Source organism: Lottia gigantea, assembly GCF_000327385.1.
Source record: "Lottia gigantea unplaced genomic scaffold LOTGIsca_46, whole genome shotgun sequence".
NCBI classification, from domain to species: domain Eukaryota; kingdom Metazoa; phylum Mollusca; class Gastropoda; family Lottiidae; genus Lottia; species Lottia gigantea.
In genome coordinates, this window is record NW_008709614.1 from 901,192 (window position 1) to 971,397 (window position 70,206).

At 33.0% G+C, this 70,206-nt stretch overlaps 10 protein-coding genes across 10 annotated transcripts; 3 read left to right on the plus strand and 7 right to left on the minus strand.

Moving 5' to 3' along the window:
- Window positions 1-2,951: 2,951 nt before the first annotated feature.
- On the plus strand, window positions 2,952-3,170 carry LOTGIDRAFT_124156 (hypothetical protein; the record flags this gene model as incomplete). The annotated part of the gene is made up of 1 exon (XM_009061128.1): window positions 2,952-3,170. A coding segment is annotated over one exon (219 nt), but the record flags the coding sequence as incomplete, so codon positions are not given.
- Window positions 3,171-10,857: 7,687 nt separating this feature from the next.
- Window positions 10,858-12,257, plus strand: LOTGIDRAFT_234031 (hypothetical protein; the record flags this gene model as incomplete). The annotated part of the gene is made up of 2 exons (XM_009061129.1): window positions 10,858-10,917; window positions 11,494-12,257. A coding segment is annotated over exon 2 (741 nt), but the record flags the coding sequence as incomplete, so codon positions are not given.
- A 5,363-nt stretch (window positions 12,258-17,620) lies between these two features.
- Window positions 17,621-20,264, minus strand: LOTGIDRAFT_164598 (hypothetical protein; the record flags this gene model as incomplete). Its single annotated transcript, XM_009061130.1, has 3 exons — window positions 17,621-18,243; window positions 18,739-18,817; window positions 20,196-20,264. The coding sequence occupies 3 exons, from the start codon at window positions 20,262-20,264 to the stop codon at window positions 17,621-17,623; spliced, it is 771 nt and encodes a 256-aa protein (XP_009059378.1).
- A 1,335-nt stretch (window positions 20,265-21,599) lies between these two features.
- Window positions 21,600-22,647, minus strand: LOTGIDRAFT_218353 (hypothetical protein; the record flags this gene model as incomplete). Its single annotated transcript, XM_009061131.1, has 1 exon — window positions 21,600-22,647. The coding sequence occupies one exon, from the start codon at window positions 22,645-22,647 to the stop codon at window positions 21,913-21,915; it is 735 nt and encodes a 244-aa protein (XP_009059379.1). The 3' UTR covers window positions 21,600-21,912.
- Window positions 22,648-33,465: 10,818 nt separating this feature from the next.
- On the minus strand, window positions 33,466-34,416 carry LOTGIDRAFT_64447 (hypothetical protein; the record flags this gene model as incomplete). Its single annotated transcript, XM_009061056.1, has 1 exon — window positions 33,466-34,416. A coding segment is annotated over one exon (951 nt), but the record flags the coding sequence as incomplete, so codon positions are not given.
- Window positions 34,417-36,347: 1,931 nt separating this feature from the next.
- On the minus strand, window positions 36,348-43,238 carry LOTGIDRAFT_164601 (hypothetical protein; the record flags this gene model as incomplete). The annotated part of the gene is made up of 11 exons (XM_009061132.1): window positions 36,348-36,551; window positions 36,837-36,927; window positions 37,111-37,261; window positions 37,509-37,641; window positions 38,654-38,803; window positions 39,069-39,199; window positions 39,484-39,579; window positions 39,691-39,778; window positions 40,025-40,276; window positions 40,487-40,827; window positions 42,971-43,238. The coding sequence occupies 11 exons, from the start codon at window positions 43,236-43,238 to the stop codon at window positions 36,348-36,350; spliced, it is 1,905 nt and encodes a 634-aa protein (XP_009059380.1).
- Window positions 43,239-44,884: 1,646 nt separating this feature from the next.
- Window positions 44,885-49,163, minus strand: LOTGIDRAFT_124115 (hypothetical protein; the record flags this gene model as incomplete). Its single annotated transcript, XM_009061133.1, has 7 exons — window positions 44,885-45,037; window positions 45,247-45,343; window positions 45,949-46,216; window positions 46,817-46,935; window positions 47,258-47,341; window positions 47,694-47,785; window positions 49,017-49,163. 7 exons carry the CDS (start codon window positions 49,161-49,163, stop codon window positions 44,885-44,887), a joined length of 960 nt encoding a protein of 319 aa, XP_009059381.1.
- A 7,596-nt stretch (window positions 49,164-56,759) lies between these two features.
- On the minus strand, window positions 56,760-60,704 carry LOTGIDRAFT_234034 (hypothetical protein). Its single transcript, XM_009061134.1, has 6 exons — window positions 60,203-60,704; window positions 58,846-58,956; window positions 58,490-58,648; window positions 58,166-58,248; window positions 57,839-57,951; window positions 56,760-57,464 (listed from the first exon to the last, which is right to left on the minus strand). The coding sequence occupies exons 1-6, from the start codon at window positions 60,587-60,589 to the stop codon at window positions 57,379-57,381; spliced, it is 939 nt and encodes a 312-aa protein (XP_009059382.1). The 5' UTR covers window positions 60,590-60,704; the 3' UTR covers window positions 56,760-57,378.
- A 2,494-nt stretch (window positions 60,705-63,198) lies between these two features.
- Window positions 63,199-64,918, plus strand: LOTGIDRAFT_124106 (hypothetical protein; the record flags this gene model as incomplete). The annotated part of the gene is made up of 4 exons (XM_009061135.1): window positions 63,199-63,391; window positions 63,586-63,674; window positions 64,283-64,432; window positions 64,796-64,918. Coding segments are annotated over 4 exons (555 nt in total), but the record flags the coding sequence as incomplete, so codon positions are not given.
- A 4,734-nt stretch (window positions 64,919-69,652) lies between these two features.
- Window positions 69,653-70,006, minus strand: LOTGIDRAFT_164605 (hypothetical protein; the record flags this gene model as incomplete). The annotated part of the gene is made up of 1 exon (XM_009061136.1): window positions 69,653-70,006. One exon carries the CDS (start codon window positions 70,004-70,006, stop codon window positions 69,653-69,655), a length of 354 nt encoding a protein of 117 aa, XP_009059384.1.
- Window positions 70,007-70,206: the final 200 nt, after the last annotated feature.

The window sequence follows — 70,206 nt, forward strand, 5'->3', positions numbered from 1 at the left end:
CTACTGAGATATACAAACAGTTCCTTCCAACAAAACCATCAACATATTTCCAAAAACTAAATCTACTAGGTGAGCCTAGAGCCTTATAATATTTCGTTTTATTAAATAGAATTCCAGGCGAAAAATGCTTTTTGGAAATTAACCTACTTACAGATTCCTTAGGACTATTATTTATATTGTCATTCATGTAATATTTCAATCATGATCTAGTTCGCTTGTAAAATATATAAATATAGTAAATAATTGATCGGCAACGGACCTTGAAAGGAATGTGAAATGTGTCTGGACAAACGAGAAACAAAACACCGGAAGTTAGTTATTATTTCGGGCACTTCTCCCAAGATGGCATCTTTCGTTTAGCTTGTGTACATTTCGAACAAAATTGCTGTAAGTTTTCAATGTATTTACTTCTTTTTAAGTATGGTACGTAGTTGAAGGTTCCGTTATGAAATTATCCATGCATGCATATCGCATGAGTGGAGCATTGTTACTGGAATGTAGATGCTACTGTATTTTTTTGTTATTTCTAAAACAGACATCTTGATAATCAAGACTACGCCTTACTATTGAACTTGTGCAGTTCTGAATGAATGCATAATATATATTTGTTACTCAGTAAAATTTCTATGAATCATTTATCAGAAGGATCAAGTTGGGACCAGAGAATTGACAAGGGGGGCCTGTAGCATCAGACAATTGATTTTGAAAGTGGGGGTTGCCGTTGGGGGCTTTGGTAAAGATATTTCAGCAATAGTATAACCCATAAGCACTGTTCGATGGGCATCATATTATACTCATCCCTTAATATAATGATCATTTTGCAGACTTCAGTTGTTAGAAATTGTTAAAAAAATTTTTGAAAATTATGATGGATAGCTGAAGCAACTATTTCGACAGTTAAAACTTTATTTCATGCTAGCGGAACCAGAAATCTCAAAATCTATGATCAGCAGTGAAGGCAATCTGTCTAAACAAAAAATATGTCAACTGAATAGGTCTATTTATAATGAGCTTGAAAATAAATCTCAAGGTCAATTATTGCATGTCAGTAACATATTGCATTAAATACCGGTAGTTATTATCAATACCTAGTTCACAGCATACACACAAATATATTATTGATCGAATCATTCGAATTCCATTAGTGATATTTCAAAACCTATTTTTTTGAGTTCCAACTTTAAGGTCAGGGCAATTGACGGTGCCAGTCATGTTTGATACTATATCTATAATGTTTCAATGATAATAACACAAGTGTGAATTCTTTATTCTTTTGAATTTTTCAGGTAAACTTTAAAAAAAAAAGTTATTTGAAAGAGTTGTTTTTATATGCCCACATTATAATGTGGACGTATATTTCTGCACCCATGTCCGTCGATCCATCTGTCCACAATTGGCTTGTGAACGCGATAGAGACTACAGTTTTCATTTGATTAGAATGAAATTTGGTGTGTTCATTTATATTTATAAGATCTTGGACAAGTTCAATATTTACGATTTTTCGATGAGCGGTTTTTGAGTTATTGCCCTTGACTTAAAAAAAAACGCGTCAAAATTTGGTTGTGAACACAATAAAGACTGACAGTTTTCATCCAATTTCAATGAAATTTGGTGTGAATATTTATAATGATGAGATCTTAGTCAAGATTAAATTCGACAATTTTTCGATCAATGGAATTTGAGTTATTGCCCATGACTTCATAAAAACGCATCAAAATTTCTTAGCGTTAGAGATGACAGTTTATGTCAGAATTTTATTAAATAATTTGTGTTTGTTTAAATCAACAATATCTTGCACAAATTAAATTTTTGGTATGGTTTGACCCAGATAGGTGACTGCCCTTGATATTCTGAAAATGTATCAGGAAAGTGGGTGCATCTTGCTAGGCAACCACTTGTTGGATGTTATTATGAAATTTTAATCATTTTACCATTCACAGACCAAAGTTTGTTCCATTGTGTTAAAAGTCAATGTTGCCAATGAAAATTTTCTCCTCAGTGATTAATTAGATACACACATTAACTAGCCAATTTTTGTTTAATATGAATAAATATTGTAACATATTTACCCCCAGGGCAACATTAGTGTAGCTTATGTATTACACATTATTATTATATTACAATAACCTTACATAATTTGACATATTATGATAATGGGCTATTATAACTAATCTCTTGTAATACCAGATTTGTGATATTATAAATAAACATTTTGAAATTGCTATCTACATCCATCAATTTGTTCCAATAATTATGTGATATGAGTTATTGCCCTTAATCTCTTATTCTGTCAATTTTTAGAATGTAAACACTGTTTATTAGGCATTACATGAAACTAATGGATAAACCCTTACAGAAAAAATTGGAAGACACTAGTTTAACATTTACTGATGAAAGCAAATGATATTTGTTATTTGTCGCCCACTTGAATAAAAAAAAACTTGGTTTATTGCCTTGTTTCTTTGATGGGCTTTTGATTTTTTCAACCGATTTCATTGGGAATAAAGGAACTCCCATTTTGTGAATGGGCAATCACATTCATTCAATGATCTATAAATGAAATTATCACTTAATTTGATACTGGCAAAATAGTTAAAGGGATTCTCTAAGAATTGTATGTGTATTGGGGACACAAGTGAAATTGAAGGAACTTCAGACATCTGATTGAAAATTGATAGGTGCAAATTGATGCTATCAGTTTCCTCGATACACATTAAAAAGTTAAAAAACTTCTCTACAATGCCTTTAAAAGAAGTACTATTCAAGAGTTACTCCCCTTTTTCATTCACCATTGATTTTACCTTGTATATTCAACAAGAATATCGAAAGTTTTGTTCTCTAATTTATTCACAAATTGTTTCAAACTTTTAAAATCAAAATTTTCTTTTTCAGATACAGCAACAGTTCCACTTTCAAGAGGTTAACTTCAGAGTTCAGAAGAATTTTCCTGCTTTTTCGTCAAAATGGCTGATGATCCGGGTCATAAGGTCATGTTGTACTTTTTAGAAGTTTTGATGTACAGCAATGTACCATTGACAATAAGCCAACTTGCAGGACGTTTTGGAGGACGAAGCTTCACACCAGAAATGCGACAAGCAGCTGGTGGAAATGAAGCTGGACTCAAGAAGTTCTTATTGAAATATCCATCGCTGTTTACAGTCAATGGCAACCTCGTCAGTCTGAACGATGGAACTGCCTCTCTTGGGGGAAATTTTCGTGAAAGCAGCCCAGCATCATCTTCGGGCTTCAGTACATCAGAAGTATCTGTGGAAACAGAAGCTGTCCAGTTTTTTCGAAGTCGGATAGTTAAGAAAGAAGAGACATGGGTGCCCATAAAAAGTCTAGCAGGGCATCTTTCTCAAGCTCAACCAGAAATCCGAGAATGTGTCGGACCTCAAAATGAATTTCGTGATTGGTTGCTCAGACATCCTTTAATTTTTGATGTAAAGGAAGATTTGGTATGTTTAAAAGACAATATAACTTACAGTGCTGTCAACCCTAATGCTGAACCTATTGAAAATTTAAAGATGCCGTCAAACAAACCAGATGTTCTACTCTACTCTCATAATACTCCTAAAGTTAAACGTAGACCAAAATCTTTAGAAGTAGCTGAATACAATCGACAAGCTACTGCTGCCAAACCTGCCACTGCTGGTGCTAAATCTGGTCCTATCACAATGACTGCTAATGAATATAAGGCTGTCATGTTTGTAAAAAGTATTCTAGAAAAAAAGGGAGAAATGAAGATAGGAAATCTTTCAACCCACATAAATCAAGCACCAGAAAGTCTTCGTAATACTATCGGCTGGAATAAAAATGATATTACTACATTTATTGCAAATCACCCAAATATATTTACTATTAGTGGTGAAGATAATGTTTCAGCCAATCAGAATACACGATTAAATGTTATCATTACAGGAAGTCGACCACAAGCATCAAACAAACCTTCAGTTCAAGGTCGTAAGGGTAAAATTTATCACATTGCAAAATTATGGGGGATTATTGATCTGGGAAAACATGAACATGTGTTTATTGATAGAACCATATTTGGCAAAAATATTGATGATTTGAGTAAGATTTTGAAAATTGGCGAGATGGTTTGTTTTGATGCCATCCCAGCTCCAAAAGGCAGTCGTGCCAAATGGAGAGCAACAAAAGTTTGGAAGGAAAATGAGTCTATTGAGGACCTTTTAGATAAAATTGCTGCTAGACTTGATCTGCCTGTAGATGGTGTCAAACAACCATTATCTCCAGTGGCTAATATTGATGAAGAAATGCAAAAAATTATGCCAGAGCTAAATGATGCAGCTGGTACACCACTTGATGTAAGTGGTGTTAAATATGCCTTTTCTGATGCTGCGCCTAGTGCAGCAGGTGTTGTTCCTGTATGGAATTTTAAACATGTAGAATTAGAAGGATTGAAAGATGTTGATGATTTCAGTGATGAAGAAGAGAGCAAACCACAACTCAGTATGGTGGCTGAACGATATTTCATGAACCGCTCTGTTCTTGGTGATAATCAACAAGAAATCACCATTAAGACTGAAGGTGATGATAGGAAAGCCACTATGACAAATGGTACTTCAGAATCTCCAAAATCTAGTAATAAATATGAGAAGAAGATGGTAGATGCTTGTTGTCAGACAATTACTACTGGTGATGTTCTGGCTACACAGCTCTTCCATGAAAATATTTGAATTGTTATTGGTCTTTTAGGCAGTGTATCAACTCTTGGATGTCTTGTTTGAAATCTGATAATATCTTAATGATATTGTTTGTTAAATATGCATTTAAAGGATATTGTCATCTAAGTATATTATTTACCAGTTGACTTTTCTCTATTTCTAATTTTAGTATCACTTCCCTGTCTTGTCTAGTTCTGTTGCTTTTCATCAAAACTGATAGTTACTACTTGATGTTTTTGTTGAATTGCAAGAGAACCAAAGATCAGGTACTAAATTGGAAAAAGTGTTACAAATAAAAGAATTAAAACTTTATTAGATCAAGATATTTGAATGATAGTATCCCTTTATGACTTGTGAAAAAACAAAAACAGTTCACAAATCTTGGAAATTCCCAAAGTGACATACATTACTTCAACGTGAATATTCAGTATGAGAAAAGCTTCAACATCTTCTCTTGAGTAATTAAAAATTTCCTCATTGTTAGGGAAGAATTGTTTAACTTTTATGGAATATGCTCTATTTTGAGCAGTAGATTTTACTTCCCACATGGCTGCTTACAAGATGAAATAGATTCCATGAATTGAGTACAGCATGGAATATCCCGGAATTAAATGGGACAGTTTTAATAATGTGATATAAATTTTATTCATTTATTATTCAAATGTATTATTTATTTTTTTCTCTTCTATTCAATATTTATTTATTGAGCATGTTAGATTTTTTATTAGAATTTTATAGATTTTGTGTTTCGTAAAAACATATTTTATTACAGTGGGAGAGTGCCTGAAGAAGGTAAATTCTAAAAAAGGTTAAAACCTTGCTATATTTCTCAATTTCATGTTTTATTGATATATTGGTTAAAAGAAAGGTTCAATGTGGACTCATTTGCTTTTGAAAAATATCATCAGTAAATGAAGAAATGAATATAAAGAAATGGATTAAAAAAAAAAGGTTTTATTGACAAAAAATATCTTGGTTTTGGTATTCTTTTCATGTACTATCTATGACAAGCTCTTGGAGAAATAGTACAATCTCGATATAGTGGAAATATAATTTTTGAAAGTATCTTTTATTATTTTTAATTGTATATTTTACTTTTGTGGCAAAAAAAAAAGTTTTATTGGAGGATTTGGAATTTGCCATTTGTATTTTTATTCTTTGTGATTAACTAGTTCTTGAGTGACATTAAATTGTAGGCATAATAACTCAATTTTCTCTGCTTGATTCTGTTAATTACAATGTATCATGGACATGAAGTCATTTGACATAAGATTGAAGTCTGTATGGACCATGATGGGACAAGTGTTGGATCTTCAATGACTATAAATGGTTTTAATACTCAGGTTTTGTTAATATATAAATATAGCATGAAAATGCACAAAATCAACTAATTTCATAGTGAACTAGGCTTTTTAGTTTTCTTTGACTATAAGACATTAATTTTCACTGACTAGTAAGTACCAAAATTTTGAGTTAATGACTTTACAATTATTACTATGATGTCTATGGACAGAAATTGTATGAAAACTAGAAGCGAAATCTTAATATTGTTAGTATTTGACAGTATTTTCATTTATCAAAGGATAATGATACTGGAAAATACTTATCTTATGTTTTAAGTTTTGTATCTCCCCATGGAAGATGAAATCTAAAAATTTGTTTCTGAATTCATGAGCTGAAATAGTTGTGCAATATTTCAAATTAAATATTTTTCATTTTGATTATTTTTGATAGGTTTAGATAAATTTCAGTTGACCACTTTGAGTAAACGAGAGCACATTTTATGCATATTAGTCTTCCACATTGTGTAACTCATAAAACCATCCATTTTGTATATTTTACCTTGATAGTCACATTTGTTTTTATTTTTTTGTAACAGTTTCCTAGAGAATTGATAGGATTGTGTAAGTTCAGTTGTAATCTATCACAGACTTTTTTTAAAAAAATTGTATTATATAGACCATGTCCCTTCTTTACCTTTCTCATCTCTATTTGTGTGCTGTAAAGTGGATCTATAGTTTTCTGATGTATGTTTATAATAATTTTAACATCTGGTTTGCAAGTAGAGTGGTTACTCCTTGCCATTGTTTATCCCACTTATGACATGAAATTATTTCTGATGCATCCAAGAGTGTCAGCTCTATCAAATAATATTTACTGTTATACAAATTTATTGTTAATTTCAACCTGAACAAATGTGTGAATCTGACTAGTAATATAGTAATGTTTAGATTGTTTTGTTATATATTTTGTGCCATTTATGCAAGTGTGATGAATGTTATAAATAGCCTTATGTGTGGCCGTTAATAATCCATCATAATATTTTCACATATACAAGTTTTTGAGGTAAGCTAAGCTTAGTCACAAGCAATATTTAAGTTCTTCTTCTTGTGAATATATAAAATTGATTCACAAATGAGTTGCCAAAAATTCAAGATCCTGTATGTTTGAAAATATTCTGATGCTGCTATTTTATTTCTATATTTAATTGTAAAGGCCTGTTACGGTATGCAATGAATTCTACTAAATTTATTTGATAATAAAATATATATTAATACAACTATGAGAATCTTCAGTCAGTATTCCCATGTGTTTCTTGTTATACAGTTAGAAGATATTTCTGAAGTTATTGTGAAGCACTGATCGGAATGGATTTTATCCTGTTCATTTCAGCTTTGAGTTGAACTTGAAACTGTTCAGACAAATACAAGCTTAAAATCACAAAAATCCTAGTTTTTGGACTGTTTTGCAAGAATTTGTACTTCAATATCTTCATTTTGTATTCTTGCTGATTCCTAACCGTTTGGCCCTCATTTTGAAAATGAAAAATCGTATAAATCAATGCAGACAACATTTATATCAGAATTTTTTAAAACTTGTTTTAAAATGTTACAGTTTTCTGCGATAAAAGCTACCCAAGATACAATTTTCTCTGATACTTTTACTTTTGGTACATACAGGGCTCTTAAATGGGTAATTTGCACATTTTTTTTTATCTTTTGTATCACATGAACTTGAGCTTTGACAACATCCAGCGTGATGCTATTATAATGTGCTTGTAAGCAATAGACTTTCTGACTGTCATTATTTCAGTTGTCGGTCTTCAATTTTTGTAAATATGCAGTATGCCCTTCTGCCTATCTTAGCCCTACTCCATCCTGATATATGTATCATTTAAAATCATATTAAAATATCCAGTCGCTTAAATTCATGACATATGTCTTGATTAACAGTCAATTGTCTGTAAAAATTCAACATTTTAAAAGTCGTCATTTTATTCAAATTGTGGTATATCATACATCATTCGAAAAGGGGCATCAAGCATTTTATACACAAACAAAATATGTTGCAACATTTTAATTAGGTCAGTTATCAAATCAGTTATCAGTGATTAAATTTTCAAAAACACAGGAAGTAGATAAACATCGTACGACGACAAAAATGAAGATAGATTGGATATATCTTGTCACTTTTGTTCAGGTCACAGAAGGTCAGGTTACTAGATACAGGTTAGAAAAGCTTGGAAATTTTAAACAAAATTCAAACCGGAAATAACAAGACAGCAGAATCGAAATTCGAAAATCAGGTAACTACAACTTCTTGACTAACGATCGTAGTTTTCTTTGACATCGATATTAATCAAATCGGATAATTCATTAATCAATTATTTGATTATTTTGATTGAAAGAAACGTCAGTCATTTCAATATGGCGGCTGACGTTTTAAGAACGACTTGCATAAAAAAAAAAACAATATAGTTTCCAGCTCGACTCTAAAGCTGTAATTATATGTTTTTGTCAATATTTTACCACATATATTTATACAAAATTAGTCTAAATTTACTACAGTTATCAATTTAAAAATATCAACAAAACTGAAAGCCAAAAGAAACTTCACCCCTTTAAAAGTGGAATCTAACCAAAAACTTAGAAACTCATCCATCCATCCACACTTGATGGAATTATACCCGAACACAGCTAGTGCTCATTGTGATGGGAAAATCTCAAATAGATGAAAATCACTTGATCCTGGAATACACAAGAAGAATGTCGTGAACAACGTGAACAAGCTCTGGGAATGGTACGGATGGGAACCTTCGGTTCTTCCTGTGTTACTGAAATAAACTAGTTGCTGCAACGCTTCAGACTGACAATGCAAACGTCAGACAGACATAAAACCGGCAGAACCAGGGTGACCACACCACGTGGTGACCTGTTTTTGTGCATCTTGAAACTTCTTTCTTACAGTGACGTCATCAGCGAACTGGTTCGTAAGGACACGGGGCCACTCGACAGACCAAGTCCAGACAGCTCCAAAGTCAAGGAATGAGGCTTATACAAGGCCGCACATTGGCAGCTCAACAGCGCCTTCTGAGATTAGGATTGGCCAACAAGGTATGATGATGGCACCGACTAGACTGGTTGACTCTCGTCTTCAGTGATGAAAGTCAGTTCTGTTTGTTCAGAGATGATGGGAGGCAAAAGGAGTAAACGGACGGCGCTACATAGAAAAACTGTGGGGTATCATGGATAGTCGTGTTCGTCAGCGACAAAGCCCTTCAGTCAATCGACAAGAATGGTGACCTATCCCCGTGACTTGATCAGATTATGAACTTTTTTGTGCGCCGGGGAGTCTTCGCCTGGATTGAAACTCTTGGTGGTCAAACACACTAGTGAAGTGAATAATATTGGACTTTTATTGGTTTACCATTGTGACGCCTAACCGGAAGCTATACGTTTGACACTTGTCTTGTTGTGGTTGTTTCGTTGACAATCTGTTTAAAACATTTCAATCCCTCATTAATATTGTGGTTTTTTTTTATATACGGTGTTTTCAATCCTTGGTAAGGTATCTTTCGGCCTCTAATTTATACTTTTTAGTCAATGATTTACTGCAGATAACAATTTTACAGCTAAGTAAATAAATTACTAGGCCTACACATATCAACTATACGTTTTAATCAATTATTTTCTACAGATAGTCATTATAAAACTTGGTAAAAATTTATTATAGATATCAATTTTTAAAAAAAACTTGTTTAAAGATTTACTACAGATACCAACTTAAAAACTTAGTAAATGATTTATTACAGATAATAACAGAACCCCCCCCCCCCCCTTTTATAATGTTTTTTTTTATATAGTTTTTATAAATGGTTATCTCATGGGACATGAATCGAATTGAGTTCATGAAATAATTGGCATTTTGTCATTTAATTATTGTTCTGTTAATAAAATAGTACAGTCAATTAACCTAATTTCGTGCTAACCTATTTTTCGTGCATTTCTGGAAAGGATTAATAATTTACATGTGCGACCTCGCGTGACCTTTGTTTGTTTTGATAAACATGGGTTTTCGGTGCAATATCAGCTAGTAGAATGAATTCAGTAGTTTCAAGCAAGGTAAAATGTATTAATATATACTTTGACAAATACAAAATGGCGGATTTCAGTTATTACCAAACGTCACTATTTTTTAATTTCCTTATAATCCCAAGCGGTAATCGGAATTCCAAGTGTCGTCTGCTAGAATGTAGTCCAAAGTATGAAGATCAACTAGCGGATTCCGTGTCAGGAGAAAATTTTTATGGAACACAAAGTGGGCCATATATGTTGTTTCAGTGACTTTTAGCAATAGATCACGCTACGTATCTTATTTTGTCAGTCACTATTTTTTTCTTTTAAATCGTGGTTCTGTGAAGGAATTGTCACTAGTTATAATGAATTGATATTAAAGATAAATACTAAGAAAAGTAAATTACACCACCCGGTATCCATACAACGTGTTTTTCTCGAATTATTTATAGGTCAAACATTGTACACGAAAATAGGTGACGCATTCTGCCGCCTTTGCCGAGTTGGTTGCTCATGAAATATGGGTCAAAGTGAAGGATTCATAAAGAAAATCGAAACAAACCAATTTTAATTATTTTGTAGAATATCTGAGGAAACATCTAAGACATAAAAAAAAAATTGTTTTTTTAACTTTGAAATTCGGTGTTGAATCCTTATATGCACGAAAATAGGTTACACCACTGTAATAAAAAAAAAACCCAAGTACTAACACCCGCTTTTAACTTGTTACGATTTCATATTTATCAGCAACGGTTCAAAACAAGGTGTTTTCCAGTTCATTCGAATCATTTTCTTAACCTTTTCGAACACAGTCTGAAATATTGGATTAACCAGACAGTTTACTCACACTATCATAACGAGATTACGATAGACTTGTACATATTTATTTTCTAAAAGATGCAAGAAGAATGCTTTGGCTTACACTATTTGCAATTTGGATTTGTTCAAATCTAACAGGATTCGTTATTTACATGCATAGAGATCTGGCCAAACATAATGTAAAATTGAGTTCATTGTTTCTATTGTATGCGTTCGATATGTTGATTGGATTTTAGGCATGGTGTCACTTATTCCCGAGAGTGGACACAATATATTTAAATTATATATGAAAAATGTCTTAATTGATAGGTGGTGATCTAAAGTTGATGCTTAATACGAACGTTTAGAAATTTCAATAGGCAATTTATGCAGATGAAAAGTCAAAATATCAATAATATAATTTATAGTGAATAATGTATGTACTTTGCTTATTTGGATAACCAAAACACTTTTTATTTGACCTAGACAAAAGTTGGATTTGTGAAATGCTATTTCTGCATATCTTAATGATCTAAAGATTAAAATAATTGCCATTTCTAGCGGGTCCCACAGAGCTTAAAATTTCATCAACGTTACAGGATTATCATCAATATAAAACCTTACATTTGAATTTTTTTTAACTATATTTTTAGTGAAGACAGAATATAAGTTTGAGATGGGTATTAGAAGATTATTAACTTACTGTCTTACCGAAGAGAATCATTGTTATGAAACTGTTGATTTAGTTCAGATAGCTCAACAACATCATGATGGAATAGAGATCCTGGTAGACTATTATAATTTTGTAAATTATTTTCGTTGTAAATTTGTGAAGGAATTAAGTGTACAGGCTAACAATAGCTATCTGTGTTTAATGGGAGCTGAATATGTCAGTTTAGATAAACAGATATGTAATATGTTGACGAAATTAAAAAACTGTAATATCAAATTGAGATTTTATATAGATGGAGGTCAAGGAACTAACCCAGAAGAAAAACGCCAGAAAATGGAAGTATGGAGACGTAGGCACTGTCGAGATGTAGATTCTCTCAATGATTCCTTAAATGTGTGTTGTGGTGATGTAGATATTTCTAATTTTGACATGGACAGATGTGTACGTCCAGTTCTTTCTGATATTCAAGTTATGGCTTCCATAAAATCATGTGGGTTTGAAATTGTTCAAATATCAAATGGTGAAGCAGATGCTGTGATAGCCAAAGATTTTTTAATGCGTCCAAATGTGTATGCTATATTAAGCAGTGATTCTGATTTTGTAGTATTTAAACACAGTTATTTAATACCTAATAATTTTTTTGATATGAATAAAAATTTACAGTTTACAGAAAATGATAGTTTTATACCATCTTCTATAATATGTGGTGTAATACAAAACAGAAAAGTTGTATCTAGACTTAATGTAAGTATGCTACTATTTATTGAGAATTTGATTGATGAATATGATATTAATCTACCAGTATTTTAAAGTATAGAGATTATCTTGGCATTTCTTGAGATAACCTTATATAAATGATAATAGTAATAATGCTTTTGGAATGCTGGACACAGGATTCGGAATGATGACTGATATTAAATCATGGCTGGGAGATAACTCTTTTGCTACTAACTTTCCATTCCAGTTTGCTACATCTGAAGATTTAGTAGAAATGGGAATTATAGCTGGCAATGATTATACAGGACCATGTTTAGAAAAAGGTTTATTTAGAAAATTGAATTGTCATTGTATTGAGGATTATGCTGGTGTTATAAGAAGATACAAAAGAGTAGAAAACATTCCACAACTTGCACATGAAATGGTAATATTTGTAGATAGTTTACACAAGTCATCTTCTCATGTGCCGTATTTTGAAATTGAAATTATGGTGACATTTGTATTGTATGCATACATAGCTTTTCTTTAAGTCTCTTGAGATCCTGTTAAAGTCATTGTAGTTATTGAATAAAGCTTTTATCAGTTCAGCCTATTTATTCACTAGCTTAATGAACATTGTTACCACATCATAATATCACCACATTATAATATCACATTTATAATATCACATTTATAATTATAATATCACATTTATAATATCACATTTATAATATGCAGTGTGGATGAAACACATTCATATATTACAGAACTAATTGTACTATACATTATGAGTTGTTATAGCGTGTTATTACCTCCCATTGACTACACAGTAAATCACTATAGACAACAGTTAACAATCATATATTTAACAGACTAGCACTAGAAACTTTTCAAAAATCTCAATTATTTCAATGGTGATTTTTTGTAGGTATGTAACCATGCTTTCATATCAGCCGTGGAACACAGTAGAAACTTCTATAATCTGAGATCTGTACATCATGGTACAGCTCATAAAGGCTATTTTACACAGTTACTTGAGAAAGGTATTCAAGATGGTGTTTACCCTACTCAGCTAATGTCAATGCATTGTGATATGTATTGGCGCCGTTTGATTCTAGAAGACACACAACACGGTCATCCATGTGCAGAGATAGCTCTTCAACAACTACGTGCCTGTGTTTATTACATGATTCTGCCAAAACATATACAGACTGTAACAGAGTTTGGCCGTACACCTTATGAAAAACTTAAATCATATCAGGTAATTTATTGATAGCTTTATTTTCCACCTTGAAGGGTAAAAAATCTTATGTTATAGGAATAGATAGATAGATAGATAGATAGATAGAAGCGTATCTAAGGGCCATTGCATTTGCTTCATCTTATATTTATAGTGGAATTGCGAAACCAACAGACATCTGGCTGAGAAATTGGAATATGTGTTATGTAAAACAGTGGTATAGTTTATTTTTTTTTAAAATATTGTAGTTCCCACTATTAAAATTTTTTCACCTGATTTTGTAGGTGCATGCTATACAGGATCCAAACCTACCCAGAATAAATCAAATTATACCAAATAAACACTTTGATAATTTACGACATTTTCATTACATTGTAACCCACCAAGAAATGGGTAAGATTTTTACTAGGTTAATAAAACGACAATGTTTTATACGCCCACATGAAATTGGGGCGTCACCCATGTCGCGTCCGTCCATAATTTCTCGTAAACATCCCAGAAGGCACAATGTTTGACGGATTTTGACGGTGTGGGTGTTTGTTATCACCTGAAGATGAACACTATTGAAAATCAGAAAAAATATCTCAAAACTCGGTAATATTATTCAGTATCACCTCAAAATTCAAAAGTGTGTGACTGAACTTTGAATATTTAAAAGAGGTGATTGTTACTGTACTGCCATATATTTCCATTCAAAATCAAAGCTGCCAGTGGGCGTATATTACATTGCCTGACAAACTATGTTTATTGTGTCTGTAGGAGATTTCTTCAATTGTGAGACATTTTACATTCAAGGTACAAATTATTACCTTACGACCTATTTGTTCTTGATTGATGATTATTCTCCTAAAATCGCACATAATTCATTCAAATCAAAACCTACACGATATGGCTGGGGTACTTGAAGTTTTCAGATTGACCTGTATTTAAAATCATTATTCATTTGATCAAAGCTGATATCTCTCACTGCAAATGCTTTCATTAAGCTATGATTTGATTTTGACAAACATCCTTGTTTTAGATCTTGATCTTGATCTTGATAACGATATTGTAATTTCCAATATTATGTCCTATAGACAGCATTTATATATTGTATTACAGGAAATATTGAAACAATATGGACAGATAAATATGGTAGAAAAGGTGGTTTTAAATTTCAATTGTTGCGATATTTTTTATTGTTAAATTGGGGAAGAAATCTAAATATCACAGAAAATGAGTTTCTAGCTATTTGTACTGTTGTTTATGGTGGTTTTGAAAATGAAGAACAATATCAAAGTATCCAGTTATGTCCATCACCTCGTTGTGTTACCATCGGTAACTGGTTTCAGGTAGGAATGTTCGTGTATTTTCTCATTTTGCCTCCTCTAACTATTCTGGAGGAGAAGGTAATACAAGAGAATCAACACAAGTTTAGCTTTGTAAAAATATAGATAGGTATAATAGAAAGATCAAATATTCATGTACTCATTTTATCTCATGTTTTTTTTACTCTTATTTTCAGTGTGTATATAGAGTCATGTATTTATTTTTATCTCATCTGTTGTTTATTCAACATGAATTCCCGTTACCTAAAGAACTATTTTCTGGTAGTGCGTGGATTTTGTTTTATTACTGTGTGAATCAAGCAGGTATGTTGTGATATGTTCAGGTCCGTAGCCAGCCAAGTACTTCTGGGGTTGCAAACGTCCAATCAAGGGGGGCAGTTTTGTAGTCTGGAAAACTTTGTGAATTGTTACGTATTACATTGGTGATCCCCATAAAGTTATTGCTATCTTTATTGCTGCCGAGGACGCCCATTGGACGCCTGGAAACACAATTTTCCGACGAATTTAAGGCTCAGGATTATGACTCAGTAAAATGAATTACATAATGTATTTAAAAAATAACAATTGACATTTTTAATCACTTGCATCAATTGCATTAATAATCACTCTTACATTCCAATGTGTTTTTGCTCAGATGACCTATTTTGTTTTAGAACTAAAAGCACAAAGAAATAATGTACATGAAGCTATATATTCAGCCAGAAAGGAAATGAACGAAATTACGTATGAAAAACGACACGTCATCAAACATTTATCTGAGGGCTGCTTTCCTTACAGTGTAAGATGAACAAAGAGTTTCATATGGAATAGTTAAATCTGTATTTGAAGATTGTACTCTGATGAATGTTAGGCAGAACTTCGACTGTAGTTTTTATTCCTATAAGTAATTTTCTTGACAGATTGCTGTATAGGATGTATCATCATATTTTAGCTATGTGTTTTTTACCCTGCATTATTACGATCAACTTATCAACTTTATACCTTTAAATATCATCGAACATTACATTACTGATATTTCAAGTCAACTAATAATGTTTATAGCTATCTTTTATAACTTATAACTGTCTAATCAAACAAATAATCGTTGTTATGTGCAAATTTCTTTGGATTTTGCAATTTTACATCAATCAAAATAAGAAGATATTAGAAATGGTGTTTTATTTGATCATTTTATTAAAAATTATATTCTTTAGGCTAGTATCGTTCTATATTGATTCCCTGGTTCCATTAATGTCCCGTGGCATCATCTACTATTAAATAATTTCCCTAATAATATATTATCTACGGAGTAACCAAAATGAAAATTTTATTCAAACCTACACATGTACAGCAAATAGCTTAAAGTTCCAGATCGGGTTCCATTTTGGTGAATTCCCTGAATTTTGTTAGTTTAACCAATGAACTGAAATCAGCAATCATATCAAAAAAAGTAATTGTAAAATGTGCGCCTTCATCGCCACAAAGGCCACTTTGCTTTTATGCTAAGCAACCAAGAGAACTGAAGTTTTGCTGAATGATCGTTCACAGGCCAAGAAATTGACTTGCTGGATATTGGTAGGTTTGGGATTATTATGATTTCGTCGCCCCTGTCCGTCGGTCCGTCCGTCAACATTTCTTGTGAGCACTATAGAGACTATCATCTGATTTTGATAAAACTTGGTGTGATGCTTAAGATTAACGCGTCGGAATTTGTTAAAAATAGTTTGTGAGCAGGATTGAAGCTACAGTTTTCAACCGATTCTGTTGAAATTTGGTGTGATCATTGGAATTGATAAGATCTCGGACAAGTTCTAACTTGAGCTAGAGTAAGTGCCCTTGGCTTAGGTAAAAAAGGCGTCAAAATTTATTGTGAACACAATAGGGACTACAGTTTTCAACTGATTTTAATGAAATTTCGTGTGATTATTTATATTGATGAGATCATGGACAAGTTTGAACTTGGTGATTTTTCAATGAACGGTTTTATAGTTGACTTAGGAAACACGTGTCAATATTTTTTTGGCCTTGATTAGAGATGTGTGATTGAATTAGTTGTTGTATTTGGGTTATTGTAATGATTTAAAAAAAAAATTGTAGAATTACTCAGCATAAATAGCTGGCATATATATATGTAATTGAATTCAAACTAATAAAATTTCTTCTATGTGAGAAAATTCGTTCTTTAGTCACTAAAGTCTGTTTTATCATTTCTGCCAGCTGCCAGTGGGCGTTTGTTACCTTGCCTCGCAAGCTATTTTTTATCTGCGTGAAGGCCATACTGTACTCTCCACTTATATCCCGTGGTAACTCCTGGTATTCTCTTTGCGTCCTGAATCTCCTGGTATTCCTTGGCATTACCTGGTATTAGTTACCATCTCATCTCGATTTGCTGGTACTGGCCGATTTCCAATTGCATCTTCTGAGAAGAACGACATGCGTTTTCAAACGATTGTGAAAGGTTGCAGTTTCATTGAAAGTCATTTACAATAATGGAGGTAAGAGATCTTTTCAAAGGCCTATTTTCTTGACATTTATAAAAAAAAACTCATGTGCGTATACCGTGCTTGACATCTAGGATACCTTTACTGACTAATGTTCAATGGTGCTTGTCTCGTTTAATCTTAAGCAGATCGAAGCGAAACTGATGGACAAAGAGTTGATGCACTCACATAGTTAAAATAAGATTATCATATCATATTTGAGTGATGAAAACAAGCCGGCCTAACTATAATGAAAATTGTTTTAACACATAATAAACAGTGCAGCATGTAAAACATAAACTAGCAATCACTATATTAAAAAGTATAATGTGAACTTTAACCCCAAAAGAGTTTCAGGGTTTTGTGATTTAAATATAATTTCTTTTATAATCGAAGTATCTTCATACTTATTCTTTTGGGAATATCTGCATTTAAGTCGTTCTTCCAAAATGGTTCAGGCATCGCAGTTAGTACACCTTTAGTATCGGAGCATCCATTTGCCGCATCATACCACCACCCACCTCCAAATAGTGTACTACAGCCTTTTCCTGTTACATCTCTATCTGCTGTAGAGAACGACTTCCCAATCAGACCTACGAGCGAGTCACCACATTTGGAATAACCATGTAGGTAATTTCCAGATAATATATAGTTTGGTGCTGGTCCAATATCGAAGTTGTTATAGTAAGAATAACAAGCAGACCCATTACTTGACACTATCAATACCATTAATCTAAAATAATTGGCAGTAACAGACAGTAATTGATGTATCCTTATAAAACCTAACCATCGCATGACTTGATTATCTCCGAAACCTTCTTTATAGTCTGCCAGCGTTCTGTTAAAGTTTATTCTGTTACTGGATGACAGTCTGTCTAATATTGTAGTCCATCCTTGATTATTCATAACACAGACTGTATCGAACGGTTCCAATGTTGGCGAAGGTTTGATGGCGACAAGAATGGTACTTGAAGATGAAATTCCTCTATCTATACCATCCTTGCAATCTGTCAAAAAGAAGTCAGTTCTATCAATCAACAGTAAAAAAGAAATAGTTTTGTGCATTCTGGAAGTCTGCTAGCTGTCCGCCAAGCAAAAAATCGTTCACTGAGCCATCCGTTGCGATTACGGATTTGTTGTGTTTGAGATTGAGGACACATGTAAGCAGAAAATTGGATTTGCTATATAAGGATTTGGATAGGATTTGCTCTTGTCCGTTCTTTATTGTGTTTGCGTTTGAGATTGCGTTTGCGTAGGCCTACACATGTCATCGCAGCTTAAAACAAATTTTACATTGGCGTCAACTAAGTTCGTGATCTAGTCACAAAATCAGGCTTTTAGTTTGGTATGTCTTTTCGTGGTCTGGATTTATTAAATAACAAATTATGTATATTACAATAAAGCGACGCCCATCGCCTACAGTTTTTTGTTGTACTAAAATGAAATCCAATGGTTTCAAGGGGCCTCTCTTTTACTCTAGGGTTTAAAAGAGCAACATTTACCTTTAATATATTCTTTACAATTCAATCCGTATTGTCCCCAGGGACAAATACAATTACCAGCACCATTGCACCTGATCTCCTATAATACAAAATATTATCAACCTCTCATGACGTAATCCTTTGAAGCCCTAAAGTCCCATCGTCATAGCATATAAGCTTTAATGTAAATACTGCTTTCTGATCATTGTTTTTTTAATTCCTTCTCTAATCTCGTATGAAAAGGATGCCATCAAAAGAGATTTATAAAAATGTATTCATCTTCATTCTAATAATTATTAAAAACAGGCTAATAGTAACCGACGATAGTAAAAATATGTCGTGAAGTTACAAGGGTTCAGGGTAATATTCCTTCCATGAAGACGCCACCTTGAAAACAGTTCGAGTGGTTCTTTAACCATTACAGTAAGTAATAGTTATAACGTCTCTACAGTATCGGATGTACCAGATACTGCTCAGTAGCTAACCAAATGAAGACAACATGAGAAGTACAATTTCTGGTATTTATAATAAATGTTAACAATAAATTTTAGAGGATACTAATATAAAGTTTCCTGTGACAGGCGCTTAAAATTGAAGAAGATAAAAATTATTGTCATTAGATATTAAAAGTATAAATTTAAACAAAGAAGAACTAGCAATTTATCTACATAGGCAGCTTATAAATATATGTGGATTATCTTTTCAAATAGCTAATTGGGGGATTAGAAAGATTTGGCTGTTATTCATAGACTGTAGCAATTATTGAGACAATTGAGACAATAATTCGCCTTTATTAAGGATAACGTTTGCCTTTGCTTTTGGGGACATCCAATCATAAGTTAATTATAACACTTTGATGTATAGATGTTTAACGTTTTGTCTCTGCGAAACTTATTTGATATCTCCCTTTAAACCCTTTTTCTAAGTACGATTTCTAGATGACACTTTTTTTTGATTTGGTAATACACCAACCCCTCAATCAAATTAACAGTCAATAAAAGTGATCTACAATATTTAAAGGATCGGATTTCACAGAAACTGGGAAGCCTGATATTAATGTATTTTTTAAACCAACGGATACCCACTGATAATTCGAAATTGTTTTGACTAATTGTCTGTCTTTTGTTTTATTTTATCTAGAAAATGCCATTATTCACAATTTTTCCTGGTCATTTCAATCAAGATATAAAAAAATTTCTATGTATTTGATAAAATATTTGTATCTGCTACCTTTATACTTTACACTGAATTGTTTGGATAGATATAAGAAGAATATATACCGGAATCATTAACTTTTATTTTACTAGGTCTACATTTAACCTTGTGCCAGTGCCTTTTAATGAATAGTAACTTGTTACTTTCTATCACCCTAATCTCTAATGGTATACTGGCCCTCACACTCTTGTGTGAGATAGACAAGAGCTGCGGCAATAATACTTTAGTCAAAGCAAACACGCACTGAAAATTGATTGTCTTACCTTTTTAAAACAAACACAATTTGACAGCGAAGATTTGGGTAAAATACAGTTTGTACCATCTTTATACATCCTGCACAAATTATCAGATGCACAGAATAACAGTTTCTGACATTCCACTTCATCTGAACACTGACTGGCACAAATCATCTTATTAACAGCAACTTTTTCTTTCAAAAACCTTGATTCTTCACTATCTGTTGGATAAACTTTCGTTAACGTGAAGTTTGCAAATTGTATTGCTTGCGATTTTACGAAAATCATAAATACGAAAAGTGCAGTCAACATATCTTACTAGTCTTTTATTTAATGAAATGGTAAAAAGTTGCTTTGCAAGTTATCCACGCTGCGTCTGCATTCTTCAAGTAAATGAATTGCTGTAGTTGAATAAAGCCTATTAACTTCAAATCGATAAGTTCGATCCATGGCGATAAATCTCTGTATACCGCATAATACAATATTGGCTATGTGGGCTCTCCGGAATAAATGTCGAATTGAAGACCCAGTCGCACAGGGCATCATGAATTACAATGAAATTAAACTTTTGCAACTTATCAGGGTATTTAATGGCAACAAATAAGTATATGATACCCCAAGGCCTGTAGAGCTATCGCCATACCAACACTTTGCAAACCAGTGGTAACGTTGTCAAAGTTATAAGCCTCTCTCCACAAGACACGCTGATTCGCTCCATTCAGCGTTACGGAAGCTGCCGTAAAGGCTGCTATTGAATAAATGAAACGGATGTTTTACTTCTGGTCTGTCTTACTTATGATATCCCCATTCGTAAAGAAGTCAATAACGATTTTTGACTGAAAACATACATGGAACAATAGGAAAATCGAAATATCGTGGTAATATAAGGCTACATAGCCAGACTGCTCTGTTGGTATAATCAAAATCTAGGCGGGTATATATGTATATATCCAATGCTAGACAGAAACGTTAAACTGATATATCAAACCTTACTCTGGGATAAATCAACGTTAGACTGGGATAAATCAATGTTAGACTGGGATAAATCAACGTTAGACAAGAAAAAATCAATGCTATACTGGGATAAATCAATGTTAGACTGGAATAAATCAAACGTTAGACAAGAAAAAATCAATGTTAGACTGAGATAAATCAAACGTTAGACTGGGATAAATCAGACTAAAAAAGCTCCCTAGACACAGATAAAGCCAATGCTAGACTTAAATAAATCCGAAATTAGTTTTGGATTAAAACAATGACATATATTATCTACATGACATTAGACAGCGAATTTTAAAATACAGTGCTCCTTTGGTGTATTTTTAAGGTAAATTCTAAAATCATCCCAACTATGTTTCGTACTACGCAATGAAAATAATCTGAAAAGAATTTTGGAGTCGATGTATGTATATATTATGCTGCTTCCTTATTAAGATAAACTAAATATAAAGTACTTTATTAAAATCAGAACAAGATAATGTACATTAGAAATAATCAATATATTAAATAAAAATAATTATCTTTCATTATAACTCTTTAACTCTGAAATCAATCATTTCAAAATGAAACTTGTTATCGTCTACGAAATCATACAAAGCCATCTAACCTCCAGAGCCAGGTAATTATAATTTCTTAATATTTGGAATCAAATCTGATTCAAAACCATGTCATTGAATCATCAAAATATGATCTTATGAACAAATAATTGTTAAAGAGAATTTAAAATGCAGGTAAATAATACCAACTATACCCTTTGATGATTTGTTGTAATGGACATGATCCAATCATAATATTTAGAGATGTGAGTGTAATAGCCATACTGATTTTCTCGGTCACATCCTACACCCCAAGATACGATACCAACCAGAATCCAACGTCCATTAAACTTCATAGAATATGGCCCTCCACTATCACCGGTACAAGCATCACCTTGCATACTTCTAGCATAACCTGCACAAATCATATAATCAGAGAAGGAAGCATTGACAGCCTTAGCAGATTCGGTACATAGTTCTCTTGGTACATAGGGAATGCTTACTTCATGAAGGTAAGTTGGTGGTCGACCTCTTTCATATCTATTTCCACATCCAGTTACTATCCCGGCTTTACCACTTTTCAGTAGTTCACTGGTAAAAGCTTCCCGTTCTAAACATATAGGCATTACCAAATCTCCAAATGTGACAGGTTCATCAAGTTCAAACAATGCCAGATCGTTATTAAAGTCTGTACCATTAAAGGTTGGGTAGATGATGTAATCCTTAATTTTTCTAGAAATTCCCCCTCGTCCTTTACAATGTCGGGTTCCTATAAACATCTCAATTAATGATTTATTGAATTTATATTCAAAATATTTTTCAAATTGTGTAACACAATGAGCGGCTGTTAAAACCCATCTTTCATTGACTATAGATCCACCACAATAAGCCAGTCCCTGTAAATAAAACTTTATAAAATTAAACAAATATCCTGACAATACCATGTGAATTGTAATATAAGTTTAAAATGTGTTAAATAGACAAGATTTTTTTACATCTTTACATGACAAGTACGTGCTCTATGGAAGATTACTTACTACTGAACCAGGTAACTTTGTTTCTTCCCCATGTATAATGTTGAATGGACAAATGCGCATATTGCTTAACAACTAAGTACCCAAGCACTAAGCACTGAAATAAGACGTTATCCGAACGTGCAAACATTACTCACATGAACTGATTCCCATATTATGACATGCCAAGGTGCTGAACCATCTACAGCTTCACGACCACTGGCAATTCTAAATTTTTTATCAGTCGATGCACTAACTATTGGTCGACCACAAACTGAAATAATAGTAAAATTAGTATACTAATAGTATAATGTTGAATTTTCGGCGGTACAATTCTTCCAATAAGGCTGACAAAAGAAATGTCCGTACAGCAGCAATATCGTGAAACCAAGTTAGACCCAGACGCAAATAATGAAGTAAAAACACTTTCTGGAAATTCACAGCAATATCAAATTTTGATCAGCAATATTCATGAGCTTTGATTTTGAACAAAGATTTTTAGCAGTACAGTAACAATCACCAGTATGAAATATTCAACCTTCAATCATACACTTCTTTTGAACTTTTTGGGGTAATTTTGAACAATATTACCAAGTTTTGTCAATTTCCCGCAAGAATTGTGCCATCTCGAGTGTTTAAGAGATTGAAAGCTTTTTCAAGAACAAGGGCAATAACTCATACTAAATATTTTTCGATTCTTCTAATTTTCAATTGGGTTCAACATTGGGTGATTACTAACACTCACACCAAGTTTCGCCAAAATCCGGCATGAATTGTGCTTTCTAGACTTTAAGAGCTAAAAATTGAACGGTGTTCAAGAACAAGGGTAATAACTAATATAACTCAAATATTTTAAGTTTGAAAATTTGCAGTTGCCACCAGTCGCGATCAATTGCTCATGGTTTTATTTCTACGAGATTTGGGTCGATCTAAATGATCACAGTCGCTTGTATTCAATGTATCAAATTGGATCTCTCGGATCGAATGAATGATTTGAATCCAAAGGAAATCTGAGTATTGTACCAAACTAACCGAAAGTAGCAAGAGTTCCTGACCGAGACATACTTACATTCGTTATGTCCCGTTGTTTGAATAATAAGCTGAGCTGAAGGTTTAGCAAAACATCCATTTTGTCCAACAGCAACACATGTATAAACTCCAGCATCGGTTTCCATCAAATTTTCAATCATCAGATAATTATTGACCAAAATCTGCAATACATTCATTGAATGGAAGAAAAGATTTAGTAGATTCCGATGACGAAGATAACAAGTCATAAGCTCACGCCATAACCATAAACATAGAATGTAAGGTATTTGTTGACATTTGATATGAAAACCTTTGGTCAGGCAATTTGTTTTTTGCCACAAGATCGATGTCTGAAATATTTATCTGTTTATAAAGTTGAGATTCAAAGTTCGTAAAACCGAAAGCGCTTCAAGAGGAAAAGTTCACGGAAAGTTGACCCTGAAAAGACCAGCCTCTCTTTATAAAGGCTATAGTCCAGCGATTAGCCTGACTGAAAGATTTTTAAGTAGATCGATCATGTTACATGACTACTGGTATAAATACCGTTTTTCTGTTATCAGGAAAAACAATGTCACCATCTTTATGCCACACTATAGAATCAGCACCAGGAACTAGACATTCAAATAGTGCCGTATCGCCATCATCTCTTGTTACATTCTTAGGTGCCTTTGTTACTCCTGAAATTGAAGGAAATGAATTCAATGGGTATCTCTATGTTTTGCGTACATTCCTGTTTCATTTTGTTGAATCCCCGTATTTTAATTAGTAATAAATTCAGTGGACTTCCTAGCCTATAAATAGCCATACAGCACAGTTCTGTTCTTGATTACTTACTTAATTTATCCTATACTCATGATAGTTTTACTCACTAAGGTGGCAAGGACCCACTAAGGATAACCAAGCCGAAATTTCTATCCAATTATCACCGGATCTTGCAGCACAGGTATATTCTCCTTCATGTTCCTCTTTAATATCTGGTATCACTAGCACACCACCAGGATAAATATTAATTCCATGAGTATGGTCATCAATGCTCAATATTCGATCTCTCTGTAACCTGCGTGGAGATCATAATAATTTTTTTAATTAAAGGATTATGGTTGTCAATATAATCAGAAACGCGTACAATATCATGAACAAAGCACACAACGAACCACACTGTTCAAAATCGTGATCGGTGTTACAAAATTTACTATTTTTTCAACAGAAACAGTAGATTGTTGGTACAATTGATAACATCTTATCTTATTTACCTAACTCTAAATTAATGAATAAACAAATGAATTAAAATAATATTTACCACATGATATCAACATTGGGTTCATTCACACCACATTCTAATAAAACACTACTACCTCTAGCAACACTCGTATTTACTGGTTTCTTGATAAATCTAAATAAGTCAACTCTCTGAAATATTTAGTAGTGGTTTATGTAAGATTGTGATGATCGGAGACATTTCTTTATAGAACATTGAATTATAAAACGAGCACTTACTACAATGTAAGTCTTTTAATTTGTGCCATCTACAAGTGTATCTAGAAAATACCCGATGATTGGTCGGAGAAAATGAAAGGCGAGGAGAGGCCGGAAGAGCCGATCCGCCTTGAGGCCGTGAATCTATCCAGAGCTCCACACGGGTTTCAGATGGCCTGAGATTCATTTTGAGCATTTAAAGGAATTAATGTTTACATGTACTTTCAAATAAAACCTTTCACTGTTGAGAAAGGGGGGGTTGTCCATTGTCCCGATAACAATTTGCAAGTAGATATTCGCCCTGTTAATAGTGATACAAACATGTAGTGTTCGAAGACACAGTCTATAAATTCATTAATTACATGATTTGAGACGTGAAATATAGTAATATTTCACCAAAAGTACCTCTACTTCACAGAAATGACCAGTAAACCCATGGTGACATTGGCAATGAACTTCATTATCTTCACTTTCTATACATTCACCGTTATTCTGACAGTGTAAATCTAGACATGTTGTACGTTTCTTTTCGCATAGCTCACCATAGAAATTTGGTGGACAGATGCATCTAAAATTAAACATAGAAAGAACGTAAGTATGTTTCGGGTCTGCTTTTCTTGCTTTTGTGTTCATAGATGATGTTGTTGGTCATTACCAGAAATATAAGAAAATCACTGTGTTTCACCTCCAGATAGGTATGTTGTCTGCTGTAAAGTTTTTGTTGCATTCTGCCCCATTTTCACAAACCATGCCGCAAGACTTATCTAAAATAAGAATAAGACAATAAATAAACTTCAAATGTAAAAACCAAAAACCTGGATTTCCACATTAATTGATTTAATTCCTCTCAAATGACCCCCGTCTTCAGAAAACTTCGAACTAATGGAATAAATTGTTTAATGGCCTAGATAATGTACAAATTGTCTTACTCTTACCATTGTCCAAAGGTGTAATAAAATAATTAGCTGCATAGCCGAGTCCGTGGACAGATTTATCACTTCTAAATAAAACCTGTAAAGTCTGAGCTGCAAATGTGTAGATTTTCTTTCCCAGTCTCCTTCCACACAATAGGACTCTTCTACTTGCATCATTATCTATTTTTTTTTTTCAGATTTAAAAAAAAAAAAATATTTTCCAAAAACAAATATCAAGAACGAATATGGTATATCATGAAACTCAGTTGAACAGTAAAGCTGAAGTTACAGAATCGTTATCAAAAGAAAACGAGAAATCGACCCAAAAAAGAGTGAACAATCCAAAAAAGAGTTAACACCTTATCTTGTTGCGTTCTCATTAAAAGAAACAAGTGCTTGCCTAGCAAGATACGCCCACTTCCCTGATAAATTTTCAGTATATCAAAGGCGGTGTCAAATCATACCAAAATCTAATTTGTAAAAGATATTGTTGATTTAATCAAACACACAAAATGTCGTTAAATTTTAACAGAAACTGCCATCAAATTTTGATGCATTTTTATTAAGTCAAGGGCAAAAACTCAAATTCTCAAATTGAAAAATGATCAAATTTAAACTTGACCAAGATCTCATTGTAATAGATGATAACACCAGATTTCATTAAAATCAGATAAAAAAATATTTAGTATGAGTTATTGCCCTTGTTCTTTAAACGCTCGTAAACACTCTTGAAGACGCTATTCGTGGCGGATTTTGATGAAACTTGGTGTGAGTGTTTGTTATCACCCAAGGATGAACCCTATTTAGAATAAAAAAAATAAAAAAAAATAATTTGTATGAGTTATTGCCCTTGTTCTTGAAAACGCGTTCAATTTTTAGCTCCAAAACACTCTAGAAGGCAAAAATCTTTGTTTAGATAGAACGGGTAATTGTTACTGTACTGCCAAATATTTTTTATTTAAGATAAAAGCTGCCATTGGGCGTATATTACCTTGCCTGGCAAGCTATCTTTTCTAAGTCAAGGGCAATAACTAAAAAACATTCATCTAAAATCGTAAAATCCAAACTTGACCAAGAACCACCAAATTTCATTTATATCGGATGAAAACTGTAATCTCTATTGTGTTCACAAATTTTGACGCGTTTTTCCAAAGTCAAGGTCAATAACTCAAAAACTGTTCATTTTAAAATCGTCAAAGTTCTCATCAATATACATTTTCACACCAAGTTTCATTAAAATCAGATAAAAACTGTTATCTCTATTGTGTTCACAAACAAATTTTGACTCGTTTTTCCTAGATCAATGGTAATAACTCAAAAACCGTTCATCAATAAATCGCCAAATTCGAACATGACCAAGATCTGACGAATATAAATGATCACACCAAATTTCATTAAAAACTGTAGCCTCTATTGTGATCACAAGCCGACCTACGGACGGACAGATAGGCCGACGACATTATGTGGGCGTATAAAAATGGTTTTCACGAGATTAATAAATAAAGAAGAATACCTCACCTGGTATCAACACTACATAATCATACGTACACTCGTGTGAACCCTCTACATCAAAATTTGTAAACTGGACAACAATAGAACTATTTTCATTAGACTGTAGTAGTATGGAGCAATATTTATTTTGATCATAATATCCCGGATGACCTGGGCTACTTATTACACCAGTTTCATTCCTAACAATGTAGGAACAATCTGAAAATGAATTAATATACGAAATGGTATCATCTGCAAGTCTAGTTTATCGTCTTAAAACAGAAGATGTTGGTGCTTTAAGACATTGCAATAGATTGTAATATGCAATTTCATAATGGAAATATTGTGAACCTGGCTATTTTCCAAATTTAATTGGTTGAAGTAAATGACAGGAACCACATGTTTTCCCTTTTCTGATTGATACGTTGGCTCCACAGTGAAGTAGCATAGTACATGAACTGATTAATCCTACCAGTATCGTATAAAGAGGTTATAACATTGTCGCTGATGCTGGTATTAGGAGACATGGTTAGTGTTGATGTCGACGTTGATTTTGACGATGATGTTTCAATAGTCGCTGTAGTTTCATGACGTACTATGGGATGTGTTGTAATATCAGATATTATGGTAGTTGGTTCTGATATAGGTGTTGTTTGTCTTTGCTCATTATCTGACGGTAGTTTTGTTGTTTGAGGAATAAATAATACCGAGATATTAAATCCTGAAAACTGTTGAGAACTGTCTGTATTTAGTACCAAGGTCAATTTATTTGTCTTCGAATGGATTGGTGATGGGATTCTACTTCCGCACAATAATATTTCATTTGATTTTCCTAAAACAAATAAATCTGACATGAATGGCATCAATTCTGGACCATCGTTTTATTTTATTCAAGAGAATGTTAAGTTTCTTTAAAGCTGGAATTTGGTTGTGGACTGATAAACTGGACTGAGGTTTCGAGTTTGTTCTCTCGTTAAATTAAGTACGCCAAAAGTGCGCTAACTTTGAAAATGTGAAAAGATAATACCTATCGGTGTCACGTCATAAACTGTAACTTTATCAAATAAACATGGTTCAACCTCAACATGAAAACTGTTAAACTGAAGGTAGATTGTAAAATCAGTTGGGGCCTGAAAAAACGAAACTGTATAATAATTCTAGGAGAACCGTGGGTTTGAATTTGTTACATGTGGAAACAATGACTCATAAAAAATATTAATCACTTTTGTTCATGGTGTTCAATCATATAGAATTCGGGTAGTAAACATTTGGGGTAAAATAAAAGACATTTGTTTCAGAAGATGAATCCATATGAGTTAGACAAAAGGTGGGACGATAATCTCTTATGATTATCAAATGCAAGAATTAAGAAAACAGAAAAGGGCCTTTTCTCTTGTCAATTAAGCAGTGTTGTAAGGATAGAATCTCTTGTTTTGTTTTTAAGTGGTAACGACAACGTTATAATTCTGTTAATTGATTTGTCTATTGATTTGAAAATCCAATCGTTGAATTGATGTTTTTAGATTATTGGTGTATCGACTTTTGGTCCCCTTTTTATGAACTTATCATATAATGTAACGTGACTGGGCGGTAACACATCCTTAAACATGCAAATTTGTAATTCAAATTCTCACCTATCCCTTTTCATGACAAATGAAAATCAATTCTGTAGAGTACAAAATCTTAGTTACTGCATACAACGTTGCGCTCCTAACTTTAGTCGAAGCACCATATTGACCATGTGAGCACAAACATATAGTCGTTAGAAAAACGAAATTGTTCGAATCACAGACAAGACTTTACCTGTATATTATAGTAGCAATTTGTATTTACTGGGTACTGCATTGGATAGTTGGGACTTGTTAAGAACCCTTCCAGATTTACTGTATCATTACAATAGTTCGGCGACCTCTCAACTGAAACAAATTAAAAATATGTCAACGATTTTCGATCAATGCTTATTAAAGCAATGTCTTAGATCAATAGTGATAACAATGCACTGAAATATTGGTCGACTGAACATTCTTTTTAAGTCAATAGAGATCATAGAATTCATTTCATTAGTTTGTGTTCACCTCTCTCTTACAAATAATTACTATGCTTTTAAAAGGTATAAAGAGTACACAAACATAAGTAACATAAACATATGGTATATAACATATAACAAGCTCTATAATATGTTTCTTGAAAGTCTTTAGATCCGGTTGGTTAATATCTTTTGGACTAGAATCAACACAAATGATTTGACGCTCTAGTCAGTGAATTACTAAGAGGGCATTCAATATTTTTGTAGGTCGAAATTTTGCTCAAATTTGTGAAAACTATACACCAAAATCTAGAGAAATGTGTCCCTAAAAACAACTAATATTTTCGAGCCAAAACTATTAAAACAGTTTACGTAAACTTCAAAAGTTCCTTAAAAAAATAATAAAAATATTTCACAAAAAGCGGAATGTCCCTTTAAATTGCCTTCAGTCTGATATTAGTTTAGATGATTTAGGATTACTTTCAAATGAAATGAAATGAATGGAGTTTTACGTACTACTTTTCTGCACCATGTGGGCTAATGCCTGCTCATTTTCGATTTCCAACTGTCGAGGGATGTTTAACGTGCACAGCCTGTAGCACACGGGGCCTCGGATGTCGGTAAAATGGTCTGAGTCTGGAATCCAGTATAGTGATTTTATTTTGAAGATCTGATAAAATCCTTTGATTCTGGTAACTGACTAACCCGACAAATCTGACCGTATCAGATTCTTGGTCGTGATATACGAAATGGATATCAACATGCTTAGGGCCAAACATAAAATGTTACTTTTTATTGAAAGTTGCTTCGAACCATTTCGGATCACTAGTTTTTGAGAATTTTCACCATGAGAAATATGGCATCATGGGTCCTTTGACACATTACCGGATATTTTACACTGTCCCTGTGCTCCACACGGTATCACAATGCAGTCAAGGGATAGGTTGAACTTAAGGAGAAGGGAAAAGCATAGTGTATGTACTGTATTGTGGCACCAAATTGAAGACTTACGGTAATGTTGGTTGGGGAATTGGCTACCGTCTCCCAAAGGACTTGACTTTTAGTTCTTTTGTAATCAAACTCACGTGGAAATTATCCGATATCACTATCAGAGCTTTCCAGAGTCTTTCGTTATCGTTATCTCATACCACTTACTATTTATTAGTTACTAGCAGAGCAATATATAGCACCAACCTTTTCTTATAACAGTATATCTGAATTTAAAACCCACACCATTTGTAGACTCATCAGTATGAAAATATATCGATACACTATTGGATGTTGATTTAAAATCAATGACTTCATTACCACAATATTTCCATGGAATACTTGAATCATTTCCATTTTCTATGATTTCAACATAGTCCCATCTGCAATAGAAAGAAATATAGGACGAAACCGTTACCATTCTACTCATTTTAAAAGGCGAAGTGGATGACAACACAATCTTTTACTTACAAACATTGCTCTTGATTTTCAATCATGAAATATTTTGAATAAATATGGACCCGACCACCAGTTGATGTAGTAATTGTCCATGTACAATCTAAATCATCAGGGTAATAGTCTGGAAAACCGGGACTTTCAAAATAACCTTCTCCAGCTACTAAATGTCCACCACAATCTAGAAAAGTGTCTGAAATTTAAAGAATGGGAGTCATATACTCTCGGAATCCTTATAAATGGATATGATTTCCGATTTCCAGTTAAATGCTAAAAGTTGTGATATTTTTAGGAATACGGTACAGGGAATATGCGAGTACATGTTGTAATCCCACAAAGAATATTTTGTTAACTGTTAATAAAATTAAACAAAATACTGTATCATTAAAAGATTTTGATCAATCGACCTTTTTCAAACATAACAAAACCTTCGAAAATGCATCGTTCCTGTATCCGGATCCTGAAAGCAAGAAAAAACTTCAGAATGTGTATGTGTAAAGTTAGTAAAATGGTAGAAAACAGCGAAAAACATTAGGTTTATTAAAACTATTCTATTGTCTTTCAAAATACAATGTTAAACTAGAGCTTCAGGATATCGTAGACAGTATTAAACAAACATCCTGGCATAAAGCAGTACAAATTTAACGTAGAGGTATTGATATTTCATTCTAATTTTTTATATTCTGTATTTAGTAAGAACTAGAATAATAAAAACTATCTAGACAAAAATCGAGATCGAATCTTAGCCGGAGGACATCCGCAAGTTACAGCACATATTTCGATTTAATCGTAAACTGATATTAGGCCTCTACATCAAGCTTTTTAAAGGGACAGATTCGCCATTTTCGGGGTTTGATATAATATGTAAATAATATGTAAATAATCTTTAGAATTACTAGAACTTCAAAATACCTTGAACTATTCTATTTCTATATATCATTATTGTATGTCTTTTCTATAAATAGTCTCAAGAAAAGACGAGCCGTCATTTTAACTTTCAAACGTGGATAATTCAGGAAACAGGTGGACTTGAAGACTCAAATTCCGACGGTGAGCTGTGAACACTATTGCTGATTAGCTTAGCTAAAAAAAATCCCGTTTCTGAGACTAAGGTACGATTGGTCAAACGAATGTCGAACCTGTCCATCAAAGGTTGGTGATATATGTGTTATCGGAATATTTTATTCAAAGTGGTTATTTATTTTTTCGGACAAAGTTAATTCTCGCAAAACCAAATAAAAGTCTAAGGGTGTTTCAAAGCACCAGAAATGTGTCTGACATAACATCATCAAAGTTTACAACGTAACATTTTCTTTTTTCTTTTGCAGGATGGAACAAGTATGATTTCTTAGAAGAATAATATGATGTAGATTTAGAGATATTAAAAACTAACCCATCTCGTCATCCAAATTAAAACACTGGCTAATTTGGTAAGTTTGTAATCCTAGAAGAATCACCAATAGCTTATAATCAGCCATTTTGTGTTGAGAGTTAATAGAAGAATAAGGTCAGATAGAGACAAGAGGATGATGACGGATATTGTAACTTGAGATTTTGTCTACAAGCATATGGTCTTATTATTGTTTCATTTTCTTTCTATTAGCTTGTCACTGCCTTCACAATGTTACAGTAAACCCTGTGTTAAACAACCAGCTTGTATGGAGAGGTATTTATGACTTACGATGGTAAGTATAGTATTGTATGTTATTATCTTAAGAGGATTTCTTCATTGAACAAGCAGAAATGAATTCGAGATTTGTATCATGATGATATGATGATCCTTTCTTATTGTTACTGGATAGCTCTAATACTACGGTTTGTATCCAAAGGAGTAGCTCTAATATTTATGGAATTGTCCCATAGAATGCCATTACCAAATTTTAAAAGAAAGTAGCGATAGATAGTAATAATTTTCATTTCATTTATTTCAGGATAATTTCATCACATCACAAAACTTTATCATTTCATAGACTATACATGGAAATAATCGGCTTAATCTTTAACAAAGACACTGCAGTCAACTGTTGGCTCAATTTTCTTTAACATAGCTGATAAAACAACTATATCACGACCCCCTAGACACACGCCGGCCTGTTGTAGTGCATTTATGAAGTCGTCAGTTGGCATTTTGTTATTTTTTTCATTCAGTTTGCCACAAGTCATAAGACTATCTTTAATAGGAAAAGACTTGTCATTACAATGGTCCTTTATAGTTGGTAATACATCGCTGAAATCTATTTCATCCATGGGTGTGTTCAATAGAACTCTCAATTTAGATAAAGGTGGTCCTTTGATACTATAATCTCCTGTTACTCCCCCGTGAAGAACTGCGGTCTTTTTCTTCGATTGAAGAAGTTCTTCTCTGTAGGCTAGAAATTCTTTATCAACTTCAACCCCAGTCATATCCAGAATTTCTGTACGATTATTTTCTGAAGATATACCTTTCACCATAATCTTGGCACCTTCCACCCCAATAGGATTATGACCTATTCGAAAAACTTTCAAGTCTTCATTCGATTCCATATTTTTACTGATCAAAGCAGCAGCCTTTTCGGGGATCCTATTGTGTGAAACATCCAGTTCTTGAAGGACATTGTTGACTTTTATAATATCAGCAACGGCCACACCACCTTCATATCCCAGTCCATTGAATGAAAGGTTCACCTTTTTCAATTTAGCATTATTTTTAATCTGATCACACATTTCCACGGCATTGCGATGACGAAAATAATTCCAACTGATATCCAGTTCCTCAAGTGTCTCATTCTCACCAACACCATGACCTAAAAGTTTAGATGCTTTTTCTCCAAATTGATTGTGACTAAGATTGAGGTATTGTAAGCGACGATTTTCCGACAGTGCTTCATCAAAATATACAGAATCAGCATCAGTAAACTTATTACCAGAAAGATTTAAAATTTGTAATGTGGTATTGTAGGTCAGCATATCACATATTTGTGCACATCCAACCGATCTTAAGTTGTTATTAGCTAAATTTAGCTCAGTAATATAAATGTTTTCTTTCAACATCTGAGCGATATATGTACCACCAGTGCCACCGATCCAGTTGCTCTCTAGATCTAAATTAACAACATGGGTATTACTCTGCAGTGCTAGAGCCATAGCTTTTACTCCTAGTGTGCTCAACCCATGGTTCTTCATTACCAATTGAGACTCCTTCATGTGTCGTACGAAATAGCTAACTGGAACGATACGATAATGCTTACATGCTGATAGGTATAGGTTTCTACCACTTACATCAAAGTCTGTAACATCCTGTTCAGATTCCAGATCCGTATCGTATTCATCTTCTTCTGGCTCTGGTGGACAACAGTTTACGAGCAACTGTTCAGTTGAGTCAGAAGCGTCATTTTGAGGTTCGTCTTCTATAGTATTAGAACCTTCGTCTCTTTCCTCACCTTCCTCTATCATAGGCATTGTGACCTGCTGATCGGTATCCATCTTAAATCAATTATCTGTCCCAGTTGACTATCGAAATCTACAAGCTTCGTTTAAGAATGGTCTACTCTTTTACAAAACAATAATCGCTTTAATATAATTATGACGTCATAATTGTCTCTAAGAACCAAAAACAATCATGCATTTCCAGAGCATTAGATTGTGTTTTCTATATTGCAAAATTTTCGCCTTAACAGTCACTTATTTTTGCTAGAAAAACAAATACATTAAATACAAATGAAATAAGGGGTGCAACTCGTGCCTACAAGCCAGTTCAGTCGGAGGCGACCAGTGAGCTATAGTTTCTTTTTTCTAAAGACCGAAACGTTAGCCACCATTTAAAAAACTAAGGGATATCTCCAATTCCAGAGGGTGTCATTAGGACCTGTACTGTTTCAGGTGGAAGACACTGCATGACGATTCTATATCTCGCTCAACCTAAGTGTTTAAACCATACATAAGACTAAAGGCATCGCTCGAACTCATGTGGTCTCAGTTATACAAGTGTCTGGTCAGATGTATTTGTTTCTATAAAAGGGGTGCTCATTCTTACAAACATCGTCTAATTAACCAGTGACCATTAACTTTGTATTTGTCTAGAGATTGACATGTAGGTAATTGTGATCGTGACATTGTAATGAAATCTACCAGGATATTAAAATCATATAGGTATGTAGGAGATATAAAATCCTACCAGAACAATATAATATGACCTCACTAGACGTTTATTAATACTAATATTAATATAGAAATCAACAAACATTTTCACGATAAAGTGCTGAAATCATATTTTGACAGAAAAAATAATCCAAGGTCTGTGGTGTATACCTTCATGTTATCTACAGACCGAAACATCTGCTTCTGATAGCTATTTGGACAGATGTCGCATGTCAAAAAACCATCAGAGGCTGGAATAGAGGCAGATATTTCGGACTATGGTCTCTATAGCCATCTGAGAATAAAGGATTTTTTCCTTTGGACCCTAAAATTGGCAAGACACAGCGACATAATTCAATGTGGAGAGAAACGTGCAACGTACACTATGAGTTATATTCTCAAACACAAACACAAATTGGAAATTGGGAACTAGACCTACCTACCTAATGATGTATGATAGGTGCTATCATTTAACAAACATAAAGTTCAACTACATGGTGGTTATTTGGTAATCAGTCTCTTTCGCCTCTTCGTGAATAGTTCTTTTACGATAACCACGCTCACCACATTTTGATTCGGTACAATTTCAGACATATGACCACTAAATATATCTGTTTTAAGACTACAAGTGGATTCTAATTTTTTTTAAATAAGGACGCTATTTAAGAGTTCGAGGTCAACACGTGGTGCAAAATACAATACATTATATAATATTAACTCCCATGATCACTAATATTGCAACAAAACAGCAAACTTTCACGGTGACGAGAATTATCTGCTTGCTGGTTGAACTCAATATCGATAGAAAATAATAATTAATTTTATAAATAAAATACAATTTTACACAGTTCGTAGAAGCAACAAAGCAACAGTTATATTACCCTTAATGCAAGTTTGTCCAAAGTGATTTCCATACATACTTCATTGCTTTCATTTACTAATGCCAATCAGTTTGCCTCCAAATTTCACTTTAATCTACATTCTCTTTAGGTCTTTTAGTATTCAAGAGCCAGCCTACATCTGGCTTGAAAACCCATTTCAATGCAAACAATCTTGCATGAACAGAGCCGCTCCTAAATTGCTAAATTGCCCTTTCTCGTCTACATGGTTATAACACATCAGATAGTTCTTTTTCTTTAACTGACTGTTTCAATCTCAAAGACAATATTGTCCACGCCCACTTTTTCAGTTTTCTTCTTTACAGGCATAGTTTTCTTCTCAGACGCCGTCGCCCAATGTTGAAGTTTAGAACTACCGAATACAAGATATACAAAGGATCCAAGTATATAAACGCCTGATAACATACTGAATATTATTCTCCATTCCACTTCTCGTCTACCCTGAAACATAAAAATAACATAATCCAATAAATGTACCATGTTTTTTACACGTTAATCATAGGTGTACACACCCTTTGGGTTCTTTGAAACATCGAGGCAGGGTCTTTTTGTCTCATTAATGTGCAGTTCTCACAACTACTGAAACGGCTCTACATTTGCTAGTTTAGGGTGTTATTTAAATGTCATTTGGGTGCGTCTTCAATCTACAGTTATCTATTTGTATATAATATTAATATTGATATTATATTCTAACTGTATTTTATTTTTATTTATTTTTATAATTACCTCGAATGTTAAGTCTGAAACAACTATTGGCACTAAAATGGAAATACTTGAACCAACAACAATAAATAAACCAGTTATTATTCCTGCAAATCTGAGAATGAAAAAAGACAAAACTCCATTTATAAGTAATTAACTGTAGGGAATTTCTGAGGGATGCAATGTGGACAATGTGACTTACGTTGGAAAGGATTCTTTGACAGATAGCCCAAACTATAACTACCCTAATCTATTTATAAAATATAAGCACCAAATATAAGATGAAGAAATTATTTACCTGGGTGCTATATCTAAAGGTGCTATTGCAGATGATGATGGTGCAGCAGATTGGAAGAATAAGAGAAAAGCTAGTACAACTATAGCCCATTCTCTATACTCTAATGGTATAAAAGTAACTACAGATGATAAAATTGCACTCATCACAAATCCTGAAAGGAAAGCAACATGGGATTACTTCCGATGCCGATTTTATTGGTCTTTTGGAGGGGATTGAGTGTCTTTCGCAAGGTGCCTAGTGAGCTCTCAGTTTTGAAAACATCATTCCAACAGCTGACTTTGCTGCAGAGAATAAAAGCCTTCTTACTACCATTATCTTATATTAAATATCTTTAGGTTTATTGTATTAGATTTTTACTGACGCGTCAGTTTTGCTTAAACTAACATAAATCTACATACCTATGATTTGAACAAGTTTTCGTATAACCGTGACACTGAGAGGTGTTTTCCTAAGGAGTACATCTGACAGAAATCCCCAAAATAATGAACCAACAAAACGAAACAGAAACTGAACAGAAATAATAACACCAGTCTGAAAAGAAGATATAATCTTGCATTGGGAAGTGGCTGATTCCTATGCTGTGATCGTCTTGGTATAATATTTTTGTCTGGTTTCACAAAATTATTCAAGTATCTTTCATCGACATAGTAATACGGTAATTATTTTCGAATGATCTTGGGATTCATACATAACGACCTAAAGGGCACGGACGCATGTCCTCCTGATGACGTCAATACGGCGATGAATAGCTGCACCAACCACAGGCACCTAATCCTATCAATGTAACTATATGGAAACGATGGGTGTTCATTTTTTTAGTATTTTTATTGAACAATAGTTAGATTAGTATGATAAGAAACGCTAATGGGGTATAAAATATGTTTTATTCAGTGAAGCGATTCATATAAGGTATGGATTATGTTTCATTACGGTAAATAGTAGAAAAAGCGTTTGAAGTGGAGATGGTTGTGACACGCATTGGCCACCTTCTACTATATAATATAATATCATAGAGAAAGTCGACTATCTGATAGAAACAGGTGCCTGTGTCATCAAATATGTACATCGACTTTACATAGTGAAACACTCTTTCATAATTATATTTTGTTCATTGACCCACATCAAAGCTATTGATCAGGCATTTGGCTTAGTGGTTCTAATGGACACTTTTTGTATTTGGTCAGTGGCATGACAATCATTAGTCATGTGAGATGGGTCAGTAAGCACTGTTTATCGGTCAACGCAGAGTGCTTGAGAAATCGAACAAATAAACAATCTGTCTATTAGCTAGTAACACGCAGTTTCCAAAACTTGGTTTTCTTAGATAATTTATGGGAAAATAGTAAAATAGATGTGATTGAACCATTTTATTGATATGGATAATGAAAAATTATTATGACTTCAAGGAATACTACCTCTTAGGATAACCAAAGACTTTAAATTTTTAATCTTGAATAATAAATGATTATATACACTCTTGACCACGTTAGAGATTTTAAATTTTTTGTTCATTCAAAGACAAAAGATAATGAATAAAACTTACAATTCCAATGCTGAACTCTAGAACACCATTTAAATACAGAGGTAAAAATAATGAGAGTGTCGTTCCACACCATGTTTGACATGTTTGTGTTATAATGATGGCCCAAACTGGACGCGATGTCAATACACTCTTCCAAGGCGTTTTGGGTTTCTGGAAAGATCAAATGCTTGGTATATAAAAAATGTTATCAGTGTTCTTAATATTCTGCAAAATATTCGCAGTTGAAGGTTAACCTCTGAGGAAGGCGGAGTGGCTTTTTATTCAAAGTCATCAAGAAAAGCTCTCAGAAAATATAACTTGTAAGTAACACAATGTCTAATTGCTTTATGTCACATCAATAACTTAACAAAGTTAATATTAATTATTGTTGTGCTTTAATACACAATTTCAAATTGAGAATTAGCAATATACAAACCTTCTTCCCTGTTATACCAACTCTATTTGCTATGATATATTTCTTTTCCTCTTCTGAGATAAACTTATGCTCTTCTGGTGAATTGGAGACAAAAAAGAACCACAATGCACACCACAGAAGACATACTGAGCCTAGAATATAATCAAAATTACAATGTTCAATATGATTACATGTATCAGTGAATAAGACTTGTCAGAAAGAACAGCTGTGTCTGCTCTTGTTCTTTTAGGAAGTCTTTGAAATTCTCCATAGAGGGTATATTTAGTTATTTTCAAATATGGTTTCCCGTCATCATTAGCTCAGTAAGTTCCAGAACAGTACGACGTAAAACGTGAATCTCTGAAGGGGATGGTTAGTCTTTACAGTGGTTTATTGGGGGAAAAATCAATGGTATTTATATGCTTGATATACTTACCAAAAATATAGAAAATAAAAGGCCAGCCATTATCTAATTCGATTGTACATAGGAACCCATACGTTAGAGATGAGAATGTGTTTCCCAGATTCGCTCCTAGAAAAAATGTATATTTTAATAGCCGATGTAGCTATGAATTTCAATCAAATCAAGACGTACCAACACCATATTACAATACTTTTGTTTGACAAAAACAACAGACCATACCTGCTTTACTGAATGAGGCTAGAGATACTTTCTCGAGATAGGGAGACCATAGTGACCAGACATCTTGATATGCAGGTTTGTTTCCATACTGAAAGAACATAAAATTGATATAAGTGAGAAAGTACTAAAACAAATAAGGAATGGACAGGACTTTTATAATCATGCATAAAATAAGACATCTTGATGGGACGAAAACTTTTCCAGAGACGTTTATTTCTAACCCTTCGGACTTTGCTTCTGGTACCTTCGTTTGGGTTGAAGAAGAGAATTGAGCGAAAAAATTTCCGAGCAAATGTTATCTGATGGACTTTCGAAGAAAAAACAAACAACTTACTGTAAATAATCCAACAGAGAATTGCAGGGATATTAAAGAATATACATGCATCCGAGTCATTTCAGGAATCAAAATATAGGAAATTCCTGCAATTGTCATTACGACAAATATAAAACGTTTGGCACCAAATTTTTGAGATATGATTCCACCAATAAGTGGCATGAAGAAACCACTGTATCTATTTGCAGATAGTACTAATCCACGTGTATTTTTATCCCAACTAAACTCGTACTCTTTCTCTGTCTCTCTTTCCTACAAAAAATATAACCATACTATATAATCCATCGGATCGTCTTAATCTACAAAATGAAGATACACGATTCATGCCACAAAATCACTTGCACTGATTCTTGCATGCATGCATTTCTTCACAAGGAATAAAGCAAATTAATTGTTGATTTAATACAGCAATTAATAAGTGAAAATTCAAATTGTTTGGAATTTGCTCGCTCAATGACTTACTTCTGTAATAAGTTCGGTCTTGTTATCGATCTGAGCAGTCACATTAACAAAAACTATGGTAGAGGTATTATAAACTTCATCCTCTGCAGGTCCTGCCATACATACAATAGCTATAGGCATTGCTTCTCTTAGGGCCATAGTAATGAAGTTCCCCATACTCAGGATAATTGCTAACCGCCATCTCCAGGACGAACACCTCTCTTTCAACGAGGGAAGTTTTTGAGTCGGTTTCTTTGATTTATTCTTCTTGTCCTTTTCTGTATCCTTAACAGCTTCTTTTTCTTCTTTCTTTTCTGGAGTTTGTTCTGGAGTTTGGTCATTTTGAGTAAGGCCGTTAGCATCTGAAAAATTATATTATAATTACCACAACATGGTATTAATGGGTGTAAAGAAATGATACATGACAAAATACATTTTTCGTTTGAATACCTTGAGGTGACCCCAAATTCAATAATGATACCAGAACTCACCCAAGACCAGCATTTGAAATTGAAATGATTTATTTCTATAAGGGAAATTCAAAATGCCAATCTTATTCGCAAATCATTTGCAAAAGAAAAAATAGCAAGAGAGTTTCCTTATTATACGACCTTTCCACACCACACTGAATTAAGTAACTGTCCAAAAATCAAAAACACAAAACAAAGTCCTAACCTAGCGACCCATAATTTTATCCATGCAATCTTATTTCCGTCATTTCTACACTATCCATTAGAATATAAAATTATCATGATGTGTCAATCTTAACTGAACTCTTAAATCAAAATTTAACAAATAAATTATTTTTTCGGACCTTTCCTCACAACACTTGGGTAACTTTGGCATTCGGACACCAATGGAATTTGGACACAGCCCTGACCCTTATCTTGCTCATAAAAAAAATACAAACAAATCTAATCACCTAATCTATTGTCAAGGACGTACCAAACTATCTGTTCAAAAAATGTTTAATTACCTTTAAATTATTCCTGGATCTATGTAAATTCAGCGGCTAGAAATATCTTCAGCTGTTGCTCCGATTAAGAAGAGATGTATTCAGCAGTCTGTACTGTGTATTCTTATATTTAGTATGAACTATTTCCGCATTTTATTCAATGTAATTACGTCTCTCTGTTTTACATTGATTTCAGGAGAAGAATGTTGACAAATTTTTCCTTAAAAATATTGAAAATAGACTCTTTCACAAAGGATCAAAGTAGTGAATGACGTTCTATAATAAACTGTGTTGTCTCAAGTGGATATATCGTTTGGAAATCCCATGGGGCGTTTATTTAGGATAATTTGTCTATGGGAGAATTTAACTTTTTCATATTGTATGTATTATTTGATATTAGATATGCCATAGTCCCTGCACGTGATTGGGATAATGAATAAAGGCAAATTTGGATGTATGCTTATGTAGTCAATTCATAAGATCTCGTACAAGATTGATGGTAAATCCATTAAGGTTTGTCCATAACTTGATCAAGATGCTCCAAAGTCTTATTAAAATTAGACTCAACTTTCGTTTCGTTTTTAATTAGTTTCTATTTTTGGAATAGCCACTTTAGCATAGGGTCTAGCGAACGGACTCTTAAACATTCGTGAATATAACCTTTTGACCTCTACTTTAACCAATCAAATTCCTTCAATCTCTCACAAAATGCCCACACAGAAGAAGGCGCAAATTTGAATGGTTAAAGCAGGTTCGGTCAAAAGCTTATTTTGTGTTCAAGAGTCTGATCGTAAGACCTTACTCTGAAGTGGCTATACTAAAGATAAAGAGTAATAAAAAATAAAACGAAACGAAACGAAACAAAAGTTGGGTATAATTTTAATTTGCCTGAGATCAATTAAAATTTTACTAATTCGATTTGCTGTTAGGACAAACAATTTTTACCACCACCGCACAACACCATCTCAGATTACATTCTCGTCACTATCTAACTATCGCCATCAGAACGCATGCCGGTCACAACCGTCAGTGCACAGATTGTACCACACAGGAGATTATAAACGACAAGACGTATTCAGATCCCAGTATTACTTTCAGTGCAATCGAACTGGGTTAACTATAATTAAAGTATTTCGAACATGTCAACTGAAATATCTCGGACAAGTATCTGAAATAACATGTATTTTATTCAGGTTCATGGAGTATATCTGCTTTGTACGGTGGCTCACATGCGACATGATATAAATTGAGAATCATTGGTAAGCTATAGTTTCAAATTATGGTTCCTCAACTGGCTACCATTCTCCTATTAGTCGTACAGTCATATGTTTAAAACCAACAACTACATTTGTAAAATACAGAGATAAAGTGTAATGATCCGAGAAAATTTTAATATACTTTGTATTTCAAAATAGGTGACCCGATATATCATAAAAACTTTTTTTTAAAGCAAGAATAAGTTAGAGGATGGACGCTTTATGATGAAAGCTAACCTATTATAAATGTTTTTCACGAAATATAGACAGTACACTCTGTGTAATCCGACATACATTGGGACCGTAAAAAAAATGTCGGATTAGCGAGAGTGTCGGAGTATTCATAATTTCGACATTTTTTAACATGTGCCACATCGAGATGCCGTAAACACTCAGCAAATGTCGTTGCTTTAAATTCACTATCATTAACTTCATCTTCACTAGACTCAATATCGCAAATGGTGGCGTTTGAACTAGACGCAGTTTCTTCATGGCGATGAATAATGTCTTCTTCAAAGTCCCCGGTCGACGGATTCTCTATGGCCACCGCATTGTCAAACATCACAAAGTTCTCACCGCTCACTTGCTCGATAAGCCGCGCTCATCTTCATCGTTATCCGTGGCTCCATCAGATGCCTTAAAATCAACGATGTTCATTTCACCAGCAAACATTAACGCTTTCGTCTTAATTATCGAACCAGAAAGAGGAATGTTGCTGTCACAAACCAACCAGTCATTTTATTTAATTGTTCATATTTTGAGTTATTGTACATACGCTTTTTATCGGAATTTATATTGTCGGCAAACATTTTTTTATATTCTTTTTTACGTTTTAAAATGTCACTTATTGTCGTTCGACCTAAACCATATTTAGCGGCTAAATCTTTCTAAGTAGGAAGCTCAAACCATTTGATTGGATTCTGTCTGTATGAAAGTCCGACAGTTTGGATGGTCATCTCTATATGTATAGGTCTGTCGTGCATTCATTTAATATAGTTTCATTTGAAAGACCAATTTCGAAACATATACCCTAACTTAACACGCAGTTACCTCCAAAAGATTGAAATATTGCGGCGAATTGGTCTGTCCTATACAGTAGAGACACGAGCAGGAGAATAAAGAGTGACTAAAACTTTGATTCTCTACTGCAAGAAAATGACGCAATATATCGATCCTCAGATCCTTGACTACTAGTACACCCATGGAGCAGTTACTGCATTTGAGTTAAGCCCGGATAAAGGTTCTGCCACGAGCCATTTCACAAACTGATAGTGCTAATTTATTCACCTTTTGAGAAAACACGAATTGGTTGTTTTGATCGTTATTAGTTGATGAAAAATTAAAAAAAATGTAAAGTTTAATACAAATCAAATAAAATTTCGTCATTCAGTGCCTACATAACACGTATCATCAAAATCAGTGAAAACCTTAGCATCTAATGTGGAGAAACCGGTCGACATGCAATGGGACTCATTTTCACAGAGTCATTTCCAAAACAGCAATCCTAATAAGAGATAAGTCTTTCTTTTAGAACAACAATAGAATTCTACATAAATTTATTCATTTAAAGAACAAAATATAAACTGAGTATTCTACAATAATCTTTATAAAATATATAAACAAAAATAAAACTTGTATTCACTATAAAATATGGCCAATAATAAATTGTTAACCCTGAGTTACATGGTAGATATAAATAAAGTGTGAAAATATATTATATAAATTCGTGCATCAAGGGAACGATTCAAAAACACAAACAGTCTACTTGCTATTGATTCTTATAGTGGACTGCATGTTTATGTTTTAATCCCAGAAGCTGTCCACTAGAAGATTCCTCAGCCTATTGTTGTGTAATAAATATACTAATATAGCTTAGTAGAGTCTCTTGACATCTTTCAAGAGGTCAGATACAGTTCTTTATAATTATGCCAATCATAAATATCTTTTTAAATGCAACCCATAATAAGTTAAACATTTAAAAATCAAAAAGTAGAAACAATGACTTACATTGATTCCTATTACTCAGACCATATTTTATATAAACATAAGATACAAATTCCTGAGTTTTTTTTTAAATATCATGTTTTCCTCGTATGCTGCTTTCTTCATTCTACTTGAAACTTAAGTGATTGCGTAGTATGTATCATATGAAAAATATAACTACATTAGATAGCAACTACAGTTTCAAACCTGAGTTCATCCGTACAATCAGAATAATGATAAACATCGAGCAGCAAATACTGATGTAAAAAATATTCCTGTAACAGACAATCTGTGGCTAACAATACTGGTTCCAAGGCTCGGACTGTTAAGATTCTGTAATTCTAATTCTATTGGATAATGATCACTCACTTTCAAAGTCTGTAATATAAAAAAGATAATTACTCTTCTAAATATTACTGTATCAATATTATGAAGTATCTTGAATAATTTAAGATTTTGTTCGTTATCTTTTTATAGTAGCATTTTACTGCGTTAAAGGTGTTTTAAACTTCGAAATTGCCCCAAACTGTCCAAATTTATTTTGACATATTGTTCAGAACTAAAAGAGCTTAACAACTTCAACTCACCAATTCACGAGATAAATCAAAGTGTTTCTGATAATCAAATACTTGTACACTGTCTTCTACTATATTTTTTATAAACTCTTTTCCTCTTATAATAAACCTAGAATGCAAGAGAACTAATATAAGTTTAGAGTCTAAAATAAATAAAGTAATCTTATAAGTACTCACTTGCCTTGTAAAGGATATTAATAATGAGGATAATGGTAATATGGCCTTGTTCCCAAATAATATTTTATCATAATTGAATTTGAACCTTGAGAAAATTAGTAGGCCAAGGAAACATAATTGAAAATGTAGGTTGAATTAAAATTACAGATATTTCTATTTTCGACAACAAGGTGAATAACTCCATTTTAATTTTCAAAATAATTACAAAATGCCAAAATTTTAGCTTTGTGTTCAGGGCTTTTATCATCTAAAAAATCCAAATGGTTTAGAAAAGCAGTTGAAATATAAAGGAGTGGCAGTATTGTTATTAAGCAGGAAAAGGGCAAAACTCAAATCACATTTAAAGCCATTTTTTTAAACCTTGTTGTGATTTAAAGACTTGGTTGAAATATTAAAAACTTTTTCGAAATTCGACTTCGAAGAAGAGATTTCGTGTTTATTATTTCCAAGTAAAAAACCATGCGATAACTCTGTCCCAAATGTAAAGTTCCATGCAAGAATGTAAAAGCAATGACTAAAAAATGAAAGTAGGTATACCTGTCATAAGCGCAATCCGAATTTCCACTTGTAGTGTCAACATCATCACCTATAGGCCAATACAAATCACTTCTATGGCGTATGGCTAACTTCTTCATTTTAGATTTAGACACATAACTACAATCAGCATTGAGATCACCCAGTACCACAACGTTAGCAGTATTAGTTCTACCCATAGTATAATCAATAACATCTTCTAGAGCACTGATCTCCTGAACAGCTATATCAGGATCAACGTGTATACCAATCAAACTGAACACATCTGGTACTGAAAAATACATGACAGCATTTACCGAATACCGAAGGCAAAATGCAAGATAGAAGACAACTTATGGCTGTGGTGTCATTGAACAAAAGAACGCTGACAGAACTGAATTGTACCTATCCGTATTGGATATATGCATCCCACTTTTTTCTGCTTTTGCAGGTTCCCTTATTTTCATTTATGAAAATGAACATGCTAATACTTATATGAATAGAAAGTAGAGATGTTCTTATGACTTGGATATATATACCAGTTTGTCTCACATGTCCATAATTGATTCATAATTAGCTAAATTGGAAGAGAATTATTAGCAGAATTCCAATGAGTGACCGATCAAGAAAGGTCAAAAAGTCGTTTGATAGTTCATTTGAATCACCAATTAATCAAATAGTTTGCTTAATTTGACACTATAAAATAAGGAAATCCATCTTTAACGACCCAGTTTTCTACTCTTGACGGCCCTAACACACACCAGTGAAATTGTGCCAAAATAGCTGAACATCAGCTCGCAACTGAAGATACTGTTACGCTCTCTATTAGGATTTCATACCGACTTTGGAGCTTCCACTGATGTGCAAACATATTTCAAAAAAATTATCTTACCTGCATTTGATGCTTTAAATTTAACGACGAATGGTTCTCTTTCAAACTGATCTGTCTTATCTACTTCACTTCCATCTTCATACAGAAAACTATCCACAACTTCAATACCTCTATCTTTTCTAGAAAATCAAACGATTTCAATTGTAATGTTAACCTAATATTTATGTGTTGTAAACTAACATCCATGTCATACCATGTAACAACGTGAGTCAAATTTTCTTATATTTTACAGATTAGAGAAGAATTAAAGATATGGTCGGTCACAAAACAATTCTAAAGGGACAGATCCCCATCCAATGAAACCTTAGTCTCTGAAACGAGAATTTTCAGGCTATACTGTATTCCTTGTATTCCTGACATTATAAGAAAATGTGAAGTGAGAGGTCATTTATTTAAAACTTCTGCTTTTAGCTCACCACTTTCAGCTCGGACGAAGCTTACCTATATAAGAAGGCATATTGTTCTTTACTGTTAGTTCTTCCTATTCTTTCACTGATTATCATATCAAAAACATCACCTTCAGAACTAAAATACAATTTCATACATGAAAATACATGTCTCTTCAACACATCCGCAACAATTACTATAAATCACGTGATCAGTCGGCTAAGCATCATGCTTACTATATACGGTTTGTTTTGTATTATATGAACAACCGCACGAAACTCGAGAACAGTATATACAATACTGTATTGGCAACCCCCTGGTTGGTCCTACGACTTCTATTTTCACAGAAAGAACTTGTGGTTTGCTTAATTATTGACTTACAATATTTTCATTATGAATATGGGGAAATGCAAAATCATTAATGATTAATTTAATGATGCTAAGAATAAACTGTTTTTCATAGCAAAATTTCAAGATGAAGTTCACTCACTGTGACTGGACGGTTTCTAATAGTCGAGGTATAGCTTTCTTTTTAGAGTCTCTTATTTCCATGATCAAAACAATATCATAACGAACCAATATCTAAATGAAAATAAGCTTAGACAATAACAAAAATAATCCTAAATCTATAGGGTTTTTGCAATGTGTTTCATTCAAGAAGCCGGAAAGTTTGTTTTGTGATTTATTTCATATCAGAATCCAGCCTCATTGGATCTGCTGTCTTGAAACAACTCTTTCTTCGTTTCCTTCAGGATAATCAAGTCTAATTGTAACGTATCCAGGATCAGACGGAGGAAGTTTGGGAGGTATATTTATCCGTATTCAAAAAACACACTGTGAAAAATACGATAATGTTTATTCCAGTATAATCTTGGACAACGTTATCCCATAAAAAGTCGAAAAAACAGATTAAAGGGTAAAAAGCTGAAAAAATAAAAAAGGGGATTTCACACAATTTACAATACAGAATGTGGGATTATAAATACATATACAAATAAGAATGATATTGTCAATATTAAATCATTAATAAAAATACACTATTTCTTATATAAATATTCATGAAAGACGTTGTCTTCTTTTTTTAAAAAAGGCTTAATAAATAATAAAAAATGAAAACTCACACTATGGTGGCTTGTGTTCCTTTCAGGAGAAAAACTGAGATAGTGTCCTCAGGACTAATAAAAAGGTGAAAGTGAATACAAATTTGTATGAAGGTTCTTATAAATAACTGGTAGAATTGGAAATATTTAAGTTAAGATTTTTTAGAAGATATAGTTTCCCTGAAAGTTTCGAATTATCTGATTTTTATGTCACTTAATAAGATTATAGAAGAATTTATGAGCTTGCTCATAGTACTATTTAGTTCATTTGTATATAAGAAACGATGGGAAAAAGTATATTTTATAAAAGTAAAAGAAATATGGCCCTGTAACGATCTCCTTGTTAGCCTGGAAATGCTGACAGACCAGACAGACCATCAGATAAACAGAGTAGTTGTTTTGGTGAGAAAAACTAACTCTGTGACATGACACTAATTGGATGAGAATCAAGACAGTCTAATTTTGCCCTAAACAGCGGTTTTCTGTCCTTATTCCTCCGCATTTTGTTAGTGAAACCACATCATTCTATTATGTTTTCCCCAAAAATGGGCCCGAATAAGGACCGGGAATTTTTTAAATCAAATGTAGGCTATCTTGCTCTACTAGTCATCGAATGATGAATGTGAATATTACCATATACTGAGTCATTCATTTCACTGTCAGGTATATGCAATTTGCACGCGCTGATGCGCCAAAAATAGGGTACAGCCTACCTTTCCAATTATTTCCATCACTTCAGGTTTCTTGGACTTAGAATCACCAAAAATTTGGATATTAAACGAACCAATCTTCAATGCATTAACAACCCCATATAAAAATACTGCACAGAGTAAAATATATTGCACGACTTTTGAAGACATGTTGTAAAATCTGAAATGATAAGAAAATGACATTAAGAAAGAAACTTCAAGTACGAGTACATTAGTGGGTTCTTAGAACCCCAAATAGAGTTAATAGGTGTAAAGTGAACTTGAAGTTGAGCATCGTCTAATCTCGAGCAACATCTTAAATACCCCTTAAATTCAATCCTGGTGAGAGACCAGCACGATTCCGAACTGTACACAAGAATTCCGTTCATTCAAGAAGGGTGTATGCGACAGTTTGAAGGTAAGCAGGCGAACAAACGAAGAACAGAGCAAATGGATGTCTCTCATTACGACAAAGACGGTAAGGAAGAGTTCCTTAGGACAATTAAGATGACAGCATTATAGAAATGTAAAAATAGTTACATAAGATGAAGCTGTGGTTGACAACTCAAATATTAAAGAAATACCATCTAAACACTCTACAAGTAATCACGTTGATGATAAGTGAACAAGAGCCAGAGTCTTTTTGTAAAGGTGTGGTGTAAAAGAGTTTTAATTGTTTCATTCTGCATGAGAAATATAAAACTAATACAAAAGATAGTTTCAATCTAATTTAACATATTGTATATTATAAGATTAAACTTCCAAGCAATTTTCAAAATTACTTTGTATTATGGATTATAGAAAGAATTTGTTATGGATTCAGTCGTATAGTTTTGACACAAGGTGTAGGATCCTTATTCTTATTTTATACACTCTTTCTATTCCAAGTCCATGTATTAGATTATTATTTCTTTGTGATCGATTATCAAGTCTGCATTTTATTTCAGGCATGATATTCGATTCTACAATATCGGAAGTTGTAAGTTATCTCAACTATGAATAAACAATTTTCTTGGACGTTCAATTTCTTTAAATTGGTGCCTTGCATGAATGAAATGAATCAACTCCCCTACATGTTCCTGGCGAGACGGATTGAAAACTTACGGACAATAGTCTAAACTAAAAAAGGAAAGTTGTTAAACTTTGAAAAAATAATGTGGAAATGTTCCCACTCACCAGCCGACACGTTTTGGATTCCCAAAATTGACCTGCAACTAACTGTTTGAATATTACTCTGAACCTTATTATGCCGCCTAGAATAAGCAGAATAATAAAAAATTCCCGACGGACATCGAGCTTACGCTTACTAATTTCGAGCGATTGTCTGATCAATTGACTCAAAACAAATGTAATTTGTATGATAAAGGGAACTTTTAACCACTCTGCATGGATAAAGAAATGATGACATCATTGATGAAATCGAATTGTCAGGCGAATATAAAGACATTATTCAAATGACTTTAACCAATTAGAATCCAGTCTGTCAAATGATCCTATGAACATGTCTCTTTAGCCTAAACCAAAAGGTAACACTGCCAACCCAATAGAGATAAATAAAGTTGGCAGTTCCAATATCCAACCCCAGATTAATCCCTGTATAAAGCTTCACAAATTATAGGCCTACTATTATATGACGACCAGAATGACGTATGAATGAATTGAAATTTTGTTCATGCCCATTTTTCATATATATGATGAACCCACCATTTTTCTTACAAATTGGGGAATATCTACTTTCCATCAGTAAATGATAATAAGATACAAGCTAATGACTTCGATATTCGTGTTTTTGAAGCATCGTAATTCGTTTATCGTATGACCGTATATCAACATTCTTGCAATATATCGATCTCAATTTTTTCATGGGTCGTGCAAGTGAAATGTCTTGTATGTATACAAATAGGCCCGAATTTTAACAATTCTTGCTATGTTTACGTATAATTTTGAGTACATCGATTTTGATCTATCCAAAATAAACGAATTTGGCATCTGGATACGAACGAGACTGCAGTTGTAACGCGATGTTGGTGGAATTTGGCATATTATGTATATTGTTGCGAAATTTTCGCGATTTTTCTTCGAAATGTATTGGTGATCACTATAGAAAAAAAATTTCTTCTGCTTTTGTCGAAATTTGGAATGCTATATTAATGGTAACTTCTATCTTCAATTTAAGTTCAATTAACGTTTTTGAGTTATTGATCTTTGTTTGGCAAAAACAGCGTCAAAATTTTCTTGTGAAAACAGTTATCTCTTCCACCGATTATTGTTTTGACATTAATTTGGTTATATTTACATTTCTACTATCACTCCCTTCAATAAAACAGTTAGCCAAACCGGCGTTTATTTTCCAATAACTGTAGTTTGTCACGTAACAATAAGGTGTATGACTACATCGAGAACGAAAACAAGGGTTGACCCAAGTTTTTTACCTAGAGTTGGAAAGCAATTTACAATTTATTTAAATTTACAATTGTTGTTAATAATTGTATTTTTACAATTAGAAATAGAACATTTTGGCGTATTTTATCAGAGAAGACAACCCAATGTAAATATAAGGAATGAATGTGGATCTTGTTATCGTTATGGGGAAATTTAACGCTGGTTTATCATGTGACAAGACAAATGACCCGGCGAACTCACTGACGTAGTGGCGAACTCAATGGCGGAGTGGCGAACTCACTGACATATTAAGTGGCGAACTCATTGACGGAGTGGTGAACTCACTGACGTATGAGGAAGTCCTAGACAGGGGAAAAAATATCATCCGTCATACGTCGATATTACCTTACAGAATACGAAACACCAATAATTACAAAAGAAAAAGAAGAAAAAAATGCAGCATTGATTCAGTCACTATACTTCAGCCATTTCGCCAAACTAAAGGAATGCATCAGAGCGGCACTGGTGTCCGTCATTAAGTGGATTAAGAAATTGATATTCTGATAGACCCTGGCCATTATTGGAATCTAGTTACCGGCAGGATCTTACGGGTGGAGGATGGTCCCCAAACTATACACACGCAAATCGGATGGGTACCCTTGGGACCGATATGAGGAAATCTACCTACTGAAGTTCAAACTAACAATCTTATCACAACACATGTCCTAAACTGAAGAAGTTATGGGACTTAGAATCCATTTGTACAGTGTCTAAATACGCCTACGAAGAATTCTTAGAAACCATAACCTTCACGAAGCATTACCACGAAGTCTACCTATAATGGAAAACGACGCATCCTGTGCTTCCGGATGATTACGAATTGAGTTTGCAAAACCTCCTTAAACGTCTTCAACGCGATCCCGAAATATTTCAAGAATAATTATGATAACGTCATTAGAGATGATATAAAGAATATAGTCGAAGTACCCATTGGCAACATACGCTCACCATCACTTTAAGCCTACGGACAGACAAATCTACTACGAAACTCAGAATTGTGTATGATGCGTCAGCTAGATCTGCTGGGCCGTCATTGAATGATTGTGTTTACACCGGACCGATTCTGACGCAGAAAATAATGGACATCATACTGAGATTTCTTTCTTATCGACTGGCGTTAGCAGGGGACATGACATTGAAAAAGCTTTTCTGATGGTCCGGATTGCCGACGAAGATGCAGACATATTCATATATCAGCAAAAATTTAATCTAAAGTTATTATTCATTTTCAGAAAATATAATAACTTATCGAGCAACTCAGTACAAACCAAAAATATCAATGCTTCTTAAATCAATGAGGAGAGATTAATTTGTGTAGAGAGAAACAATAGATAATGCAGCCGGCTACAAGAGCACTGATCAGTAGCTGAATTTGAAAAACTGAAAGAAGAGTCGACCTAATAGTTCATAATTATATTTGATATTTGTATGCTTTAATTAGATCCTTATTTTTATGTGTGTATCTTATCTTAAATACATGTAGATTGTGATTATGTAGTTTCCTGTATGATTTTGATAATATTTATAGCATTTTAGTAAATAATAGGTTTGATATTCATTGATAAACATTCCTCCAGTGCAGTGGCGTGAGGGGCCAAGCAGGGGCCACACAATTTTCTAGCGGAACCATAAACCATCCTTTTACTACTACTTTTAGTACAACTCTCAACAATCTTATCAATCGAAATATCAACAATCTCGTCAACTTAACTATCATCTAGTCAACAGGATTTTCAACAGTCTCGTCGACAGAACTTTCAACAATCTCGTCAACAGAACTATCATCTCGTCAACCGAACTATCAACAATCTCTTCAACTGAACTATCAACAAAGTCGTCAACAGAACTTTCAACATTCTCGTAAAGTTAACTTTCAACAAACTCGTCAACAGAACTATCATCTTGTCCACAGAACTTTCAATAATCTTGTCAACGGTGTCCTCCCAAACATCCCAAAAGTTAGACAGCATAATATTATATTTCAACATTCTCGTAAAGTTAACTTTCAACAATCTCGTCAACCGAACTATCATCTTGTCCACAGAACTTTCAATAATTTTGTCAACGGTGTCCTCCCAGACATTCCAATAGTTAGACAGCATATTATTATACAGATTATCTATAATAGTAGAAAGTAGAAAATAGTAGAAGCGAATCGTGCCCACACCGTGTCCGCGCATGGTGTTCACTTGTGCTATTTTCAACTGTATCATCATACCGCATCGTATACCGTACCAGACGCCGTACATCATCTATTCCCAACAGATCATGTAATTAAGATTTCAATTCCCAATAAGAGTATTGTATATCATCAGTGGACCAACACGGTGTAATAACATTACAACAGAATCGGATAAATTCATACAACTAAATATTTATTTATTATATATTGCTATATTGCATTTATTTATAGCGCACCGGACGCCGTACTTAGTCTATTCCGACCTTTATTCAAGCTGCGTTTCCTTTGGTACGGATTCGGTGTGGTCACACCACACGGCAGGTTGTGTTTCCTTATATGCGGTTATTCGTGCGGAAGGGGTCTCTTTTCAACATGGCACTGGTATTGTCACGTGTTGAAAAAAGAGCGAACTTTGGAATTCTCCTACACATTTTATCTTTTTGCCGTGCAGGCTGCCCAAACTGTGTTTCTATATGTGCGTTTCAGGACATGGTTCTGCATACGATTCCATACCAATCGCTACATGGTCCGGTTCGAAAAACCGTACCGGATGCCGCATACGGAACCGTATCTGCACCCTTATATAAGGAAATGCTTTTACTGAATGAAAGTGATATTTGCCGTATCCGTATCCGGACCGGATCCGTACTAAAGCAACCGCAACTTCAAGGTTTTCCAATAAGAGTATTATGGTGGACCTACACAGTGTAATAACAATGCAACAGAATCAGATAAATTCATACAACTAAATATTTATACGTAATTATTATAAGCGTTTATCATTTATTGCGTTGTTATATAATATAACAGACTGCAGAATCCCTGTAAAATTCGATAAATCTTTTTAGTTGTATATTATTATTATCATACAAACAGTTTTCTATGCTAAAAATTCTCATTTAAAATAATCAGTACATTTAACATTTAATTGAAATAGAAAAAGATATGCAACAGCTATGTTGGTATTGTTTGTATATGTTCAGTTTGTGGAAACTGTCTTCAATCATAGGCATAGGCCTAGAATATTTTTCATGAAGTTATTGATCAAAATTTAACCAGAACATCAATAGTAATAATCCAACATGTTCAAATTAATATATATATATATATACATATGTTCCTTCAGCAACGTTTATCACATCGTACATTGTTCCAAAAGAACAATAGTGTTCAAGAACGCATTGTCAAGAACTATGCCTGCTAAAAAAATTCAATTATTTCGAAAATAGTATTTGAAAAGTCGAAGCCTGATCACTATGTAATCTGTAGAAGAAAAACTATAATAAACTGATACCCACTCCAAAGCGCAATCTAACAATTAATGAAATAGGGTCCCAAAGTGTAATATTTTTAAAATAAGACTGTGAGTATGAGTAGCCTAATGACCTACCTGTTTTTTTTTTCGCTGAAAATAATTTCTTACAAAGTCACTAACTACACAGACCTTTAGGTTAAAAATAGCGACATTAAATGGGCCCATTACAAATCTCACTATAGGGCAATCTTAGGCTAGTTTTAAGAAGAAAGGATTTCGATACCCTATACGCGTAGGGCCTACTAATTTATCATCATGTTTCAAAGATGAGTAATCAATAAATGGTAACTTACTAAATATTGACTGTAACTATATTCACTATTATCTTGTCCTCGACCTACAACATTCTTTTTCAACATTCATTCAAAAGGCGGGGTCTCAAATTAACTTTACATTGAATTCTTGTATAATTAACATTTCATAATTACATCTCACAACACTGAGCGACCTATCTTACAAGCGCCAGCCAACAAAATTTCTATATTTTAGTTCAAGTCGCGTTCATTTTAGAAGCAACACGTTTTGTGACCTACTTACTACTACATTTTGCCAGGTCGGTTTAGGATATTTCATTTTCCATCGCGTCTATGGACCGTTGCTTGCAGATACACTTAAGGGTTATACATGGAGCTTAAGAATATAATTTGCCACCAATATGAATTTAAAGCTTAAGAAACTAAATATTAAGATAAAAAAAATTAATGTTCGTCTTGGTGATAATTCCTGTTATATTGGATTTTAAGTATTTTATGTTGCCATAATATTATGTCAAAGATAGCTTGCCAGGCAAGGTAATATACACCCACTGGCAGCTGTCAGAAATGATAACTGAGTCTTAAAAGTAGCCAAAATATGAATTTTCTCATTCCAAAGATTTTCATAATGTATTTGTAGTGTGAATTTATTCATATCTATATATATTTACTGCTGAGTTTTTCACAACATTTTCAAAATCAATATTAATAACCCCAAATACATCGAATTAAATTCTCAAATCACTCTGCTCTGATGTCTTAAATCTTTAAAGATATTTTATCAGTTAAGGGCAACAGTTTATCTAAGTATAGCTAATAGAGTGAAACGTCCAGTCAGACACGATATTTATCCGATCATCACAAAAATCGATAGGGATCATCTTCATAATGATATTGACACACAAAATCAAAATCAAAAGAATCTGTTAAGAATTGTAGCTCGTAGAGTGAGCACGAGTTGCACAATACAGCTAATAGATTGAAACGTCAAGTCAGACACGATATTTTGGTGAAAAATTATTATTGTAGTCTGTAGAGTGAGAACGAACCAAATGTGAAGATGGAAGCCAATTACATGACTTTTTAAATAAATTTAAATGAATTTTTTGAGAATGCACACAAAATATCATATCAAACTATTGTCTTAGCAAAGCAAAAGGATTTTTGATTTTTTTCTGTATTTTTTAAGAGAATTGAAATATCAGCTTCAAAATAATACATTCTTACAATGTCTTTGCGTTGATCAAAATGTGATTTTTTGTCAGTTTACATTGAAAAGAAACAAACACATTTCTCTCCTAGAAAGTTTAAACACAAAAAGTCACAAATTGTCCTTTGTATCAACAAGTTTTGAAGACATAATGTGTGCTCATGCATATATTTTAATCTATATTTTTGAACTTTGAGGTTTCTATTCCAATTCTCATAAAAATAATTGAAAAAAAAACTTTTTACTTTCCCATACAACAGTCAGCCAGTTGAAGAATGGTAATTTGTCAGATTATCAATTACAGCTTTAACAACACTACCTCTTTAAGGTATGTTTTTTTGTTCAATCTAGTAAACTAAATGATATGTTGACATAATCTATCTATTTTTCACGTAAAACATTTTTATAACAACAAAATAAATTACACATAATAAAAATAAACAAGGGACTATCATGCAGTATATCAGGTTGACCAGAAAAATGATAATGCTGCAGTGGCTTATCCAGGAAACATTAGTAAAAGGGGCCAAGCAAGGGCCACAAAAAGAGACACCACTGTAACATGTTCATTTCAAGATTATTTATAAAGTTAAGACCATTACATTACAGCTTTAGAGATGAAACAACATTAAAAAAAAACAGTCTACTTTCCTTTATTCTGAGGAATAGGTTTTGTATTGATCACTAGTTTGTAGTATATGTAGATGAACAATATAATATTTTAAAAGGTTACATTTACAGAAAAATTCAAACAGAAAAAATAGCTATGTGTAGAATTTGTATTCACTATTATTAAAGGCTATTTCTGACTAGTTCATTACAGACTTTCACTAATATGGAATATACCCAAACCAATACTTTATAGTATTACAATAAATGAATGAATAAAGCATAGAAACAATATAGTTGATTATTAAATACATCATTTGTCATCTGCCTCTTACAAAGAAATACTGTTGAAATGAATTATTCTGGCCATACCGCTATCTCTTGTCTATAGTCTGCTGTGTTATTGGTAAAGTGTTTGACTTGCCTTCTTCAAGTTTAAAATGTGTATAGAGTAAAACACCTGAAAAAATGCATAAATCTATGATAGAAAGTTATAATAATCACAAACTAAACAATTTATATAGTTTACTAATGGCTCTCACTTAGATAGGGATATATTTGTCACAGCAAATTTGAGGCTTAACTTATAAAGTTGTACAAAGAAGGAAAAACCCTTGACTGTACTGCAGTACTGTGTGAGGGTAGGAACATCACAGAATATCTGGTTATGTCTTGATGGACTCAATAATGGTTCAGCTTTGTATTGTAGCGATACCAAAAGTTATGCATATAGCAGTAAATTTTTGGGATGTAACCATAGTCAGGTTTATCAACCATAAGCATGACTTATTGTTTTGTTTAAAAAAAAAAATGATATAACTAGTATGACCTTACCTCCAAATGTTATTAAAAGTCCTAAACCTTGATGAAAATTCATACTTTCTTTAAATAGAATTAACCCTGCGATTAATGTGAGACAGAATTTAGTATGACCAACCATATTATATCTTTGATGGTTAAGGTTTAATATGACTTACTTTAACCCCTCAACCCCTCATGAATGGATATCATAGTGACCTAATTGTTAGCAGCCCACATAGCATAGGTTTCAAATGCAAGGAGTAGTAAAAGGATCTTAGGTACATTATTTTTTTAGAGAGTATTTAGAAGTTTCCAATATTTAAAATATTATATTTAAAACACACTTTATATAAAGGATACGTAACTGGTGATGTATTACCAATAATCCAGAAAATAGTTAAATTAACAGAGAAAGCTACAACTCCTGATAAAAATACACAAACCTACAAAAAGAGAAAAATGAAAAGGGTATGAAGATAAAATAAAACCCTTTGACAGTTGCTTGTATATTAATTACTTATTACTTAATTAAAAAATGTTCTTTTCCTGGGTTTATCTAAAGAAAAGTATTTCACAGCTGAAAATGAGCTCAATTTTACATACTGAAAATATTTAGACTCAGTGGTCATCTTCAAACAAATCATGCAACAATTTTCATCAATAGCAATGGTATCAAATACTTACTAATGCACCCAATGACCAATTATATAATAACCCATGGTAACGCCAAGGTGGTTCAAAGAATGGTATGACAAACATTAACAATAATGCTGACAAAGGTGCTTGATAATATAGTAACTGCATGGAATTGACTTGAAATTCAGATTGTTTGGATCCGACCCACTGTAATATAAGATTTAATGAATCACTGACAACTCACAACCAAATCTAGCAAACAGTTTTTTTTTTTCAAGTTTAAACTGGCCCGGTGCAAAGTGTTCTTGATTATTATTTGAACATTACTTTTCATTTATCAACATAGTGATAATATGTTAGAGTCTTACTATTAGAATGCTTAAAAACAGAATAAAAATACTTACAACTTGGTAGACCGAAGTAACTAAAACACCAAGAGTTGCAAACAGAATTCCCAAAGGATTAAAGTTGACATCATGGTAGGAGTTAAATAAGACACCTATGGATATTGGAATCTGAAATAAAACACTGAAAACAATAAAGGACACGATTTGCCATTTTTGAGCATCTAATCTATTGGGTTGGGTATGGGTCTTGAATATATGTAAATAGCCTTCAAACCAAGTAACTAGAAATTTCTATTTTCATTGTCTTCCTGTATATGGTATACGAGTCTCAAAAAAAGACCAGTCATCTTTTAACTTTATAACTCGAATAATTCTGAACGCACATTTGAATGCTCATATTTCGAGCTATAAACACTATTAGCTTAGCTAAAAATTTCCCCTTTCTGAGACTGACTACGCTTCGTCAAAGGAATGGCGAACCTGTCCAATTAAAGTATATAGTAATATTGATTTGTGATAAACTAATGACATATAACATCTAACCCATGTTAGATTTCAGTATTAGGTACCAGGTATAGTAAAACAAATGCTGATATGGCATGAAAAATCAAAATTTTCTAGAATTTACTCTTGTTTTACAATCATATATAGTTTTTTTCTTAATTAACCGCATTAAATTTTCATTTCTACATATCAAATCCCATGAACTGGTTTAGAAATATATATATAACAGTAAATACTAGTCAGATTTCATATTCAATTAGTTCGCAAACTTACAGCTGTTTCAGATAAAACTACATAATCTATGATACATATAATTTGTTAAAAGTATTCAATTGTCAATTAGACATGAATTTAGTCAGATTGATTAATTTTATCATGTTTAAAGGGACAGATATTTTAGAATCAGAAACAGGAATTTTTTAATTAAACCAAACAGCTTGCTTTTGAAGTTGAACCTTCAAATCCAAATGTGTTCAGAATTATTTCAATTATAAAGTGAAAAAGACTAGTTAAGGCTCTGTCATATTTAGATAAGACATATAGAAAGGAAAGTAAAATTCCTAGTTTAGAGTATTTTTGAAAGAATTATGTGATTTTCTTTAGTACTTCAGAAGACTATTTACCAGAGACCAAAATCAAGACCTACAAATGGCAAATCTGTCCCTTTAAGTCAATAGGCTTTCATAGAAAAAATGTTTAGATTATTTGTATTAATTTGAACATGTTGGATTATTACTATTGATGCCCCGGTTAAAATTTGATGGAATAACTTCATGAATGATATTCTTGTTCATATGATTGAAGACAGTTTCCACAAACTGAACATTTTTAAATAACAAAATCTTTCAGGTCTGAGCTTACAATGCTGTTGCATATGTTTATATCTATTTCAATTAAATGTTATACTTACCAATGTACTGATTATTTTAAATGAGAATTGTTTAGCATAGAAAACTGTTTGTATGACAATAATACAAGGTGTAGTCATAGCTTTAATCAATTGATATGTTCCTACTGAATTTAAACCAAGTGACAGATTAGTGAACACAACAAACCCACAAAATGTCAAAGCCAGTGGTAACATCTGAAGGAATGGCAAACTTTTCGGTTGGAATATGTTTAATTCTTTACTGATATGAAGTCCAATTGAAGTTACACAAAAATGAATAAAAGTCAGTGATGTGTTTGGAAAACCATAGTTTGTGAAAATCCATTTATTCAATATAACTATAGTGATAGAACTGATGATATTCAATGCCAAACATATTGACACACGAGTTCTTGAAGGGCCTGTCATGCTTGTCGGTAGACTAGGAACGTTTGTAGTACAGTAGTAGTTCTTATCATACCATTCACTTCATTCTTAACACATGGACACTGTCCACCATCATCATTATCATCTGTTTACCGACCTTGACCTTTCGGGAATCCGGAGCTCATTTGATACAATCGGCTTTCTCGACTAGTCTCTATACTATGAAATAAGAATACAATAAGATGAACCATCACAATTTATAAAATAAAAAAAACCGTTAAATTTGATTAGAACTGTTGCCGATAGAAGTCTAGAGCTAACGCTTTCGATGCATGATTCTTTCACTTTAACATAGTAAGGCTAGTTGCAAGTGTTTCCGAATATGGGCAGATAACTCTTGTAAGTATACAAAATGGCTGCGCCCATGAAGATGTAAACGTGCTGAAACTCCCCCAACAACCTCCCAGTTTCGAAGGTTTCTAATATTTCATCTTTGTTGCATCTTTTTTCTTGAAATATATTTTGTTCTGTGGCTAATCTGACCTCGACCGGACTCTTCAAAGTTTAAATTGCTCTATAGTTCAAAGTGTTTCTTAAAAAAAAATGAAAAATAGATAGGCTAAAACATTTGATGAAAGGGCAAAGGCACCGGATATTGTTACGGCAGCCGTAATTTGAGATAACTGTCTATAGTTACAGCACTCATGATGTTGTCACCCTAACCTTATTGTCTGTTTTATACCGTAAAGAACTAACCTTTTCCAAGACCCTTAGAAAGGCAGCTACATTCTACAAATTTAAAACAAACAAAATGCAAGATATGGCAATCTCTACTTTGCCCTAAACGAGCCACCAAAAGGCATTCCTCTTGGCATTGACTGTCAACACAACACAACTGAAAGAAACCTTTTTGCCAAGTTAAAAAGTCCTGCCGTAGCTTGAGTGCAGAGCCGTAACAATGGTCACTTTTTTCTTAAAAGGGTCCAATCAATGTGAAGCGGGAAAGGCACATGAAGCATGATATGGAGAGGGGAAGCTTCTACCTTCTTTGTATTTACTTTTTTGGACTATTCTGACACTAATATTCTAATTCACTAACTGCAGTCATTGCAGTAAAGTTAATTAAATATGATTACGTTTTGTAATGTCTTGAATTTGTTTTAGAACTTCAGATAGAAAGACACCATGAAGAGAAAATTGCAGAAAATATCTGCTGAGGTCCCTGTCAAAAGGAAAAAGAATGAAGAACTCACAGAAAGTAAAAATGATAAAAAATCTAAGTCAAAGCTACTACCACCCCATGTAAACAAAAAGCAATTAATCACAAAAAATGCTTCAGAGAGTAAAAAGACCTCAAATGACAAAACAGTGTCAAAAAGTAGTAAACAGAGTAAAAAGTGGAAAACTTGGAATAAGAAAAAGAAGAAAGGCAGCAAACCGAAAGAGACTATTAAAGATTCTGAAGTAAAGACTAAGCCAGGGACAAGTACAAAAAGAGTTCAAATTCCAAAAGAAATTTCCAACAATTGGAAGACTTTGCATGAAGTAAGAATTTTTTACTAGTTAAGAGTTATATATGGGCCCACTGACATAAAACTTGTTAAAAATTGTAATTCATTATTTGATATTAATGTGTGATTAAAGATTTCAAATGAGATCAGCCATTACAACAGTCAAAAACAACACTGTTTTGTAGGTCATGTTAAAGGATCAAAAAACAAAGATGAAAACAAACAGTGATAAAGTTAAAAAGAATTATCCATCCAAGACGACATTTACTACTGTAGAAAAAAAAGATCCAAAGTAAGCTTACTATTTTACATGTTCACGTCTTTATTGATGTTTATTGTTTTCTCTCATATTTCAGGTTCACATTGGCTGAGAATTTAGTTTTTAATTTATTGCAATGATAAGCTTACTTAATATAAAATCATAAAATAAGGTTTGACCTGTATATATGATGATATTGCCCAGCTTTGTTTTAGAAAAAATGCAATTTCTGCAGATTTTCATTAAACTTCAATCAATGTCATGCATTTAAGAATTGTAGTGAATGTTCAGTAAATTTCAGTAGTGGATCTTTCTGGAATGAGTTAACTGTTAATTTGCATTATTGCTGCTGTATACAATTTCAAAATTATTATCACAAGCTGTGATTGCTATTTGGAGTTGTCTTCCATTATTAGATTTAGAAGTTATATTTTATGTTGTCTGCTGCCAAATGAACACAGAATATGTTTTTAGAGTTATTGATATTTGGTTTGATGGTGTGGATGAAATGTTGTTAGATATTGAAGCCCGAAAAGCAAAACGATTAGCTGAGGTTGCTCAAACAGGGAAAACAACCCTTAATCCCTTGGTAAAGACTGGTGCATCTGATGGGTAATACAGCTGTTTTGTTTTCACTTTCAGTTTAGACTGGATTGAGAGCACTTATCTCTTCTTGATATTCATATATATGATATATATGTATATGCATGAATGCTATAAACAGTTACATTTTCATACACCCACTTAAAATGTTGAGGGTTCTTCTTAACTGCTGCATTAGGCATGTTTATTTGCCTGGCAAGCTATCTTCCACTCAAAAGAAATAATCTACTTCTGTATTGCTATTTAATGATAGTTATATATGTATTTTGTGACGTAGATTAACGAAGGTAGTGGCTATGGATTGTGAAATGGTTGGAGTTGGTGTAAATGGAGATGATAGTATGTTAGCTAGAGTATCTATTGTTAATAAGTTTGGACATTGTATATATGATAAATATGTTAAACCCATGGAGAATGTTGTAGACTATAGAACTTATGTTAGTGGAATTACGCCTGATAATATAAAAGATGGTAAGCACTATTCCTGATATTTAATATGTCTTTAATAATTTCAAAGAAGTTTGAAATAAAATATTTATAAGAAGAAAACTGTGGATTTGACATTATATCATATGATTTGTTTAAGTTGTATCTAGTTGATTATAATAGAAAACTGTTTGAAGTTTTGAGGCACATGGAAATCATGATTCCATTTTATTTTCAAGGTGAAGAATTTTTTACTGTACAGAAAGAGGTCAATAAGATTATAAAAGGAAGAATCTTAGTGGGTCATGCCCTTACTAATGACTTAAAGGTAAGTTTGAGAGTACAGACGCTGACGTTTCCAGTTTATTTCATGCTATTTATTTCATAATTAAGTCTATACAATGTTTAACAGGTATTGGTAGAGGATATTGACTGAATGCACAACTGGACATACAAAGTTGACACAAAAATGCATCTATCTGATCTTTTACTTTATTCTCTTGATCACTTTTAAATATATAGACCTGTGTTGAATTATGCAGACTGAATTCACAGATCGTTAAAATGTCCAATGGTCAAAAAAATACACAGACATCCATAGCCCTGGATTCCATTTCTCTATGCCCACCTGTCTATCTGTAGTCTGTCTTTCCAATAACATTATTTTGTTAAAGCTTTGATAGAATATACAGTTTTTATCCAATTTTGATACATTTTAGTATGTGTATATGAAAGTCATAAAAGTTTCAATATTTGTTTCCTGTCATGAGTAGAATGGCTCATGATCTACCAACTGAGTTTCAAATGACATTTCTTGTGTGTCTGTCTACATGAGGACTTTTGTACTCTTGAAACATCTTCTATACCAGATTTTAGTTTAGAGTTGGTATTAACCGTGTAATAATTTTGAATTATTAAAATGTATTGTTATTGTAGGTACTATATTTACAACACGATAAGAAGAATATTAGAGATACCTCTAAATATAAAGGCTATCGTAGTTTATTTGGTTTTAAAACACCATCATTGAAGAAATTAACTAAAGAGGTTTTGGGAATTGATATACAAGACGGCGAACATGACTCTGTAAGTTTAAAACTTTTCTTTATTAGCCTTACGTTTGTTCAATTTGATATTCAAATTTGGAAAGTAAAATTAAAGAAAATCATTGTCTATCAAATTGATATTGATGACATATTTCACTTGTCAATCAGAATAACTGCTGAAACAAATTACTTGTAAATATTTATTTCGAAAGAAAATGTAAACATATTACAACTACAGATCTTTTGAGTAATGAAATCATGATGTTGATGCTAATATGTCGACTTTTGATATAATAACTGTTGAAAATGTTAAGATGTTTTCCTTCAAAAAAGTCAAAATGAAATTGCATAGGTATATTTTGTTTTCAGATAGAAATTTTCAATGTAATTTTAATTTTTTTAGGTACAAGATGCACAAGCAACAATGAGACTATATACTATGTATAGAAAACAATGGGAAAAAGACTTAAAAATTCAACACAGAAGACAGAGAATAAGAAAATTAAAAGAAAACAGTAAAACTTGACCTGAAGTTCTTTTGAGTGCAAAAACAATGTTCTTTCTGGCAATGATTACTCAGTCAGAAATTCAATATTTCTGGCATAACATGAAAAATCCACAAAAATATGGCAGAGTTTAGGAATTCTACAGCCGCTCTGTTTTAAAAGTCAAAGACAGAGAATATTAAAAGTGATATGGGATGTTGCATTTTGTTTCCTAATAATCTTTCAGGCATACAATTTAATTTCTTGCAAAAATTATATATTTTATAATATAATATTGGCTTTTAGCAGATCAGCAATAGATAATTGGTGACTTACAGGTACTTGGAATGGTAATATATTAAAGAGAGTCTCAAGGTTCCCCAGGGTTGTGACATTTACCTTGAACAATATTTTAAGTATTAAATGCATTAAAGATGTATAAAAGGAGAAAAACTCAGCTCACTGAATAAAAATTTCTTTTTCTTTCTTTTACCCCTTTCAGGTGCATTGATCAATTACATTACCCCCTTTCCCTCTATAAATTCTTACTATTTCTTGATTTTCCTTCAGGTGTTTCTTGCAATGTTTTTATGTGGGACAATATAGACTGAATAGAATGGTGTCAGTTATAATTGTCAAAATAATGTGTGATAAATCACAAAGCATCTCATTACCCCCATAACTTTTGATACCGATACATAGCTAAACCATTAAGACATTACCAGATATTCTGCAATGTCTCTGTGCCCTCAATTGGTACCACATTACTGTCTTCGTAATCATCGTAAAATTAAGTCAACATGGGCTTTTGAAAGTTATCGGCTGGTTTAGCCAATAAATGTCCAAATATCTATCAGAGGCTGGAATAGATGCAAATGTTTTGGACAACATGTAATAGAAATGTATTTGTCATTCTCAAAATAAGATTAATGTGAAAAATACTGAACACAATCACTTCAAATTTTGTAAGATCAAAATCCTTTAAAGTTATTTTTGCCGCATGAAGTAAAATTCAAATATTCAAAATAAGTCTTGGGAGAGTTTCCTGTTCTATTGAAATATGTCTGTCTTGTTTTGAATGAAAAGTAACTTTCGTTTTTCTCTTTATTGTTCTTCAGAAGACCAGGTTTTTGTTACACTTTTATTGATGTCGTCATTGTCAGTGTGCAATAAAAGACATGCAAATGTTAAGGTCACATTAAAACTAACAATACCTAAATTGATAATACCCAGACAATCAAGTATGGGTAGATGGGATAAAAAGAGTATTAAAGGTATCTTATCTTCTAAATATTTGCTTTACTTATAGCCCATTTCAATATTCGAAACACTTTTTTAAGCAAAATTTAGTAATTCTCAACATAGATATTACAATATGATGTCATCGGTTGTAACTGATCACCAGAATAGCTTAGCTTCCATCAGTTTGTACAACAACTATTTAGATGAGTATATCCCATTAAGACACATTATCCTCTAGCAGTGTAATCTAGACAGGTAATACCAGCACTCCAAAGATCTAAATTGATATAGTTATTAATATTTATGGCGTGTTTGCATCTGATTACCATTGATAGTGTTTCATGTTTCTCTTTCGAACGTTTTTATTGGGGATTTCAACAATGCTAGGTCTACATATTGTATACTTGAAGTAAAACTGTATGAAATCATGACCTGTCAAACTTTTACTAATGGGTTAATATAATAATAATAACAATACTTTATTTGACAGGAAAACCAGGCAAATCTTCCCTGGCATCCTCCTGGTAACTACACATACAAAAATATCAAATACAAAAATTATAAGATACACAAACACAATTTTTAAAATACATACATACAAAAGTATGTTACACATACACTTACATACACAGTATTTATATACAATGATGTTAAGGGGGAAACAAACATTATCGTGATGGTGGCGCTTTAAGTAGCTCTGCCTTTAGTCTCATTTTAAACATAGCAAGTGATGAAGATGATTTAATTGTTTGAGGTAGTCGGAAAGTTTGTTTCATTGCTTTCAATTTAAATATAGGTAAATAAAGATCTTGATTGGTTTGCGAGCGAAGGTAGAGATTTGTTGAAGAAATAAGTGATTTTTTGGAAAATGATTTTCAAAATAGAGAGGGCTTCTTTCATGATTTTGTGAAAGACTTCAATCAATGTAGACTCTCCTGATCGACATGTAAGTGACGTCTAAAAAATAATATAGTGATAGTAAAATAATCATGTCCAAACCACACCCCTATTTATCATCGAGGCCATGGTAATACAAATGAGGGAAATTATGTATTCATAGCTATAACCTTTCTAGGAAATCTCAGCTAATCAAACCAATCTCGTACGGGTTAATGTCAAAACCCGTATTCGGGATATCATGTAATGAAATAATCAGTTAAGATACATTGGATCCACTGGGATCCAGCTATTTCTAGTCTAAACAGTCTTTAGTGCCTCAATGTTTATATAGATACCACAGAGTGTTGCCGAATATTATTATCATAGGAATACTTGATCACAAGATGGTTATTGTAAGAGACAAAGTGAGTGAAGAGACGGGGGTATTGGAATGAGAGGATCCAACTTTTTCTAAACTTAAAGTTTATAGAGACTATAGTTTAAGCATGCTTCATCATCTCTGTCACACATACAGCTAGGTAGAGAAAATTCTAATGTACAGGTATTAATTTCCACTGTCATAGAATCATTTCAATTATTTCAAAATTTCTCTTGCTATCATTATTACAACAATAGACCTACACCCTTTTTCGGATATTTTGGAATTGGATGTAGAAGGCTAGTTAGAAGCACCCATCTCAGCAGGTGTTTTTTTTTTCATAACGCTTACTTTCCATATTTTTTTTTTTGGTTGCCATTTTGGTATCGGAAACATTGATGGTAACATTGTTATTGATGTTATGTGGTAAAGATAAGATTTATTTGACATAATAATTAAAACATATTAGTCAGGTCCACGGACTGTTGAATTGAACTAAAGCAATTAAAGGCGAAGTGTATTATTTGTTTCATTCAATAGCTGCACCCATACTACACAAAAGATTTGACCTTTCCTTTGTTACAATTATACTAAGTTTTAAAAAAAACTTTCACAGTAAATAACACACCTTCTCAGTTTCAGTTAAAAAGATGACTTTTTGACCAAAATATTGACTTGAATTGTGATGGTGATACAAGAATAGCAAGTTCTATTTACTAGTGGACACAAATGAGAAATATTATCTCATCCAAATTAATTCACTATATACACCTTGTGTAACAGACGTCGTTGCTCGTACACGTCATTACATACTGAATGACTGTTCAGTGTTATGTATGATGGCTAGATCTATTTCATGTACTTGTCAACTGTATGGACATCTTGCAGGCATTTGAACGGTTCGATTTTTTTTTTTTTTTTTTGCAAAATTACAATCTTGAAAGATCCTATAAAAGGGCGCACTGTGAACAAGCCTCAAACCTGGACAGGTGAGCGAAGTGCTCAGTAAAAAGAACTTCGATTTTTTGCAATTCGCTGAGATCATGCCCCTAAAGAATGCTGGCAGTCGTACAGGCAGATAGAGACATTCAAAATATTTAATACTCAGAGAGAAACTTAAACAAAAACCTGTTTTTATCCATATCTATTTTAGTTTATGCTGTATAAGAGGAACGGGGTTCCTTTTTTCGAAACACTCGGTCATATATCAAAAAGTCTGTTAAGATATAAATGTAAACATGAGGTCAAAAAAGTATGGTTGCAGCTTAGAGATCTATAAATGAAAAACTTCAATATTGAAAATTTATGAAATTCCCATTTCAGATTTTAGACAGACTATAGATAAAAAAAACAAGACTTCTTATTAACATTATACCTTTCAACATCCTAATCAACACAATAAATCACAAATCATTCGTAGAAAGCATCCCAGAGTTTGGGGTTCAAACTTTAATAAAAATACGAAGGACTGAAATCTGACCTCGACTTCCTGCGGTACAAGGAACTTACAGGATTAATATATACGCTCGTCACAAGTTACGTTTAATAAAGTGACTGTACAAATATTGATAATGGTACTATGAAAATTGTTCAAACCCAAAAAACAAACAGACAAGTTTAAAACGTAGAATGGAAAACACACAACCTTTCGTGATTGAAAGCATATGGGTATTGCCTCTTAAAGTAGGTTTGTCCGGAAAACCTAATTTACGAGAAAATAAGACGAGAATCTTCCATTTTCAACAAATGTATTACATGAAATTCACACAAAAAAGGAAATTCTTGAGAGTGGAGAAGGCAAACACCCAACAACGTACATGAAAAAAATTGGCATATCTTACATTGGGTGTACCTTTCATTATCAATAAGAGTGTGTCAGATAATTAGGTGAATTATGTAGCCAGTGTAATCTGTCAGATTTTACAATATAGATGTAATTCACATACTTATTAATAAACCCATACTCTTACTTTGAATTCGAGTACCCATTGGAACAAACATATTCATATATGGATTGAAATAGTATTTTTCTTTTTATCTGTTTAAAACTCAATGATACCCAAATTATAAATAATGTAACAATATAATAATAGTTATAATTTGTTATATTTTTTAAAAAATTATGTTTTTGTGGGGTTCTTTTACTCTTTAGCAATATGCAATTTTTTTCATCTCACTTCTAACATCAGTTTTTATCATCCCACTTCTAACACCAGTTTTTATCATCTCACTTCTAACACCAGTTTTTATCATCTCATTTCTAACACCAGTTTTATCATCCCACATCTAACACCAGCATTATCATCCCACTTCTAACACCAGTTTTTATCATCTCACTTCTAACACCAGTTTTTATCATCTCACTTCTAACACCAGTTTTTATCAGCTCACTTCTAACACCAGTTTTTATCATCTCACTTCTAACACCAGTTTTTATCAGCTCACTTCTAACACCAGTTTTTATCATCTCACTTCTAACACCAGTTTTTATCAGCTCACTTCTAACACCAGTTTTTATCATCTCACTTCTAACACCAGTTTTTATCAGCTCACTTCTAACACCAGTTTTTATCATCTCACTTCTAACACCAGTTTTTATCATCTCACTTCTAACACCAGTTTTTATCATCTCACTTCTAACACCAGCATTATCATCCCACTTCTAACACCAGTTTTTATCATCTCACTTCTAACACCAGTTTTTATCATCTCACTTCTAACACCAGTTTTTATCAGCTCACTTCTAACACCAGTTTTTATCATCTCACTTCTAACACCAGTTTTATCAGCTCACTTCTAACACCAGTTTTTATTATCTCACTTTTAACA

Bases quoted from the DNA above. Each gene is read 5' to 3' on its own strand.
- LOTGIDRAFT_234034 (XM_009061134.1), bottom strand. From the start codon at position 60,589: ATGACAGGCCCTTCAAGAACTCGTGTGTCAATATGTTTGGCATTGAAT. The intron at 58,649-58,845 runs GTAAGTATTTTT...CTTATATTACAG, and splicing joins TTACTTCGGTCTACCAAGTT to TGGGTCGGATCCAAACAATC. The intron at 58,249-58,489 runs GTAAGTATTTGA...CTCTTTTTGTAG, and splicing joins ATTGGTCATTGGGTGCATTA to GTTTGTGTATTTTTATCAGG.